The sequence below is a fragment of the Callorhinchus milii genome, unplaced genomic scaffold (assembly GCF_018977255.1).
Source record: "Callorhinchus milii isolate IMCB2004 unplaced genomic scaffold, IMCB_Cmil_1.0 Scaffold13, whole genome shotgun sequence".
NCBI classification, from domain to species: Eukaryota; Metazoa; Chordata; class Chondrichthyes; order Chimaeriformes; family Callorhinchidae; genus Callorhinchus; species Callorhinchus milii.
Window position 1 is genome coordinate 13,757,161 of NW_024704754.1, and position 72,089 is coordinate 13,829,249.

At 40.8% G+C, this 72,089-nt stretch overlaps 3 protein-coding genes across 3 annotated transcripts; all 3 read right to left on the reverse strand.

Moving 5' to 3' along the window:
* Window positions 1–4,985: 4,985 nt before the first annotated feature.
* Window positions 4,986–8,175, reverse strand: LOC103177305 (forkhead box protein I1-ema). Its single transcript, XM_007891418.2, has 2 exons — window positions 7,561–8,175; window positions 4,986–6,098 (listed from the first exon to the last, which is right to left on the reverse strand). Exons 1-2 carry the CDS (start codon window positions 8,126–8,128, stop codon window positions 5,563–5,565), a joined length of 1,104 nt encoding a protein of 367 aa, XP_007889609.2. The 5' UTR covers window positions 8,129–8,175; the 3' UTR covers window positions 4,986–5,562.
* Window positions 8,176–24,072: 15,897 nt separating this feature from the next.
* Window positions 24,073–36,400, reverse strand: LOC103177306 (octopamine receptor-like). The gene is made up of 5 exons (XM_042340074.1): window positions 36,138–36,400; window positions 32,876–33,052; window positions 29,233–29,905; window positions 29,023–29,087; window positions 24,073–24,109 (listed from the first exon to the last, which is right to left on the reverse strand). The coding sequence occupies exons 1-5, from the start codon at window positions 36,398–36,400 to the stop codon at window positions 24,073–24,075; spliced, it is 1,215 nt and encodes a 404-aa protein (XP_042196008.1).
* Window positions 36,401–44,809: 8,409 nt separating this feature from the next.
* On the reverse strand, window positions 44,810–68,374 carry LOC103177307 (sodium-dependent phosphate transport protein 2A). Its single transcript, XM_007891421.2, has 13 exons — window positions 68,292–68,374; window positions 65,642–65,768; window positions 63,887–64,063; window positions 63,172–63,291; window positions 57,831–57,974; window positions 56,443–56,554; window positions 54,472–54,667; window positions 53,739–53,831; window positions 52,331–52,382; window positions 51,366–51,533; window positions 50,626–50,742; window positions 49,486–49,610; window positions 44,810–48,610 (listed from the first exon to the last, which is right to left on the reverse strand). Exons 2-13 carry the CDS (start codon window positions 65,754–65,756, stop codon window positions 48,041–48,043), a joined length of 1,989 nt encoding a protein of 662 aa, XP_007889612.1. The 5' UTR covers window positions 65,757–65,768; window positions 68,292–68,374; the 3' UTR covers window positions 44,810–48,040.
* Window positions 68,375–72,089: the final 3,715 nt, after the last annotated feature.

The following is a 72,089-nucleotide window of genomic DNA, read 5'->3' on the forward strand; positions in this document are numbered from 1 at the left end:
TTCCAGGCAGGGTGAAACCGTGGGCAAGTTTCCTTACTCCACACGCCTAATAATAATCCGTCCAAAAAGCAAAAACAATAATAAATTAGTAATTTTCATTCAATGACTGTTTGTGGGAAACCACTGTGCGCAATTGGCTGCTGCATTTCGCCCACAAGTGTACAGTCACTTCACTTTACAGCATATTCTGTGAAGTGCTTTGAGATGTCTAGAAGATGTGAAAAGCGCTATATCAAATGCAAGGATTATTATTATTAATACTCTCTGGAATTAAGGACGCAGGGTGCAACCCTCCAGGGAGCGAGTCTGTAATTCACTCCATACACAGGAAAATTTACATGTATAGGTGGCTTACAGTTGTCAAACTCTCAGTCAGGTTAAGATATACACTTAAGCATGTGTCAGAGACCCTGCTGAGCAAAAATAAAAGTAATTGTCAAATTCAAAATTTGAAAAGAGTCAAAGAAAAAAAAACGGAACTACAAGAATCAGGAAACTTGCATTTTCCTGATATAGAATTTTTTAATCAATAAAATAAGGAAAGGCAGTATTTCTAACCAATATCGAGGTAGAAATGGATTGAAAAAATCCGAAAACTCCTTTGAATCCAACAACTACACATTTCTCCATTGCAACAAGCATAGCCACACTCAAAGAACAGCTCAAAGAACAGCTTGGAAAGTATATTGGCTGAATGACAATTGATGGGTGAAGTGGTTTAGACACTGACCTTTCACTTCTGGGATCTTATATAATAATATAATAATAATAATAATAATAATAATAATAATAATAATAATAATAATAATAATAATCTTAGGTTGAATTGAGCTCAGACTAGGAGAATCGTCAAGAATTCTCCACATTAATCAATCATTCATGACTGTTTGTGGGATCTTGCGGTGCACAAATTGACTGCTGTATATAAATACTGTACAAGTTCTTTTCCCTTTCTATCCAACTGACTGGAGTGTGAGTCAGTGATCAGAGGCCATCAATGCACATAAATGCAAAATACTGCATATATAAATTAAAAATAGTAAACACAAGTACTAGGTGGATGGGATAGAATTGCCAACGGGGAAGCTGAAAGAGATTTGGGGGTGTTAGTTAACTCATCACTTAATATGTCAAAGCAGCAATAAACAAGGCAAACAGGATGCTGGGCAGGCTATATTGCCAAATCAGTTGAGTTCAGATCTATCATACCATATATAGTTCTTTTGTCAGGCTTTATCTAGAGGACTGCATACAATTCTGGTCACTGTGATATGAGGGGACTGCCCAGGCTCTAGAGGCAGTGTAGAGGATCATCCCCAGTGTTAGAGGTACAATCTATGAGCAACGATTCAACAAGATAGGGCTCTTCTATCTTGAAATGAGATGTCTCAGAGGGGCCCTTATACAGATATATAACATCTTAAATCAATTGAAAACGTAAACCCAGAACAATATTTTTGGAAACACCAAAACAGTAGAACAGGAGGTTTAGAGTTACAAAAGTCAAGTTCATGACAGATGCCAGGAAGCATTTATTTACCCAACAACTACTTGGCAACTGGAATGTTTGGCAGGAAAGATGGTTGAGGCCAGGACTCATTTTTTAAAAAAGCAGCTGGGTCCTGAGATGGGACGATGGATATTCTGAAAGGATGGAATCAAATTGGCCAAAGGGCCAATCTGGTGAATTTAGAATAATTAGCAAACAAGCAAAGGAGGAGATTAGTAGAAATGTTTTTACACAAAGAGTTGTTAGGATGTGGAATAGTCTGCCAGTTATGGTGGTCAAGGCAGAATCTATATCAGCTTTCAAGAGGGAGTGAGAGAGTTATATAAAAATAAATAATTTTCAGAGGTAAAGGCAGGTAAATAGGACTGAAAAGATTGCCACCACAGACATGATGGGCCAAATCACTTACCTAAGGTTTTATGGATTTAAGCTATCCTTCTTGGGGGAGAGGTAAGCAGGGTTGTCGTGGTGCTGAGCTGATTCCAAGGTGACATGCTTGGCAACAGAATGTCAGAATCAAGGCTATCCTTTGCGGTGGTCAGTAATCCAGGCCAGGTGGGACCTCAGTACTCCAGGGCGTTACTGATGAGAGCAGCTAGTTTGGCTTATTGGCCGGACTTGGAAGAGCAGGGATGCCTCCCACTCAACTTATTAACCTTGCAAGCAAAAACTCTAATAGATAGGGTGGTCCTAACTGCTAGCCAAGCAATGGGAAGGTAACAAGACAATGCTTTCAAAGGCAAGCTATGCGGTTTTAGTTAGTTAAGCTCCAATAGTTATCCAAATACGTACTCTGTGATTCTCCCAGGCTTCTTTCTAACCAGTACAACAACAACAACCTAGATTGCATTTATAGAGCGCCTTTCACGTCGGGAGGACATTGTGGAGTCCTGTAGCTCAGCGGTTAGAGCACTCGCTTTGCAAGTGAGAGACCTGAGTTCAATTCCAGGCAGAGGGTGAAACCTTGGGCAAGTTTCCTTACTCCACACAGCCTAATAATAATCCCTCCAAAACCAAAAACAATAATAAATTGATCATTTTCAATCTACGATTGTTTGTGGGACATTGCTGTGCGCAATTGGCTGCCGCATTCGCCCACAAATATACAGTCAATTCACTTTACAGTGTGTTCTGTGAAGCGCTTTGGGACGTCCTCCCGACGCGAAAAGCGCTATATCAAATGCAAGGATTATTATTATTATTATTATCCCAAGGCGCTGGACAGTTGGATCGGGACCCAAGCAGGGGGGAAATGGTCAGGGTGAGGGGAGGGAAGGGAGGGAGCGAGGAGCGGGTAGAGAGTCGAGCTGCCGGCCTTGAAGGAGGAAAGGGAGGAAGCGGCGAAGGCACTGGGGGATAGAGTTCCAGAGCCTTGGGGCTGAGAGGCTGAAGGCCCGGCCACTGATGGTAGGGCGGTTGGGGCGGGGGATGTGGAGCAGACCGGAGCCAGAGGAACGGAAGGTACGGGCAGGTAAGTAGGGGGATAGTAGGTCGGAGAGATAGGAGGGAGCGAGGCCGTGAATGGCCTTGCAGGTGAGGATGAGGATCTTGAATTCGATCCTCTGGGGGATGGGGAGCCAGTGGAGGCGAGCAAGTACCTAATATTCTCTTGAATTACGTAAGAAGGGTGCATCCCTCCAGGGCAAGATTGCACACCCAATTCCAGACACAGTGACACTTCTATATGTAGGTAATAATAATATTTCTTGCCTGTCGTGCCGTTGAGACGTCTGTTAATCCATGGTGTACCTAACCTAGGAATGCTGGATCCTGTCACTTGAGGTCTAAATAGAAAAGTGTTGCATTTCTCAGTGAGAATATCTCTCCCTCCAAGAGCACAAAATAAATGAAAAAAACAAAGATTTTTTTTATAAAATAGTTTATTGAAAATTATTTCCCCTTTTCCTGTATCAGGTAATATTTTAGAGGCCATAAAAAAATCTTGTAAGAAAAGTGTACGCATTACAATGTGAAACACAATCACACCTTGATAACTTGGTTTGCCGAGAAAGAAATGGAAAACTGCATAAAAACTTCATTGTTTTATTGAATAAAATTGAAATTCATGACAAAACTGAGGTCATTGAAATATTCAGACACAATTAACAAGCTACAAATCCTAAAAAAAACAAAAAGAGAATGCCAGTCTATCACCCCTCGAAACCCATGCAACTGTGTTGGAATGAACAACATGGAGCTGAAATGTATCAGTGTAATCTTCTGTAATATTACACAATGCCTTACACAAATGTGCCTGATTCTATTGTTCACTAGAATCAAGGCAATACAAGGATGAGTTTTTTTGTCTGTGTTTTTATACGCTTATTTTTTCTCCTCTCTTTGCCTTTCCTCGTTACACAAGAACTTTACCTACAAAATACACAGTCACTACACTTTACAGGATATTCTGTTTAGTGCTTTGTGAGGTCCTCACAGACATGAAAAGTGCTATATCAATCCAAGGAATATATTTTATTTTTGTTATTTTAAGTTGTGACCAACCTGTTTCCAAACTTCTGCCAGTAACAGTCCTCGCACTTGCCACTACAAGGGAAAGAAGCTTGTTTTGGCACAAACTCATCCAATAAACCCTTTACACTCCCCTCCAAAGAATAGACCTCCCTTAGCAGAGAGTCTCAGGTCAACAAGGGGTTGGTGCCCACAGGGTGGTGCCCATCTCTAACCCTGTCATGGCATCATGCAGTGAAGCTCCATCACGCTGTGCCAATCCATCAACCGCTTTTTGATGGTGCCACCCTCAGGCGGTTCCAAAACAGATGAAATTCTTGCTGCAAAGTGGGATTAAAAATGCACATCAATTGGACTTTAATGCATTTTGTGGTGTTGTGTGCCAGCCACATCTACAAGAAAGACTTGAAAATGCAAGAACCATTTCTGTTCTCCTCCCATTTAGTTCGAGTCCCCATTGAGTCGAAAGGGAAAGCCTGAATAATGCTTGGAATAGAATTTGGTTCTGTGGTTAGGCCTGTTGGTAATTGTGTGCATCAACCCCACTTCAAGGAATGATGGAGCAGAGATTCCAAAATCAACATGACGCACTCCGGCTATTGACACAAGTTACTATTTAGCGATTGAAATATTTTCTTGTTCCCCTGGTAAGATAATAACAATGTTTGCTTGCTATAGCATGCACATCCACCGACCAAACTAGGTTTATATTGGACATGGCAGTGAAAACAAACAGTATTTACAGTCATTATGGCAAAAGAAATAGTTCACTGCTGCTTATCCCTTACATTTATATTAAGGAGTTGAAACCCTCTGGCATCTGGTTAAAAATGATCTACATTTAGAAAAAAAATCCTGTGAGGAAAAGAGAATTTTCTTCCGATCTCCCCACCCCACCCCACCCCACCAAAAAAAAGTAAATGAACTGTGAGAAAGTATATGAAGGAAGTGTTGAACCTTGAGACCCATTTACAAAAGGTAAATGGGTCTCAATGTTTCTTCTTCATTACTAAAACTGGCAGGAGCTNAAAAAAAGTATACAAAATTAAGTTAAAAAGAGTTCTTTTCAGATACTTCTTGACGTACAGTAGTTCCCTGATGGCTCAGTTTGTAAAGCCAGCGCCCAGAGTGAAACACACCAATACAGACCTGATCCCTAGTTTCTCCTGAGTTTGCTTAACTTAACCAGGACAGCAGTAGGGATGCATCAACTGACTTCAGCTTTTCTGGACCAGAGAAGGAAAATGAACTGAGCTCCTGCTTGTTGTTAAATGAGTCAGACAGCCCACTTGAACCAATACCCCAGGAACAGGTCACTTTATACCTTTCTAAATGCTCCAATCTAATAAACCCAACCCTTGATTCAGCAGCCCTCCCATCAGCAGACTCTCCGAGCCTGATCTTTCTGATCTGGATTAAAGTTCAGTAGATTCCTATTTATTGTCACAATTATAAGTTAGAATACTGAAATTTTAAAGTTTATGAAATGTAGCAAGGTGTTGCCCATACAACTACACGTGATAAATGGGCCCTTTTAAGAGGTTTTATTTTACAACTGATCCTTCATTCTGTGCATCTTCCCTTCATACCTCTGTCCCATCCCTGGAATAGAGCAGACTGTTTGCATTGATGCTGCTGTAGAAATGGTTGTTAAATTGATTGAGGACCGAGGAGTAGCCGTAGCGATTTGACGCTCCTGGGTCAGACCATTCGGACGCAGTCTGACCCAGGATATTACTGGAGGGTGAATACGTGCTAAAGCCCATCATATTCTGTCCCATTCTCTGTGAGGTATCACTCGCTGGTCCCTGCCTGCCTGCCGAATGGCCACCATTGTTGTAGGTAGACATACTGGATATGAAGTTGTTGAGGCAAGGAGCGGAGACAGGGGGAGGCGATCTCTTTTCCAGAGAGCTGTCTGTTGCGTTGGAGGGGCTGTCTAGGACCCCCGGACTCTGCGATGTCTTCTGACTATTGGAAGTACTGTCGTCAGGTTTCTCTGATCCAATAGTCCCACCGCTAGGGCTGGGATCCGATTTCCTCTTCCTCTTGCGTCGGAAATTTCCGTTGTCAAACATCTTTTCACAGTTGGGATCCAGGGTCCAGTAATTGCCTTTACCTGGAATGGAGAAACATTAACTTAATAAAGCCGGGGGTCAAAATCAGGCCTACATATGATTTTATGTACATTTTTACCATTTTAATCTTAAAGTAAGTCACTATACTACTGCTAATCCTTGCATTCGACTCTTGATATCAATATTCATCAAATCACTTCACAGGGAATTGCTGTCAGATAAGAACTGTTTATTTGTACTAAGTAGCATTTTGTTAGCATACATCTTGCACTTTAACCCAAAGACTTGCCTCAGGTTTTAGCTTCAAATTGCACAGTTAATCCACTTTACAGTATATTGTGTGAAGCGCTTTGAGATGTCTCAACGATGTGATAAGGAGCTATATCAGATGCAAGGATGATTATTATTATTAAGAGCATGCTTTTTAAATTTAATATAAAAAATCTCAAATTGAATGACAATAAAATATTAATTGCATTTTATATAATGCGTCAAAATGCTTCACAAAGTGTGTGTAAAGGGTAGTGACTGTGGCAGCCAGTTAGTGCACAGCAATGTCCCACAATCAGCCAAAAGGTTTATCTGGGCAGGACACTGGGAGAAAATCTTCCAGTTTCAACGTGTACAGGGAGACAGGACCTCAGTTTAATGTCTCACCTGAGGGGTGGCATCTCCAAAAATGAAGCGGTTCCCAAGCCTTGTATTGGAGTTTCAATCAAGTCTCAAAGTCTCAACATGGGTTTTGCACCCGTCACCTTTTGATTCTCAGGTGAGAGTGCTACAAGCTGAGCTGGTTGGAAGTCAGTTCTTTGAAGAACTGCATCAGAAGCTACTTCCGAATTAAAACTGAATTTAGGAATTTTCCAGAATCCTGCACAATTTTGGATTTTAAAACAAGGGTCTTAAGGCTAAGACCAGGAGACATATCCTGCCTCAGATCCAGCAACACGATGTGAAAACTGTACAGGTTGACATTGATATTGATGGGTATTCTCTGGATCACTTTTACAGTTCACTTCAAAAGATCGTTCACTTTAAAACAGCATTGACACATGTCAACCCGACACATTTATCACTCTTTCCAAACCAAGTTGTGGTCTTGTTTTACCGGTATTCTTTCCATTTAAGAATGACACCAGAAGTGCACCAGTAAAACTAGTTTTGCAAGAAATTTGGAAGTTAACAGTTAGGTAACTGCATTTTTCCAAATGTAGTTTAGAGAGGGGAAACTTGTAGAAACAATTGAAAACCAGGCCAGAAATGTTGGACTTAACAACAGCATCTTATTTCGCATTTTTCACATAAGTTAAACATTTCAAAGCACTTTGCAAAGTGACATGAATCACAGAGAGGAACGGGAAGAGGCGGGGTGGAGAGGATGCTAAACTAAGGCAAAAAGAAGAACATTTTTGTTTCGAAGAACATTTTGACAGCAGGAGGGAAAGGCACAAGTTGATAGGAGAGAGTCCCAGAGAGCAGAATGGAAAAGGCTGAGAGTTTTACCTGGATCATCTTCATCTCTCGGCACCTTCTTGAAACAGTCATTCAGAGAGAGGTTGTGTCTGATGGAATTCTGCCACCCAGCTTTGCTTTTGTTGTAAAACGGGAAGTTATCTGCCACATACTGGTAGATTTGGCTGAGCGTGAGTCTTTTCTCCGGAGCCCCGTGGATGGCCATGGCAATGAGTGCTGAGTAGGAATAGGGGGGCCTGACTAGCTTCAGCAGCTCTTCCTGATTCGGGAGGGACAGCCACCCCAAGTCTGCTCCTCCCAAACCCGAGCCGCTGGGCAGAAACTGCCTTGGCATCCCATAGGACTGGGGGATGAAGGGGCTGGAATTGGTTCCTGCCAAGTAAGGTGATGTGTTCATCGAGGGTCCGTTTAACCAAAGGTAGGGGTTACCAGTCGCGCTGTAGTCCTCCAGGTCATAGCTGGACGGTCTCTGGGAATTCTGCTGATGGAAGAAGCTCTCACAAAAGATGTTCAGCTCTGGTGGTTCTTGACCAATGTTGGGGAACTGGGGGCTACAGCAAGAGGAGGACTGGGTCTGTGGATCGAACGAACTCATCATCTGTCTGAGTCTACCTTGATTGGGGAGGCGGAGAATTAATCTACCTGTTGCAGCAAGAGGTGCCAAACTGTGCATCTTGCACCCAGTATTTATACACCTACAAGCCCTAAGGTGTCCATTTCAAACCCCTCCCCTGCTCTTCTGATTGGCGTTCCTCACAGGAAGTCTTGAGAGTTCGGTTTCTCTTGATCTTAGTTCAGTTTCAGAAAGTTAAAAAGTTGGTGGTGGAGTGTGTGTGTGTGTGCATGGGGTGGGGGGGGTGGGATTCTGATTTATTTACACTGTCCACACAGACACATTGCCTAGGGCAATCTTGTAGCTGAAAATTGTTTGGGAAAATATTGAGCTATGCAATGACAGTCAAGACCCTAAAAAACAAAAGGCTGAAAGCAAAAGGAAGCAGCTTTGTAAATTTGGAAGATCTTTACCGACACTTTACTGCCAGAATTAACCTCAAGTCAAGACACAAATATTTCTTAGCAATGAACTGCTAGTGTTTAACTCTTTCCAAATCATATCCTCTCCACAATTTACAAGAATGTTGTCAGGAAAGTGATTGTGTGTGACAGGTATAAAAGCCCTGTATTAATATCCATTAGCAGATATGGTCTCCAGTTCTGCTTTCTCAGAGGTAGCTTATTTGGTCTGAGATATTAATCCAAGGTCCCATCTGTCTGTTTAGGTGGATGTAAGAGCTTCCGTGACATTATTTGAAAGAAGAAAGGAGTTTCTCCATGTGTCCTAAACAATAATACACAAGATAAATTAGTCATTCATTTTATTGGCTGCTTGTGCCACATTCTTTTGAACATAGTGGCTGCAACATTATGGTCAACATAAACTGTTTATTTGATCCAGAAGTTAGCGCAAGACAAATTGATTAAATAACAACGAATTATCATATTTTCGTATCATGCACTCATTGTCATGTATCAGTTGGTAACAATCTTGCTTCTGTGTCAAAACATTATGAATTCAAGTTCCACATCAGGACTTTGAGCTCAAAATCTAGGCTGAGACTCCATCACCATGCTGGGGCTGCACTGCATTGCTGGAGGTGGAATCTTTCAGATGAGACATTAAACCAAACATCTGTCTGTCTGTCTGTACATTAAAGATCCCATGACACGTTTTAAAAAGAAAAGGGGGATTCTCCTCAATCATAGAATTATACAGCATAGAAACAGGCCGTTTGGCCCATCGTCTCTGTGCCGGCTGTTTAAAAAGAGCTGTCCAAATCAATCCCACTCTCCTGCGCTCTCCCCATAGCGCTGCAAACTTGTCCTCCCCAAATAATTATCTACTTCTCTCTTAAAAGCTGTTTATCAAATCGGCTTCCACCACCATTTCAGGCAATGTACTCCAGAACCAAACAACTCGCTGTGTGAAAAAATTTCTCAACCCCCTCCCCCTCTGTTTCCTTTAACAACTATTTTAAATAGGTGCCCTCGGGTTACCGACCCACCCGCCAGTGGAAATAGTTTCTCCTTGTTCATCCTATCAAATCCCCTCATAATTTTGAAAACTTCTATTAAGTCTCCTCTTAACCTTCTCTGCTCCAAGGAGAATAATCCCGGCTTCTCTAGCCTCTGATAACTGAAGTCCCTCAATCCTGGTACCATTGGGTAAATCTCCTTTGCACCCTCTCCAATGCCTTGATATCCTTCCTAAAGTGTGGTGTCCAGAACGGAACACAGTCTCTCACTGAGGCCTAACCTGTGTTTTATAAAGGTTCATCATAACTTCCTGACTTTTGTATTCTATGCCCCTATTTATAAAGCCTTGCGTTTGATATAGCTCCTCATCTGACCAACAATTACCCAAATAAAATTGATCATTCACTTTGTTGCTGTTTATGAGATTTGCACAGTGTGCAAATTTGCCTACAAATACAAAATCACTACACTTCACAATAATCCCTGTGGAGTACTTTGAGACATCTCAACGACATGATAAGGTGCTATGTCAAATGTGAGGGATATTATCATATTATAAATAATCTGCAACAATGGTGCCTCCTGACATTAAAGGTGCTGTATCAAAGTTCAAGATCCTCATTGTCACGTTGAAATCCTTCCATGGTCTGTTCCCACCCTGCAATCTCAAACACTACAACCAAGCCACTTCCAACCCCGGCTGCTTCATATCCTCTGCCCTACCTGTCCTATTGTATTGTAACTATTGTTATTATTATTATTATAAGTAATATAATTATATTATAATATAAATCACATCAAGGCTTGATTACGGAAACTCCCTCCTCATCGGTCTTCCCAACTCTTCCCTTCACAAGCTGCAGATCATCCAAAACTCTTGTGTACTCTTGCGCACCAGGCGCTGCGACCCCATCACTCGCACCGTCGCCCGACTCTACTGGCTCCCCAACCCCAGAGGATTGAGTTCAAGATCCTCGTCCTCACTTTCAAGGCCATCCCCTCCTACCTCTCTGACCTGCTGACTCCCTACCAACCTGCCCGCTCCCTCCATTCAGCGGGCTCCGGGCTGCTCTATGTCACCCGCCCGACCCGCCATACCATCGGTGGCCGGGCTTTCAGCCTCTCTGCCCCCACACTCTGGAACTCCATCCCATGGTCCCTTCGCCTCGCTTCCTCCCTCGCCTCCTTCAAGGTCGGTCTCAAGACCCTTCTCTTCGATCGTGCCTTTGGTTTCCCTCCCACCTCTCTGACCTTCCTTGCTCCTACCCCACCCATTCCCCATGCTCGGGCCCTGACACGTGACTGTACAGCGCTTTGGGACGTCCTCCCGATGTGAAAGGTGCTCTATAAATGTAATTTGTTGTTGTTGCTGTGGTTGTTGTAATCATAATACTTGCCACAACATTAACAACAAATTACACGGTCCAAGGTGCTGGGACATTACAATACAAATTTACCTTCATATGGATGATATATACATTATAATATATGACTCAGAAGTGAGAGTGTTACCAACTGACACGTTGTAATAAGTGCATTATATGGGCAGGGGAGATAGTAATTCTCAGATTCATTAAAAAATTCAGAAATCTCAAACAATAATAATAATAATTGTTATAATAATAATAATAATAATAATAATCCTTGCATTTGATATAGCGCTTTTCACGTCGGGAGGACGTCCCAAAGCGCTTCACAGAATATACTGTAAAGTGAATTGACTGTATATTTGTGGGCGAACGCGGCAGCCAATTGCGCACAGCAATGTCCCACAAACAGTCGTAGATTGAAAATGACCAATTTATTATTGTTTTGGGTTTTTTGGAGGGATTATTATTAGGCGTGTGGAGTAAGGAAACTTGCCCAAGGTTTCGCCCTCTGCCTGGAATTGAACTCAGGTCTCTCACTTGCAAAGCGAGTGCTCTAACCACTGAGCTACAGGACTCCATAATGATAATAAATATGGTTAAGGATTTGATATTTTTGAATCACATAAATCACAAGTGTTTGTATGCAGCCATTTAATTGGATTAAAGAAAGATTTAACAGAAATGAATAGCTTCCTCCCCTCAAACCAGGATCCATAGAATATAGGCTTTAATGTTTTTGTTCTGTGCCTATTATGGGTTTTCCACTGGAACACTGCTGATAGGTTTACTATTTATTTCTTCTCCCAAATACAGTACTTCACAGTGGGTTACAGTTCCACAATAATTCATTCCATTGATGCCTTGATAATAGTCACCAAAGGATATAACCATGAGGAATCTTTAACATCCATCTAAACAGGCAGACAGAAGCCCTGTTAAATATCTCATCTGACGGATGGCATCTCTGATGCGCCTCTAGTACTTTACTGAAACATTAGCCTAGACTATGAGCTCAAACTCATCATGTGAAGTTCATAACCTCTGACTCAAAGGTAAAAGTGCTACCAATTGAGTCAATAATATAATCTGATTAAATCCCTTCAAAATGCATATTTTTACACTGGTGTCCTCTAGTTCTTTTCTCAGTCCAAATTAAATAACCAATATTGATTTCTACATTAACCATTCCCTACAGCATTAGAAGAACATGAATCATGTCACCCCACAATCTTCCAATAGCATTGAGATTAGTTCATAGGTCTCCATGATTTTACAGCTGTAAGTCTCTAGTCTTAAACAACAACAACTTGGATTTATATAGCGCCCTCCACCCCGGACGGTGTCTCAGAGCACTTCACAGTAACGGATCTTGGGGCCGATTCGTTTTCCTTGATCCCTCCCAAAAGACCTTATTTTAAAGCTAAATTACTCAATCACAGTATTCCAAATGTGTCTGTATCAATGGGTACATTGGTTAGAATCATTTGCTTCAATATGTAATTAAATACTTTCAAGATGCATTGCACTTTTTGATAAGATTTATATTGAGTGAATGATCAATAATCACATCCAAATCTTTTACCTTCTCCCTCGTTGCTTACAGGAATGTTTTATTCATTCCTTGTTACGCATTTCATGTCTGTCTCAGTGTGCATCATTCTATTTCCAATATCAAAATATATATGCCATGGAGTTAACACTCCACGTAAATGCTATGTCCTCACATGTGTTTATGTCTTCAGCCACTCTGCCCCCAACCTCTGGAATTCCATCCCCCAATCACTCCACCTCGCCCCTTCCTTAGCCTCCTTCAAGTCCTTCCTCAAGACCCTGCTCTTTGACCATGCCATCGACCACCCCCCTTCCCCTCCCCTCCCTTCTCCCCCCCTGACCCCAGCTTAGGTCTAAAATGTTGTACACTGTCCAGCGCCTTGGGACGTTCTCTCTTCGTGAAAGGCGCTATACAAATGTAATCTTGTTTTTTATCACATAGCCAATGATAGTTTAGCAGTTTACAATGGGGTATCTAAATTGCAGTATTTCTTAACAGGATTCTTTAAGAAGGAAAAACATGGGGACTTCTTCCAGTAACTGGAAACTTGACGCATTGACAGGCAATCTAGTTTGTAATAATAATAATAAACCCCATTATTAAAAATAATAGCTTACTTCAGAACTATCTACTTAATCTCCAATCCAACCTGCTTGTTTTCCCCCCATTAATTCAGGAGCTATTACCTTTCATTAGAAGTTTCACATAATAATAAATAAATAATAATCCTTGCATTTGATATAACGCTTTTCACGTCTTCTAGACATCTCAAAGCGCTTCACAGAATAGACTACAAAGTGAATTGACTGTATATTTGTGGATGAAACGCAATAGCCAACTGCGCACAGCAGCGTCCCATAAACAGTCGTGGATTGAGTGACCAACTTATTATTTTTTTTCTTTATTCTTTTCTTGAGGGATTATTATCAGGCATGTGGAGTAAGGAAACTTGCCCAAGGTCTCGCCCTACCGGGAATTGAACCCTGGTCTCGCATGTGGACTCTGGAATGAAAACCACTATCTTCCTTGTTAGCGAGACATACAATGAAATTCATGAAGCTGTTGAAGAGGAGGGTATATGAAGCTCACAGCTCCAAATCTTTTTTAACCAAACAGAAGAAGAAAAGATAAGAAACCAAAACAACAAAAAAAAATGTTTTAAATCAGCAAAGAATGGGTAGAATACAGTAAAACCTAAAATCTAGTACCAGGTATCTCTTTCACATTTCCCAACAAACAAACTCGGTGATACAATATAATACAAAATCACATTTGTATAGCTCCTTTCAGGTCGGGGGGATGTCCCAAGGCACTGGGCAGTCAGGGATTCGGACTCGATCAGGGGGAAAGGATTGGGGCAATGGAGGGTGGAGGCTTAGGAGGGTGAAGGGTGAGGCATTTGCAACTGGAAACAACAAACCTCATGAGTATAGTTACGGACTGTGAGTAGTTTTTTTTTTATTTTGCTCTCTGTAGTATCTGTACTTAGAACAAGAAAATCCCATTATACATGCGCACCCTCTACTCTCTCTCAATTCTGATTCTCCATCCTTCTTTTAATTGATCTTACTATTTTGTATCCATTATTTCCTGGTTTTCAAATGATTTTTTTAATCCTTAACTAGGGTTTTTTTACCTTTCTTTTTTCTAGCTTTCACCGTTCGAAGGTCGAAGCAGCACTTTTCTTTGTTAAAATATCTTGGAATAAAGAGCAATATTTGAGCAGTTCTGGGCAGCTACAAATGAAACCTTAGAGATTGTCTAACGAAGAACAACAAGGGTGATTCTGGTACCTAGAGCTCTTGTGTTATAGGGCGGGGTGATGGGTGGGGGCTCACAGAGATGAACACATTTTGGTTAGAGAAAAAAGGATTGAGGGGAGGACATGATCCAGGTATTTGAACATAGTGAAGGGTATGTAGGAGGTAGGTGTAAACAGTTCCTAATCTGAAGTTTGTGGTTTTAAACCACGCATTGGGACTAGGGCTCAGGCTGAGGTTTCACTGTAGACGTATGGCATCATCAGAAGTGCTATTTGTTCACATAAGATTTTAAACTGAGGTTAGATGTTAAAGATCCCACGATGCTGTTGGAAACAAGAAGAGCATAACAATGCAGACAGCTATCCCATTCCCTCTCCTCTTTTCTACCTTGGTGCTGTCCTGTAATTTATCCAGGTTTCTGATTAACACTGCTGTTCATTCACAGCAATTCTCTTGAATAAGCACTTAACTGACATTAACTATATTTTCACTCTGACTTTAGTAAACATGACTCGAGTTGACTTATTTTACATTGAGACTCAGTTCTCTGCCAACACATTTCTCAGATTCTCTGTAATATACCGCCCTCAGGTGGTCTTCCTCTGTAATACAATACAGTATAATTTACATTTCTATAGCTCCTTTCACATCAGGAGGACATATCAAAGCACTAGACATTGCTGGCTGGGCACCCGAGGTGGGGAAGGTTAAAGGGCATTGGGAGACATAGAGGTTGGGGGAGAGGAAAGTGACTAAAAGTGTGGTCAAAAGACAGATATTAACAACAACAACTTGCACTTATATAGCGCCCTTCACATGGCGTAGTGTCCCAGAGTGCTTGAATTTGCAAATTTCAAATCGAGCTACAAATAGATAAAGAAGATTTTTTTATCACATTGAAACATCTCAATACAAATCACAGGAATTTAACAGAGAATTAGTTGATCATCTCAAAAAGAAAAATATAAAAGGGTGTGAGAAAAAGGTAGGAAAATGAGACTAATTATATAACTCTTAGAGAGTCAGGACAAATGTGATAGGCCAAATGGCCTCCTCTGGAGCTGTGAATTTCTATGGTAAATATCATCAAAAATTGTCACTTATTTTTGGGGACAGCCTTTCTGTACAGAGCGATCTACCAGAAACAGCCATGACCGATTTATTCGGAAAGTTATTGGCTGGCACACTAAACAAACGCATTCCTCTTTGCTACGCGTGTCATGGAATTTTTAAACATCCAACTAAAAACAGGCAGATCTGATCCTGGCTGAACATCGGATTTGAAAGATGACTCCTCCACAGGTCTTGCAGTTCCAATGAGGGTCTTGAATTCGCAGCCTTCTCACACAGGGTGCCACCAACTGAGCCAAGTTGACATCACATGATCAATAGGTTAGCGTTCCTTCCCGTTGTTTTCTCTACCAGTTGCCATCTGTCTCCATTTCAAGCAGATTGTCAGACCGCAGGGGGTGTCAAGCTGAAGCCGAACTTGCCCTCACTTAATATCCACACACGCGCACCAAACATCAAACATATTGCTGGAAATGTGCTCTCTCTAGTTCAGAGAAGCTGAGACCTACTTTAGTGTTGTTCACCTTCCCAACTGTGAGGTAAGATAACTCAGCATAGACTGGGGATCAAAGGAGTTATGTATTATCCAAATTCTAAGGGTCAAAATTCCAGTGCATATACCCTGCGAGAGTTAAAAGGTGTGGATGGAAGTAGAAGAGAAATCACTTTCACATGAATTTTTTAACCAAACACAATTCTTCCATGTGAAAGAGAGTCTCATTCATGCATTCAGGTACAGAGAAATACAGTAACTTGAAAAGGAAAGGTAGAGTAGTAGTTTTATGTATTCTAAAATTAATGCCAGTATCAACATTAAGCACTAAGATCAAAATTTAATACCAGAAGAGTATCCAATCATCCACAACAGTGTGAGGAACATTGGAAACAAGAACAGGAATGCATCTGGATTATATGCTTAACGCAGTGGAAAAAGACTGTAAAAGAAACAGATTTAATTATTTAATGTAATTTTCAACATTGAGTGCTATCACCTTAGGATATGTTTAAACATTTTTACAACAATAATAACAATAAACCTTACATTTGGTATAGTGCCTTTGACCCTTGGAGGTCGTCTCAAAACACTTCACAGGGCATTCTGTAGGCAAATGCGCATAATATGTATTTTATCTCCCACCTATAAAGATGAGAGTTTATGCCAAGTTGACAAACTGCCCCACGAATAAAATAGAGAGTGAGCAGCCCTATCATTTGAGGAAAAGTTTGAAGTGAGTGCTGCCAACAATGAAGGGCGACAGGCAATGGGAGCTTTGAAGAGAAGAAGCTCACCATGGCTGAGGAGTTACTTTGGCCCCTAATCCACAAGGAGCTCTCAGTTGATATGGATGTGAAAGAAATAGGCAGGAGGTAAAAGGTAAGGAGGCCTTTTTGTTAAACAAAAGATTTTATCCATAACTGTGAATATAACAAAATTGTTCCTCAGTATGAATGCGACTGATGTAATAGCAGTGAGCGCATGGAATTTGATGAGGATGAGGAGAGCAGAGACATGGAGCTGGATCCTGTGCACATTGAGGAGGAACAAGAAAATCACAGACAAGCAGAGGGTGGGTCTCTCCAACGAGAAGCCTATGGAGAGACAGAGGAATTAGCTGCAAATTTCTGAGTCATCCTCAACAATTCTTCATCCACAACAACCGCCCTCAGGATCACAGATTTACAGCGCATCACCATCAAGTCTCACACAGAGCCACACAGAAACCCAAGCACTACAGGGCAAGGCATGCAGGTGCAGGTCCAAAAGAAAGTGTCTACAAAGGATGACACCTTGTGGTGATCAGGCACATGAGACAGCTGCACAATAGGAGTCAGATGATAATAATAATAATAAAAATAATAATATTAATAGTAATAATCCTTCCATTTGATGTAGCACCTTTCACATCAAGAGGACATCTCAAAGAGCTTCACAGGATTTACTGTAAGGTGCAATGACTCTATATTGTTGGTGATTGCGGCAGACAATTTGTGGGTAGTTGTGTCCCCCAGACAGCCCATGAAGCGACTGACCAATTTTATTGAGGGATTGTTGACCAAGACACTGGGAGAATAATGTCATGATGTCTTTAATATCCACCTGAAAGGCAAATAGGTTTAAGGTTCATCGAAAGGACGGCACCTCCAACAATTCAGCACACCCCCAGCAGTGCAACATTGGGCTTGAATCAACAACCTTCAAGCAAAACACTAGCTGTAACAGCAAAGCAGAAGTTACTGCTAACTGCAGATAATAATGTCTTCACACTGAAGCAAGCCTACCACTAGTTTTAATGGAAACTGATTAGATTTAATTTCAAGGTTATATCCTATTAACTCAAACGGCAAGGCTACAAATTATTTAAATGTTCACACACAACTCTCTGAGCAGTGACTGCCCTATTGTGTGCTAATAAATACTTGTCCCAATGGGCCAAAGGATTATGTAAACTCAGATTTAATCACAAATGTGTATTCATTGGAGTTCCTTTAGCTTGCTGCAGCACCCAAAATTATCAGAAGGAAAAGTAAGTCAAACAGACCAGTGATTGCAAAATGAGTTCCCTACCTACATTGTACCTAGACCTTCCGTAATAAGCGTTACACATGAATGCAACTGAATAAGCGCTCTGAGACACTGCCTCATTGTAAAGGGTGCTAGATAACTGGAAGTTGTTGTTGAATAAGAAGCACTTATCGAGCAGCCTTTTGTTTAAGTTTCTGCGAGGATGACATGTTAAACTGAGGTCCCATCTCCTTGCTCAGCAACAACAAATGATTACATTTGTTTAACGCCTTTCACATAGGGAGGACGCCCCAAGGTGCTGGTGGACTTTAAAGATCTGTGGCTCCATTCAAAAAAGGAAGGGAGTTTCTCCCAGTATTCTCGGCAGCAATCTTCCAGATTAAAATCAATCATTCATTTAATACAGTTTGTGGGACATTGCTCTCCACAGTCATTACACTTTACAGTAAATCCAGTGAATCACATTGAGACATTTTAACAAAATGATAAAGCAGAATATCAGATACAAGGATTATTATGGAACAACCCAACTAATGGCAAACCGAAATAGGGTCTGAGGTAATGCATGTGGTCATTCCACAATAGGGGATTCTGGATGAGAGTGTTTGTTTACTAATAGAAACTGGTTATGTTCAGCAGTTTCTTCAGGTGTTTGCAATTCAAGCTTGTGACATTTAAGACCGGTTTGCAAACAGGTTCTTTGTGGATCCGATACTCATGGTGATTGGTTTCTGTATGTGATCAATACCCAGCTGACCGAAACATATATATTCCCCCCAGCCCCACCCCCAGTATTTCAGCTGAAACTATGAACTCATCGGTGCAATGTTCTCTCTCCCCCTACAGTTCCCCCACTTTGACATTTTATGTGAAGCAAGGAGTTATTATCTTTGAAAAGTTCAACTCAGGCTTATTAAAAAAAATGACACTTGTGTCACGTCTGAAGGGACACTCCTACGTATTTGAAAGATGAAATATATATTTTAAATGCAGGCAGCGTGCTCAAATAGCATTGGCAAGATAAAGGGATTAGGCTATGACCAGTGCGGGGGTTAGCTTCAGTTCGAGAGACAGCCTTGTCAAGTTTATCATGACGCATAACTTGCGAGATGAGTATCACTTATTCTATCAATGTAAAGTGGTTCATTCACAGCCTTGGAGTAGTCACGGCTCTCCAGATATCTTATTAAATGGGAACTGAACAGTTTTAATGAAGGTATAATTATAGGATAATGTTTGAGATTTTTCAAAACAAAATCCTTATACTGATTAACGCATAAACACACAGAGGGCTCGAAACTACCCACTCAACATTACTTCTGTAAATTAAGATGCCTAACGTAATTTGGGCTGTTAATGTAAAACTTAATAGTGCACCTTAAATTTTGTGAGATTTCTCCTCCTGTTTATTGGAGATATGATTCTTATGTGAAAACTATTAGAAAGATCCTACTTAGCATAAGGTTAGGGCAGTGTCTTTCGAGCTCATCGATTATGTAATTTAATAATAATAATAATAATAATAATCCTTGCATTTGATATAGCGCTTTTCACGTCGGGAGGATGTCCCAAAGCGCTTCACAGAACACACTGTAAAGTGAATTGACTATATTTGTGGGCGAACGCGGCAGCCAATTGCGCACAGCAATGTCCCACAAACAGTCGTAGATTGAAAATGACCAATTTATTATTGTTTTTGGTTTTTGAAGGATTATTATTAGGCTCTGTGTGGAGTAAGGAAACTTGCCCAAGGTTTCGCCCTCTGCCTGGAATTGAACTCAGGTCTCTCACTTACAAAGCGAGTGCTCTAACCACTGAGCTACAGGACTCCACAATTTTCTCAACAACAACAATAAAAAAATATATATATTGTCTTTGGAACTTTCAAACCATACATTGTGATGCAGTAATCAAATGTACCACCACAGAAACTAAGGCCAAATTTTAAAGCACGTACCTGCTAGGAAACATCACAAACATTACCTAATTGGACACAAAATATGACCAGTGCTAATCATTTAAATGGATGTGGTATTCCTGCCCCTCTCCCGACTCCCCCCACACACATTCCCCCTCACTTCCCACCCCCCCATACACCATAGATTTGATACATGTACATTTCTATGAACACCTGACTCTCAGTCATGTTGCCTTGTGGAAAGCTATGACTCTTGAAGTGATATAAGAGACTATGGAATGAGAAAAACCCATTTGATTTAATATCAAACTTGTCCTTTTCCACACTCACATACAATCCCTCTATCACACCTTCAACCGAACTAATTTCATCCCTTGATGCAAAATAATCTGTAACTTCTAATCTCTAGCACAGAAAAGCCTGTGAATCTAAGACAACGGTACAGAGTTACACAGTTTGAGATCCTGGAAACTCTTACCCTGAGATATATTTATGAAATGCAAGGGTTAGTATTATGTAACATTGTATTGTACATTATTCATCCATGGTTTGACATTTCACCATCATAAAAAGAAGCCAATTCCACAGGGGATGTATGTACTCAACAAACTCCTCTCTTAACTCTTTGTGTGTACAGAATAAGCAATATCATAGAGTAAATGTTCCTCATGATGCAGGACTGAGCCACACATGAGCAAGTTCCCAGACGTGTGCCCTGGTCTGTGTTGAGTTAGCTAGTCTAATCCAAGGCATGTGGGCAATGTGAAAATTGGCTAGGGCCATATTACAGCCCATCACCAACGTCAGAAATAGTTGGAGAGAAAATTAGATAAATCAAGAAGCAGTTGGTTAGGTGAGGCTAAGGCTGGTTTTTGAAAGTCCTGTAGAGGAATGGAGGATTTCCACAGGGTTGCGGTTCTGGGAAAGCATGGGTTAGAATAGGAGACTGTTCCAATGAGCTTTAATCTCACAATGAGGATGTAAGAAGAATCAAACAGCGGAATAAACTGAGGTAAATCACAATTGTACCTCTGCACTTTACCATGGCCAACGTAGTTTCAGGAGCTGTGTGGTTGGCACCTGTTGTGGTATGAATTGCTCTGGGCACCACTACATTTCTTCTAGGGATCACTTTCAAGCACTCTGGGGCACAGCCCTGCGTGAGGAGTGCTATGTAAATGCAAGCTGTTGTTGTTGTTTTTGGAGAATCAATGCAGCATCAACAAACCATTTGGCAAACGATACTTAATAGGCACTTAAAGCCAGAAGTTGGTGAAAAATGTACTGTAAATGCATGTAATAGGATTGATTCCATTTTAAGGGGTTATATTTGCTCCATATCTTTCCTCTTCTCAGGCCAAGAGATAATTTAATTACATTGTCTGATGTACTGGTCTACACAACACTCAGTTCATAGCATAATAGAACAATTAAGCTCATTTTGCAAAGCATTTCACAATGTTCTTCTATATTAAAAGGGCTATTCAATTGTAAATGTTTGCATATTAATAAATAATCCACTTAACATTGACATATTTTGATGCAAGCAGTGGTGTCGAGGAATTTCTTTTGCCAACTAAATATTCAATTGTTTGTAGAAACACATTATGGTTAAGGTAATTACCAACTGCATCACGTATTTAATCTGCGTTAATGCTAACTGCAAATTAATATATCTTGTCAATTGTAAGCAATAGTTTCTTATAGTCCATGGATTTCAGTGGCTTTTGAAAGATCAAGCTGCTTCTGCTTTTACAGAGGACGTTTCAGTTCTGCTGCTTAATTAATTGAATAAGCACAAAACGAAGTTGCCTGGTAACCACACAAGGCATAACATCATTGTAAAACAAATTACAAACCCGTTCACATGTTCGCTTTGTTACAGATCAGCCACGAAAGAAACAAGAAATTCACAATGTGTATTTTTCATGATTTCTTGTGTAACAAAATGATTAATTCACGATTAGGAAGTCCACTTTCCTGTTCAGAGCTAAGGTGAAAACATAAGGAAATGGATTAAAAATTCTGCCACTATCTAAAAAAATGATGGATCAGTCTCAAAGAAACTGAATGGCCTCCTCTTGTTCCTATATCTTATGATAAAAAGTATATGGAAGGGAAAGCTGGGGGAGGCGAGCAGTTCCCTGATCTTCAGGACTTGGGAAAAGATGAGTTAATAAAAAAAACTAATCTCATAATCTGTCATGTACAAATCACTAAACATAGTGATCGTTCCGTGTTATGTTTTTCCCCAAAAATACAGCCAATTCACTTTACAGTATATTCTGTGAAGCGCTTTGAGACGTCTCGAAGATGTGATAAGCCACTATATCAAAAGCAGGGATTGTTATTATTTAAGTTTAGAACAAGGCACTCCCATTAATGGAAATTTGCTATTTCTAGTGAATTGTGCTAAACATTGATTTTCCAACCCTCCTGCCTCTCGCCATTAACCTCTTCTTTTTCTCCCCAATACAGCTCATCCACTCTTTCTCTATTTTACTGATGGAATTCCATCCATTTCGTCTTTACTTGCCTCGCTTGTCTCCAGGAACACTGTTCTACATGCTTCTTCCTGTATCCTCATTTTTGGGATCAATCGCTAATCATTAGAAGCACCCGATATAAAAATATAACAAAAAATCACTATGTTTAACGAATGCTGTATGACAGATACCGTATTAAAACCAAGAGTTGTCACATTGCCTAGAAATTCTCACATTTATAATAACTGGAGACCTGTAGCTCAGTGGTTAGAACACTCGCCTTGCAAGCGAGACACCTGGGCTCAATTCCAGGCAGAGGGCGAAACCTTGGGCAAGTTTCCTTATTCCACACGTCTAATAATAATCCCTCTAAAAACAAAAATAAATTGGTCACTTTCAATCCATGACTGTTTGTGGGACACTGCTGTGCGCAATCGGCTGCTGCGTTTCGCCCACAAATATACAGTCAATTCACTTTACAGTCTATTCTGTGAAGCGCTTTGAGACGTCGAGAAGACCTGAAAAGCGCTATATCAAATACAAGGATTATATTATTATTATAACTAGAAGTGGTCCATTAGATCATCAATGGAAATCATTTAAATATTACAAAATAATAATTTGGTCACTCAATCCACAACTGTTTGCGGGACACTGCTGTGCATAATTGGCTGCTACATTTCATCCAGAAAACACACAGTGACTACACCTTATAGTGGATCCTGTGAAGCACTTTGAAACGTCTCGAAAAAGTGATAAGGCACTATATCAAATGCATGGATTATTATTATTATTACCTCTCTTGGTATCCCTTTCTTCATACAATGAAGATATGAACATAGGAACAGAAGAGGTTGTTTTTTCCATTTTGTTGGCTATGGCAGATATTTTAATCCCATTTCTTTTCCTTATACCTTACACCTCAAAAATCTATTAATCTTTCATTTAAACATCCTAATTGTTTCCGTTTCGTTTTCTGTCACAAAAGACTTAACATAAAATGGAAGGATTATTATTGTTATTATTTTAATGGTTGTTTTATCAATCAGGAAATCAGAATACCAGTTACATACATCAAATAAATATTTTGGATAAACTATGATTTAGATTCTGCTTCTCGTGTTTTAACAGGGAAATACAGCCAGCAAAATCATTTACACAGGGAACAGATCATGAAAATGACTGAAAATTGTATTTCACTTTTATGCAATGTTGCTTCTTTCATGTACAGTTCAGGCTGTGTGTAAATCAATGTCTTTTGTGTTAATATGGATGAGAGAAGTTTTGGATATTAACATGGATGAGTCTTTAAAACGATGCTTCTGTCTAACGATTACATTCTACCTCTCAATAGAGCTCCTTTGTTGCTTCATCCCCAGTATCTTCCCCATCTCTTTCATATCCTCTCCCTAACACAAGTGCTCACAGCAGCTTATTCCAGTTACAGGCGCTATCTCCTCTCATCCTCCCACTCCTCCAAAGCTTGCTTCTCAATCTTTATTCCAGATATAATTTATACATATTATTTCATCCACTCAGCAAACGTGTGTCTCCATGCACTCTCCGGCCAATATCCCTGGTTCTTTGCTCAAACTGAATGTCTTCATTGTCTTATAGCACATTGGCCTCTGATCTTATAAGTCTTATTTGCTGTTCATGTGAGGTAGTATCCTTGATTGACAGCTGCATTATTGTAGCAGCACCATGGTTTTTCCAGGTGAAGAATGCAAAGCAGGCCATCATTAATTGTTCACACATTTTAAGAAGCATTCTCCACTATAATTAGCAGTTGTAATGAGTGCCCTTGTCAGATCCATCGTTGCTCTACACAGAAACAAGTTTTCCACGTTGCCGGATGTAACTGGGAGTAGATCAGAGAATATGAGAAGTAATCATTTTTGAAGAGCACTTTCTGCTACAGTGTAAGTATAAGAACCTCCTGCAATTTAGTGACATTTCAGCCTCTTCTTAAAGGGAAATATACACATGAATGATTCTTAATAAATTTCAACATTGACCTTCACGAATAGCAGGTCCTGCAAGTTCTAATCAATCCTGACGTTCATATCCTTCAGGCAATTTCCAGTTTCCAGGTTTTATTTCCATTCAAATTCCATTTAGTGTGCAGCGATTGATGTTCCAGAGTCTGGAGCCATTGTTCGAGTTCTACTTTACGGAATAATGATTGAATTAAGTAGATGTTCCACAACGCCCGCTTACCAAAAACAATATCACCTGTGGAAATCTTTCAGACCGGCATGTATCAATTGAAGGTGGGGATTGAGTTCACATCCACAGACAGCCTTTAGGAATCAATTTTTAAGTGAAATGTTTCAGACCAGCTTCAATGTGATAATTACAATGTGTCTGTTCCGAAACATCAGAGTTTTCATTCCAACCAAGGGTTTGAATAGGAACCAAGCAAAATACTTTCAAATAAAAGGATTCAGGAGACAGAAAGCAAGAAAGAGTCAGAATTTAACTCTGTTCTCTCGCTCTTTGTTGTCCAGTGTGAGAAAGCTAGACTGTTCTATAGTGAGGTAGTGCTCAGCATAGCATAATATATTATCCCGCAAACTGCCATGAGGTGAATTAATTCATTTGGTGGATTGGAAGAGGCTTTGAAGATGCAGTTATAAAGAGAATATCTAACATGAACTCTATTAAAACGGGAGGTTAAAAATGAACAAGCTTGAAGCAAAAGTAGAACAGATATCTGAATTTATTTTCAAAGAGCACTGGACACATGGACTGACTTCCACAAAAAGCTCTGTTAATTACAAGCACACATCGATAAGCTTACATATCTGGCACAGTTCCCTGGATAATGATCAGGATAGGGAATCTCCATTCATTTCCTTCTCCCTTGTTTCAGGGGTCCATAACGGAATTGCAGTTCAGTTCTGACGAAAGGTCATCCACCTGAAACGTTAACTCACTTTCCTCTCTCCAAAGATGCTGTCTGACCCGCTGATTGTTCGCAGCGACTTCTGTTTTTATTATGGAATTGCAGTGCCCACATCACTCCGGTGATCAGAAGCAGGATTTCCCTCTCCCTGGTTCAGAGACCACATGCCCTATTGTAAGACTCGCCAAACACACTTTCCCATGTAAGATCAAAGAGCTGAATATCCCCCTAGCCTTAAGCCAGTAAGGGTATTTTGCTTAAATTTAAAATTGCACAAAATTGTGGAAAATTCAGCCTCAGTTCCGAAGCCAGTTTCTGTTTACGAACTGCAGAAATCAGCTTCCAAATTAAGACTGTATTTAAGAATGTTCTTAAAGCTTAGGAAAAAATCGTCTTGCACTAGGCTAAAACTAAGTGGAATTCTGGGTCTACAGTTACTCAGCACAGACTCGGATTCAATTGTATAACTTCACCACTGCCTATTGAGCATTCACAGTAGGCACATAAACAATTTACTTACAGACATAGAAAGAATAGCTCCTATAATTTAGAAATGTCTCAGAACACTTTACAGTAATTACTACCATGTGTGGTGACTTGTTTTATAGGTAAACAATATGCACTATATGCACAGCTAAGCTACTTTAAGATGTCAATTGACATTAGAGCCATTAAATCAGTCATCATAGAAATTCATGATTATAATTCACTGTAGAGGGTAAATTTCCTTATATTACACTGTATAACACATTACATGTTATTTTGTGTACAGTATAGTTGGACTATCAAAAGCAAACCTGGCATTGTCCTGTATTGTAGTAGTTAGCACTCTCGCCTTGCAAGCAAGAGGACCTGGGTTCGATCCTCGGGCGGGCGAAAACTTAGGCAAGTTTCCTTACTCCACACGCCTCTGTTTACCTAGCAGTAAGTAGGAACTGGTTGTTAGTCGATTAGCGGATTGCTTTCCGGGGGTACTAATCCCTCCCAATTTTTTAAAAAAATAATAATTTGGTCACTCCAACCACGACCGTTTATGGGACACTGTTGTACGCAATTGGCTGCCATGTTTCATCCACAAAAAATATACAGTCAATTCACTTTACAGTGCATTCTGTGAAGCGTTGTGAGACATCTCAACAACGTATCTAACATTAAAACATCTCCGGGAATTGCTGTAAAAGTGTAGTGGCTTTGTATTTCTAGAGAACCGCAACAGCCAGTTTTTACAGAGCAAGGTCGCACAAACAGCCATGATGTGAAAGAACAATTTATATCTGAATGATTGTTGGTCAGGACACCTGGAACAATTCCTTTATCTTTATCTTAATGAGAAAGACCTCATGCCACTAGTTCAAAGGAAAAGGGAATTTTTCCACTGGGTCTGCTTGATTTAATATTTCATCTGAAGTACTGCACCTACAACAATGCAACTTTCCTCAGTTTTGCCGCTGAAGTTTCAGCCTGGATTGTGAGCTCAAGTCGCAACATAAAGACTATCAGTTCCATTATTTTTAGAAAGTAAGAACTTGCATTTTTATGGTGCTGTACTTGTCAAAACATCTCAAAGTATTTCACAACATATTGCTGTCAAGTATAATAACTGCTTTAATACCTTTGTGATATCAGTGTAATAAACTCTCTGTAAAGAGGCCACATCTACTTTCCAGATTTCTTCCTCTTCTGTCGACAAAAGGGTCAAAACCTATGAGTTACATAACCATAGTCTATTTTGTAAGGACATGGACCCATTAGAAATGTATCTATCACAGAAGTTTTGGGAAAAACACCAAAATAATCCTTGTCAATCACAAACCCTCCTGGGAATTCATACCTTTCACCCCACTTCCAAAGGTTATTATATATTTCCATTGGAACCTGACTGACCTCTGAAACTCATAGAATCATCAATTTGCACAAAGAGAAGAATTGAGCAGTGTTCGGCATCCATTTTTTAAACAACTTTAACCCCCAAAACCTAGTAATAGTGTAGCCTGAAAATTAATAATCAAATAATAATTCTTGCATGTGATACAGCGCTTTTCATGTTGGGAGGAAGTATCAAAGTGCTTCATAAGATATACTGTAAAATGTACTGACAATTTATTTTGCAGGTGAACATGCTAAGGTGCTGTAATTATAATAATAATAAATCTTGCATTTGATATAGCGCCTTATCACGTCTTTGACGTCTCAAAGTGTTTCATTCAACTCTTCAAAGGCAGTTGTTGCTAAAACTTTAATTTCCAAATCTGATCCAATATTTATTAACCTGCTCACTGGTTCAGTTCAGCCACTCCATTCCTCCTCTTTTAGGTATATGTTTACAGTAATCGATCTGCTGTACCATTACCTTTGTGTTCATCTTCCCAACTACCCGCAGCATGCCCGAAGACTGGCATCAGCCTTGTGCATGGCATGTGCAGTTGGTAAGATGATAAGGGTGCCAAGTCTGTGCTCCTCAACTTGCAATCACTCTGACTCTAGCTTTTGCGCTTACAGAAAGCCGTTTTGAGCAAAACCGTATTATGGTCATCTAATGTTGTACTGTGGTACACATTTGGGTTTTGGATGAAATGTTAAAGGGTGCTGTCTGCCCATTCTCATGGTAGGGTGCCAGTTAAAGATCTCACATCATTATTTGGAGAAGAGCAAGTTCTCCTGTTGTCCAATATTCCTCCCCTCACCAAAACTCACCACATCAATTGTTCAGCTCATCGTGGTGTGGAGGAAATTACTGGCACAGATTATCTCATAGATTTCCCTACATAACAAAAGTCAAACTAGCTCATTGTGTGAAGCACTTTGAAATGTTTCAACGTGATGAGGTAGTGTATCAAATGCAGGAATTATTATTACATAAATAGGCCCATGGAAATGTTAGTGGAGGAGATGCAAGCTCCTCAGACATCAACCAAACCATATCCTTGAATACCTTTAATTACCGCCCTCCACCCATGCACACACACACCACACACACACACACACACACAAACGACTGTCATGTAATTCATTTAAATCCTTTACCTACTCTGCTCTCATAAAACAAAAAACTACTGTCCTGATTACAAAACAGACAAGTGTTTCTTTGTTAGTGTGGCAGCAGATTACAGGAAATGTCAGACTCCCTGAGACAAACACTTAACCATGAATGTTACAGAAGCAGCTGCTGTGATAAAACAAGACAGATACCAAATGAAACACTTAAAATTACCTCCCACACTATATTATTCCATTCTTTTCTCATATTCCACCTATTCTATACCATGGAACCTGTTGCTTCTATCTGCCATGGTTTCTTGTCTTGTAAATGACGTAGACACTGAAGGAAAAATTAAGTATGTGATGTGATTATTGTGCCAGTTTCATGAGCATCCAGTTCTGTGCCCAAGTAGCGCTTCATCAATTATGAGCCTAGACGGAGAGTATTAACAGCCAATGTGACTGTGAGGCTATCACTGCCAATAATGTCTCCATATAACGTCCATAAATGTGATCATTAAACATGATCATGAGCTAGAGCCCTGTTTGAATTGCCCATTCTTAGGACAGAAGCCAATCGTAGCTTTACAATTGTTATCCCAATGGAAGATCAATTAGCATTATGTTCAGATATGCCAAGGGAGCATGACAAAACAATACATATTCAGGGGTACGAAGGGCATATTTGCAGATTCCAAGAAATATTTCCTGATACAGAAGTATCAACAATTGGCATGTGTTATGTGTTACCAGGAACAGGCAGATGAGGGCAGGTCTCATTCAATAAACACTTAATGCTGTAACAGGAAGATGGTGTAGTTGATAGGCTGAAAGGATAAGATCAAACCCTGTGATACAGTGACCTTAGCACAATCTGGGAAACAAACCTGTGATATTCCAGATCTGTCTGGTACCCCAACCACATCATGCCAAATCTTGGCCAACTGCACCCCTGTGAACAAAAGACCAGTTGTAATTGGGTTCCGATAGTGAATTTGTTTTTCCAACTTTAAATTTACAGATTACACTTTAGGAATGGGGAAAGTTTCACTGAAAAGAAGCAATGGGCATGTCAATCCCACCATTCACTGAGTTACCTTGGGTTTCACATTACTATTAGCAACTGTGATAGATTTTGGACTGAGCTCTTGATCCTGGACAGTTTTGGAGAAGGTTACTATGGAAACCATGTCGCCTCCAATATCAACCTGAGCCCCCCAACGATGGCACACAATAATCTTCTTCAACGCTCGTTGAAAATCATGATTAAGGAAGGCATAGAGCATGGGATTAATGGTGGAGTTACAATATCCAAACCAGGTGATAATTTTGAATACCAGATGAATTGCATTGTTGTTTGGCTCTGCACCACATACAGCTATATAGACATTGAATACAAAGTACGGGAGCCAGCACAGCACAAAGACAGATATAATGATGCTCATTGTCCGTGTGGCCTTATTCTCCAGTTGCAGACTGTTCTGACGCTTGCTTTTGGGATGGTAGTGGATATCGAGGGCTTGAGACATGATGCGTGCTGCTTTCAGACGTGAGGCACGGTATATGAAGAAGTACATGGTGCACATGATCAGGAACGGGATGTAGAAAGCCAGTGCCGAGGCCACGATGGCGAATGTCCGGTTTGTCACGAAGATACATTCTCTCTCAGCATCAAAATCCACCCCTGGGATCTCGTTCCAACCCTGCATGACCGGCAGGAAGGAAATCATGGAAGAGTAGACCCAGATGGCAAGGGTCATTAATATGCACCTGGGTGAAGATTGAAAAAGGGAGAAAATAGACTGAAAAAGGGGTCAATGGGGCTTATACTTATGAATTAACTTACCTTGGAAGTAAATAAGAAATATATAGGAAGTTAGGAAAAGTCATTGGGCCAATCAAAACAACCATTGCATGGCACTATGCAGTGCTACCTCTCTGAGTGATTTCCCTGTCCTCCTCAATACAGTCTTCTAATACCATGTGGATCATGTGCTTGCTGCTCATTATCAGAAAGCAATTAACACACTGTAGCTAGCAAACAGCAATTGTCCCATTGTAATCTCAAAGAGGTAGAAGTGCTAAAAATTGGCCTTATTTAAGCAGGTGAAATCAGTCACAGCTTCCACACTTGTCTGCCGTGCTACCACTATTGCATGAATGTATGCGAGCAAACTAATAATCCTTGCATTTGATATAGCACCTTTCAGGAGGATATCCCAAGCATTCATTGTAAAGACTGTATTTTGGCAGCTAATTTGTACACAACAACGTCACACAAACTACTATGAAGTGAATAACAATTCTGTTCGGGGGATTGTTGGCCAAGGACAGCAGGAGAAACTCCCTTCTGTTTTCAAATTGTGCCATTGGATCTCGAATGTCAATCTGAACAGGCAGATGGGACCTCGGTTGAACATCTCGTCCCAAGGACAGAACACCTGCCAATGCAAACCACCCCCCCCCCCCCACCCCCATCCCCACTCCACACCCCCATCCTAGCAGTGCACTGGAGTTTCAGTCTAGATCAGTGGTGGCCAATATGTGGCCCTGATGGCTTGAATTAAGAAATATTCAATCAAAAAAAAATTATTTTGTTGGCCAACCAAAAAGGTTGACCACCAATGGTCTAACCCAACAGTTTTTAAAAAGAAACTAGCTTCCAAATTGAAACTAAATTAAAGAATTTTCTACACTTTTGCATGATCTAAAATTTCAAGACATCACAGTCATTCAGGCTAAGGCAAAGCAGAACTGAAGAGTAGGACATCTCATGATTTGATAGCTCTCACAGATGAAAATCTGGAGTTGTGGAGTCCTGTAGCTCAGTGGTTAGAGCACTCGCTTTGCAAGCGAGACACCTGGGTTCAATTCCAGGCAGGACGAAAGCTTGGACAAGTTTCCTTACTCCACACAGAGCCTAATAATAATCCCTCCAAAACAAAACAATAATAAATTGTTTATTTTCAATCCACGACTGTTTGTGGGACATTGCTGTGCATAATTGGCTGCCGCGTTTCGCCCACAAATATCATGTCAATTCACTTTACAGCATATTCTGAGAAGCGCTTTGAGCCGTCGAGAAGACGTGAAAAGTGCTATATCAAATGCAAGGATTATTATTATAATATATGTATTATTATTATAAAACTGTCGCATCACGTACCACATTTTTCACCTCCAGTTTAGTCAACTTCTTAAAATAAACACAAAGCACTTTTATCATCTGATTATATTAGCTCAAACACGCCACCATGTCAACCATGAGTAAAGAGCAATCTTGCGCTGATGCCATTAATCACAGGCTGTGGGGCGTGCAGGGAATTGGAACTAGGATTGCTTTTAGGACAATATCAGACTGTTATAAGGTTATTTGAGGCATGCAAGGCTTGAGATTAACACGGACAGCCATTAATTATCATTGTAGATGGAATACAGCAGTATTTAATCCCCTGGGTGTTCTGCGGAGTGGAGCACTATATAATTCACAATGAATAAACATAAAATGTTTAAAGCCTTCTGGTTAACCAGTGAATGTCAATAATGCTGTGACCAATTATAATTGCTTTAAAGCTACATAGCAAATAAACTGTGCTACAGGCTTGTCTCATAATACGTCCATAATGAGGCATGTGCAACAAAGAATTTGGATAAAATTAGGTTTATTCGATGGCTCAGCTGATAACTTCATTGCGTGATATATAACCAATCTACGTAGAATAGGTAGGTCACAGATTCAAATTCTCCAGTCCATGTTGAGTTAGCTAAGGATCACCAGGGCATGTTAGAGAGATTTTCATTGAGGTGTTTCTCAAATGTAAGGATAATTCTTATTATGTCTGCGAGTCATTTCTGTTGCAGTGCCCTTTTAGGCAAATTGCCACAGGAAAGAGCCGGCACAGACTCGATGGTCCGAATGGCCTCCTTCTGTGCCGTAACATTCTATGAATCTATGAATCTATGAAAAAAATTGTACCAGGCTGCATTTTAAAAATGAAAGTTGATTTACCATAACACAATACAATAATAAGCCTTATATTTGATAGAGTGCCCTTTACAATGAGCGTCCACCTAAATAGACAGATGGAACTTCAGTCTAATGTCTCATCAGAAGGATGGCACCTGCAATGATACAGCACACCCCCAGCATAGCATTGAAGTGTCAGACTGGATTATATAGTTCCATATCCCGATTTGGGGCTTGAACGCACAACTTTCTGATTTAGAGCCGAGAGTGTTACTAATTGATCTAAGCTGATACCCAGATGCATTTTGATCCAGCAGTAACACATACAGCACTTGAAAAGAAAGACCTTCCATGTTATAGCACACCAAAAAGTCTCAAAATGCTTTATAGGTAACTATTGGCAAGTATATAGAGTGATTGTTTTTGTAGGCAAAACGTGTAGTCGTTTTTGTACATGGAAATGTCTCACGTACTGCCATGATATGAATGGCCAATTACTCTGGATGATAGATGGCTAGAACACCAGGAGAAACTCTTCTCTTTTTATATAATGTCATTGGATAAATTATATCCACTGGACAATAGGCACACCCTTTATTTAAGGTCCCATTCAAAGCTCTGACTATCCAGAGCTTCAACTTGAATTGTAAACTCAGAGATGAGAGTGCTACTGATTGAGCCAAACTGTCACAATCACTTTTTTGATAACAGACAGTGGATGAACAGTGCCCCACAATGGAAAGTGTAACCGACTGAAAGCAGATGTTGCTTACCTCCTCCGGGTCATCCTCTTGGGATAGTGGTGTGGAGTAGCTACAGAGCAGTAACGATCCAAGCTAATGAAGCACAGGGTAACGATAGAAGCTGTGCAGAACATTACATCGAAAGAGATCCACACCTTGCAGAACAGCCGTCCAAACAGCCAGATCCCAGTCACCTCGTAAATGATGCTGAACACAGAAACAGAATAAGCCTCAACACACTGGATTCCTTTAAATCACAGCAGTGGATATAATAATAATAATAATAATAATAATTCTTGCATTTGATATAGTGTCTTATCATGTCTTTGAGACGTCTCAAAGCGCTTCACAGAATATACTGTAAAGTGAATTGACTGTTTATTTTGTGGGTGATACGCAGCCAATTGCACACAGCAGTGTCCCACAAACAGCCGTGAATTAAAGTGACCAATTAACTTTTTTTTTGGAAGGAATTATTACTGGAAAAGTGATCCACCAATTGACAAACAACCAGGTTCCTGCTTACTGTTAGCTAAGCAGAGGCATGTGGAGTAAGGAAAGTTGCCCAACATTTTGCCCTGCCGGGAATCAAACCCAGGTCATCTTGCTTGCAAGGTGGGTGCTCTAACCACTAAGCTACAGGACTCCACATAGGATGCTCAGAATGTTGAGCACATAGGATGAAAATGTGATGTGTGATGTGATAATTAGTGCTGGCGATAATCCTAACTCAAGATATTATCAGATCACTGGATAGTCAGCACCTGGCAAGGTTCCATCAATGAATGACTCAGAGAAGCTGCCATCAGGTCAGTAGTACTGCAAGTAGCTACGGACGCAACAATTTTAGGAAAGTCTGAGATGGTGGAAGCAGTGTTTACCCACTGTAGTTATTGAATAGAACATCTCCAGTGTTTGTGCCATGATATGATTATCACATTTCATATATTTTTTGACCCCACGTATTACACTCCCAACAATGCATTGTCAGTTTTGTAATAATTAATGGATTGATAAATCAAGAAATCTGAGTGAGAATTTCTCCCCAAGTATATCATTCTCAACACTCTGATCTGAGGAGTGGGTTGGAGCAGCATTCCTGTAATTTGGGATCTCAGATTTCCATATTAGAAAATGCCACAAAGAGTTAAGGAGGAAGTAAAATTGTTCCATTCAGAAAATTATTGCAACATTGAATGCTTTGCTATGAATGACTATTGAAACTAAGAGAATGGGATCTAATCTTTGATACCTGCCTTGGTTGTTCCAACGCCCTCCTTGCTGGTCTCCCCCAGCTGCACCATTCATAAAATCCAATTAATTCAAAACTCTGTTGCCCATATCCTCATCTTGTCCTCCTTGAGGGGGAGGAGAGTGGGGTCACCTTGGAGCTGAACAGGCCTTAAGGCAAATTGTTTGGTAATGGAATTTCAGAATCAAGTCAGCCCTCTGTGGCGGTCTCGGTGGTCCGGTTCCTGAGCCAGGTGAGCCCACAGTATTCCAGAGCATTACTAATGAAAGCATAGTCCTGCAGTAAGCAGGACTTGGCAGGATAGACCAGTCACTGGGGTTAGGGCATCATCCCACACCCTGTTACCCTGCAAGCCAAAGTCCTAAGTTGGACAAGCTTGCCACACAGCGATATCAATGGCAAGCTATGGGGTATTAGCTGGTTGGAATCCAGCAGTAACCCGATGCAAACTCTGATCAAGGGCGAGTTTCCTTACTCCACACGCCTCTGTTTAGCTACCAAACTCAGTACCCCTTCAGCGCTTTGGGACGTGCTCCCGACGTGAAAGGCGCTCCATAAATGTAATTTTGTTGTTGTTCCACATGCATGGAATTCTCAGCTTGGTTTGAATATTCTTAGGCATGGTGGTGGTTTCTGCATGTATCAGAAAAAAAAATCCTCATCTACACTAAACTCCATACCCCCAGATTTTGCCAGGCTCCATTGGCTCCCTATTGTGAAACTGATTGATTTCAAGATTTTCACATTCCTGTACAAATCACTTCATGCCTTGGTACCTCTCTATCTCTCTGATCTGCTGACACCCCATTCCACTATCCGCTGCCGTGCTCAGCTGGCTCTGAGTATCTGGACCATGCTTATCCCCTCCTTACTATCATCAGTGGCGGTGGTTTCAGCCGCTATGCCCTAAAACTATGAACTTCCTGCCACAAACCTTAACTCCTCCCTGCCAAACTTCAGATCATAGCTGAAGACCTTCCTCTTCGACTGTGCTTACAGTCACCTCCACCATTTCTCCAGCTTGGCATCAAGCGCCATCACTGTTAAGCACTCTGAGACCCTCCTGAAGAGCACTATGTAACAATAATTATAATCTTTGCAATTGATATAGCGTCTTATCACATCGTTGAGCCGTCTCAAAGCGCTTCACAGAATAAATTGCAAGTGAATTGACTGTATTTTGTGAGTGAAACACAGCAGTGAATTGTGCACAGCAGTGTCTCAAAAACAGTCGTAGACTGAGTGACCAAATTATGCTTTAATAATTTTTTTTTGAGGGGATTATTTCCCCCCAGAAAGCAATCCGCCAATCAACTGCCAGGTTCCTACTTAGTGCTGCGTAGCAGAGGCGTGTGGAGTAAGGAAACTTGCCTAACGTTTCACTCCGGATCGGGAATATAAATATAGATAATAATAATCCTTGGATTTGATATAGCGCATTTTACGTCTTCTTGACGCTTCACAGAATATACTGTAAAGTGAATTGACTGTATATTTGTGGGCGAACGCGGCAGCCAATTGCGCACAGCAGTGTCTCACAAACAGTCGTAGATTGAAAATGACCAATTTATTATTGTTTTTGGTTTTGGAGGGATTATTATTAGGCTCTGTGTGGAGTAAGGAAACTTGCCCAAGGTTTCGCCCTCTGCCTGGAATTGAACTCGGGTCTCTCGCTTGCAAAGCGAGTGCTCTAACCACTGATACAAATACAAAATGTAAAAATTCAGAAAGTCCTATAAAATGGGCATCAGTTTGTTGTGTCAGTTCTGAGATGCCCCCTTTCACAAGGAAAAAGGAAAATGACAAATAAAAGACAAAAGGACCTTAACTGAATTTAATTCACATGGTGTTTCAAGCTTAAAGTCTGAAGCTTACTGTCTGTTTGTACTAGATGGTGAAAATGCTTCCATGCTCTTGATCACCTCTACAGATAGCAGCTGAACTCGTCACCTTCATAATAATTGCACTGGGATCCTGTAAGGCTGACCACCGATACTTAGTACTGACGAAAAAATAATCTTAGCTTTGACTCAAACTCACCTGAACGGCATAACCAGGCAAGCAACCAGCAGATCTGCCGTGGCCAGAGATAGGATGAACATGTAAGTCACTGTCCTCAGTCTCTTTTCCAAAGCCGGGCAGATGAACACAATCGTGTTCCCCAGGAAAGTCACCAAGTCTACAATGATCAATATGGTTCCCACCAGCGCCTCCCGACTGGAGATGTGGATGTGGGAGACATTCCCAAACCCAGAAGGAACCGCAGGAGAAAGGCTACAATTTTCTTCCCACGACAAACACATGATTCATCTTGTGCAAGCCTGGAAAGACATACAATTATATTGCAACAGATCAGATTCAGCGATGATCCGCACAGTGTGAGTGCTGTAACGCTGGAGCCCGCAGCTTTATCATTGAACTGTCACTATGTGAGCATTCACCAATGATGCAAAAATAAGCAACACTTGTTCTTACCTTATTATAATAGTAGATAATCCGATCGCAAACGTTGCACTTTCTCTGTGAGGATGCACATTGTGTGTAGAGCAAAAGCTGTGTGTCGGATCCAACCTTTGTCAAGTAACACAGGAGGGTCTTTTGAAGCTGACAGATCGTTTAAGGAGCATGTGTCGAGGGCATTGTTTTGTGAAGACACTGATTTTCTACCAACTTAGCCTGGATTAAATGGGCGCATTTATAGATGAACTCTTGCAAACAAGCCGAGCCCATGACCAATCACGGATAAAAAAAACACAGCCACATCAACAGCATGCACCCTGTCAATGAAACTCGGTTTAAAGGGTTGATGTTCCCTCCTTGTCACACACATCTCATACCCCCCGTTACCCACAGCTAAACTGCACGCAGAGCAAACATTTGAAACAACCTGAGTAGATGTTTCAGATTTTGTGGGAAGTGTTTAATGATTGCAAAAAAAAATTATTGTCGGCTTCATGTGTGTAGTTGCTGTTAAAATTGTAAGCACAGGAAAAAAAACCTGGATGTGAGAGGCATCTCCTTATTCGCTGAGATAATTGCAGACTGGAGGGTCTCATTCACCTGTAAATTAAAACCGTAAACAGGCAATAATTAAGTCTTTTTTATTTTTAACTCTCGTTTGATCATGTCTGCCGAATTCAAGAATTTCGCCACAATTTGCATCTCTCCAGAGGCAATTTAACTCTGGTTTTACATCTACCCGGGTTATATATTGCTGTATAATTGACGTAATGGTTGTTTGTGGGACATTGCTATGCTGCCTTGGTGGCCTGTTTAATACAGTCACTACACTTTACAGTCAAAAAACAACGTTGTCTTTTGAGGCATCCTCCCAATGTGAAATAAATCCAAGGATTATGTTTGTCAACTTCTAAGATAACATACAGGAAACCTGTAGCAATATCTCACAAACCTCCTAATTCCTGACCAGGCACCTCTGGTTCCTCACCCAATTAGCTAAAAAATATTCATAAAAGATAAGTTATCCATACATTTTTATATAGCATCTTATCACATCTCTGAGATTTCTCAAAGCACTTCACAAGAATTATAATAAAAATAATAATCCTTATGTTTCATATAAGCACCTGATCACATCACCTAGATGTTCTCAAGGCACTTCACAGGATATACTGTAAAAGGTGACTGTGTTTTGTGGTTGAATGTGGCAGCCAAGTTGTGCACAGCTATGATTGCAGTCACTACACACTGAACCTCTGGAACACACTTCCTCTCTCCCTTCGCCTTGCCCCTTCCTTCCCTATTTTCATGTCGCACCTGAAGATCTTCCTATTCGACCGTGCCTATGGTCACCTCCCCCTCATCCCCGGTTCGGAGTCATGTTCCTCCACTATCAAGCACTCTGGTATACTAACCTGCTTGACGGGTGCTATATAACAACAACAAGATTGCATTTATAGAGCGCCTTTCACGTTGGGAGGACACTCCAAGGCGCTGGACAGTTGGGTCTGGACCCGAGCAGGGGGGAAATGGTCAGGGTGAGCATGGTGAGGGGAGGGAAGGGAGGGAGCGAGGAGAGGGTAGAGAGTCGAGAGGGGAGCTGAAGGCACGGTTGAAGAGAAGGTCTTGAGACCAGCCTTGAAGGAGGAAAGGGAGGAGGCGGCGAAGGCACTGGGGGATGAAGTTCCAGAGCCTGGGGGCTGAGAGTCAGAAAGCCCGGCCACCAATGGTAGGGCGGTTGGGGCGGGGGATGTGGAGCAGACCGGAGCCAAAGGAATGGAGGGTATGAGCAAAGTAAGTAGGGGGATAATAGGTCAGAGAGGTAGGAGGGAGCAAGGCCGTGAATGGCCTTGTAGATGAGGATGAGGATCTTGAATTCGATCCTCTGGGGGATGGGGAGCCAGTGGAGGCGAGCGAGGGTGGGAGTGATGTGGTCCCGAAGCCTGGTGCGGGACAGTACACGAGCTGCAGAGTTCTGAATGACCTGCAGCTTGTGGAGGGAGGGCCGGGAAGGCCGACGAGGAGAGTTCCCGTCGTCCAGCCTTGAGGTGATAAAGGTGTGGACCAGAGTTTCAGCTGCGTGAGGGGTGAGGTAGTGCCGTTGTCTGGCAATGTTCCGGAGTTGGTGGAAGGCGGTGCCAGTTGTGGCGCGGATGTGGGGAAGAAAGGACAGCTCAGGGTCGAACAGAACCCTGAGGTTCCTGATGGTTTTGAGCATTGCGGGGGCTGGAGAAAAAGCCGTTTGCAGAGACAAAATGAAGACGGTAGGAGAGGTAGGACCTAAAACACTCAAGGACAGGGCCTTGAAGGTTGAGGTGGGAGGACAAGCGGTGCAGGAGGATAGAGTGGTCGACTGTATCGAATGCGGCCGATAGGTCGAGGAGGACGAGGAGGCAGAGGGAGCCCTGGTCGCAGATGGTCAAGATGTCATTAGTGACCCAATACTGCACTAGAATGTCAACCAAGACTGTGTATTCAAGTTTCATCATCAGGGCTTGAACTTACAACTTTCTGGTTGTGAATAGGCTGTCTCCTTTGCCCCAACAGCCCCAGTTACTCTACTTTACAATATCTCCTGCGAAGCCCTTTGACACGTCCTCCTAACATACAATGCTTTATATTAAAGTACTATTAACTGAGCCAAGATGACATCTCCTGGGGTTACAATCCCTAGCAGATGTCATCCCAATTTTTAACTTTAATGGACATACTCTGCCCTTGTTTTGTATTCAATTTATAAGATGGATAAGCTGCTATTTGTATTCCTAGAAGGAAACAAAGGTAATCAGTGTTAATATCATTCTGCTTAAGAACAAAGTTGTTCATCAGTAAAGGTTCTTAATGGATTCATTAGTGAGCAGCAGAACAAACTCTTCTCCAATGCACTGCATACACACAAGTTCAGAAGGTTACAATTCACAGTACCACACTCTTTTTATCTAGAAGCTCAATGCAGTTACAAGCTTCAGTCAGGCAAGTACCCTTATTATTGGCTTTCTCTCTTAGCCAGACCTTTTAAATTTGCTTCCCACCCACTTTCTCCTGTCATTTTCCATCATTGATTTCCAAAACAGGTCAGCTATGACCTCAGTGAGACTTCCAACAACTTACAATTATACAGTGACTTTGAAGACAGATTGTCATAGCTAAGTGGTTTACAAAGGTGAAAGGCAGGGATGGAGTGGGTGGAGATTGAGGCCTTTCACCATTCGTGAACAATATACACCTTTAATTGGTTTTGGAAAGCAGGGAGAAATAAACAAGATGGCCTGAGTTTTGTTTACGCTCAGCTGAGGGAAGCTAAGGCTCAACCGAGATACGATCTTCGACAGGCAGTCAATTTGAAAAGGAAGAATCTTAGAATCAAGACTGGAAGTGGAGCGATAATGCTTGCTATCATCAGCATGTATGTGGAAGGTTCTGGTTCTGTAAAGTCTCAGTAATCTTCTGGTTTTCTGTCCCCATGAGTTAGTCCGCAAGCACTCTGGGACACTATCCCACATGAAGGGTGCTATATAAATGCAAGTTGTTGTTGTTAGTAAAATAAATTACTAATTAAGCACAACAATGGGTGTCCTCTAATGGCTCAGCTGTTAAGTGCACAACCTCATGTGTATCTGAGCCATAACTTTCAAGAAGGTTCAACGTTTGAATCCTGCTCTGTGCTGAGCTGGTTAATCTCAGTCAGGAGATGCCATGATTACCCTCATTGCCCTCTAGATAAGTAAGTGGGGAGAAGTGGTTTCCCATTGCTGATCGCTCTCTGGAGATCACTGCTGGAAAGTATTTTTTGTATCAGTGGGTGTCTCACACATGTGGAAACCATCACCTTGTTTAACAGAATACAAACCAGACTGAAAGTTCAACATACGTAAGTAAGTCACCTGAATATGGAAATGTCCCTGTGTCTGGACAGAATGTACACCCTCTCAGTTGGAAGGTGTGGACATGCAACATCAGGTGAGGGCAGGATAGGGTTAAGTTGTGATAAAAAAGGTGAATAATCCTTCTGGGCTCATATGTGAAGAATGATCATTTGGATCAAAGCAGAACAGCCATCTAAATATACCACAGTATGAATTATAAAATCATAGAATTTATAGCATAGCCCAATTTACCTGTGCTCTGAAAGAGCTTTCAACTTCGTCTCATTCACCTGCACTTTCCACAAACCCTTTTATATATATTTTAAGCTTATGCCCTCCGGTTACAGATTCAGTGACCAGGGGAATTATTTTATCGGTATTTACCATGTCAAAACCCCTCAGAATTTTGAATACCTCTCTCGGTTTTCCTTCAGGGGAGGAGAGAATTGCATGGAAAGTGGACATTCTCACACTTATCCAGATGGTTGACATGTACTTTGATTGTTCGTGGCAGTAGTAAATCATAGTGTCACCTGATGGCCACAGAATCACCAAGAAAATTGGGCTCTGAGAATCTATTAGAATTGGATTGATTATTTCCCTCAAGCAAGTAACTCTTTTCAGTGTTAATTAGAAGCTCTGTTGTCTTGGTCATGCTTTTCATCCACGTGTAAGACTCCAGCTCTTCACTGAATCATTGAGATAGCAGTTTCAGTATTCCTTGAATGTTTCTTAATTTAACGGTAAAGATAATTAATGATAGGGCTCATTCACACCACAAACCCCTCTGTGTCAGAATGGCTTAGTTGATAGCGCTCTCACCTGTGTGTCAGAAGGTTGTGGATTGAAGACTTGAAACTCGCCCACAAAATACAGTCACTCCACTTTACAGTATATTCTGTGAAGCGCTTTGAGACATCTCAAAGACGTGTAAAGTCGCTATATCAAATGCAATGATTATTATAATCATTATTATAACTCATATAGTCTAGGCTTATAGGCCAACGCAGTGCTAAGGGTGTGCCATTAAAGTGAGGTGGATATTAAAGATCCCATGGCACTATTCGAAAAGAGAAGGGAATTTCTCCCAGTGTCCTGGCCAACAATCCACTAATTAAAATTGGTTATTCACTAACTTTGTTGTGGGACATTGCTGTGCACACATTGGCTGCAATGTCCATAGCATGATATAGCTTATGATATAGATGTAGACGTCTCAAAGCGCTATCTCCTTGTTATGATATAGCGCTTTGAGACGTCTTTTTTATGTTCGCCCACAAAGTCACTCCACTTTACAGTAAAATCCTGTGAAGCACAAGAAAATGAAATTGTGCTATACCAAATGTGAGGATTACTTTAGTTAGCGATGTTTCATGTGAACTCCTGTTCCTATCTTAACACCGAAACCTGCTGTAATACTCTGACTAGACATTGGTAGCAATCTCCTATCCTCTTTCCACTGCTCCCAGTGCCCCAATTTTCACAATAATAATAATAATCCTTGTATTTGATAGAGCACCTTATCATGTTGTTGAGACATCTCAAAGCGATTCACAGAAGTGTATATTTTGTGGGCAAAATGCGGCAAACAATTATGCACCGCAGTGTCCCACAAACAGTCATGGATTGAGTCACCAAATAATTATTATTATTTGTTTGAAGGGATTATTGCTGCTGGAAAAGCGATCCACCAATCGACTAACAACCAGGTTCCTACTTACTGCTAGATAAACAGAGGCATAAACAGAATCTGTAACCCAGACACTGAGTGTTTGACCATGTGAGGCATCACAGCCACAATCCAGTCCCCTTCCAATATCACACACACAGGTGTCTCTGAATAGTGATCAAGAACAGAACAAGTCAACTTAACCCAAGTCCTCGTGTGCTGGGTCCAATTGCAGAGCCTGTAATTCTGACCAACTAAGAGTAGGTAACTTAGATCAAATGGGCACCAAACACTGGACAGTATTGCAGTGTTTTTATACAATAAACCATACAATTTTTTTGTTTTATTTATGTATTACTATTTTAATTAACTCCATCATTGTCGAACTATGTTCCAGTTGGTCAGTTTCTAGAAATACTTCTTGGTAATCCAACTGAATGATTGAAGGTGCTGCAGTGCAGCCTGCTGGCAGGGAGTCAGTATTACATGAATAAAACGATTGGCACAGGTTGGCAAAATTATCAGCAGCTTTGTGCAATCAAACCGTGGCAGTTACTCTACTCAGAAAAGTCCCAGAAATGGCCATGAAAAGAAAGATCCATTTTACCGGAAAAATTATTAGCTGTGGCACCAGGAGAAACACTCCTCTTTTCTAAGTGTCATGGGTAAATATCTTGGTTTGATTAGCTGGTGGGACGAAACATTGGGCATGTTGTTAGTCGATTGGCAGATTGCTTCAATAATCTCTTGAAAAAAAATGAATAAATAATAATTTGGTCACTTAATTCACGATTGTTTGTGGGACACTGCTATGCGCAATTGGCTGCCACATTTCGTTCTTGAAACATACAGTATATGCTGTGAAGCATTTTAAGAAGTCTAGAAGATGTGATAAGGCGCAAATGCAAAGATTATTATTATTATAAATTGCGCTGTAAGAAAATAGCGGCGCAGAAACCACAACTTTTTGCAACTTTTAAAGATTAGTGAGTACGAGCTCCCATTGGACCATCAAACCATTGGATCATCCTACCAATTGGATGTCCTTGGTGTTGGCAAAGTGGCTGTCACGTTTGCTAAACTGTCATTGGACTTCACAGTAATTAATTGGTGTTAAGATGAGATGCTGTAAAAATGCAAGTTCCATTCTTTACGATCTTTCTAGATTTCAAACACAATTTGCACCTTGATTCAATGCAAAGAAATAAATTGCATTTATCTACTTCTATAATATATAATAATCAATCATATAGTTCACTCCTAATCTATAATTTCTATATAATTTCATATCCGTACAAAATTGGCATCTTCAAAGGGTTAACTATACATACTGTGAGGTTTTATGGTGCTTACTGTGACCACCAGTGAGTGTACTTGCGATAGAAGTAGGCACACTCACTGTGCATCCTTTGTGTGTACTCACGTTAGTAATTAAGGGAAAAATAATCTTTCTTGAAGATTTTTCATCTACCACATTGAAGCACTGAGGAGGCAATTATTAGATATAACAAAGGACACCATTCCTAATGCCAATATCCATAAAGTTGGATCACGCTTTCGACCTCCATTTAGTCGGATCATGGTTTTTACTCTGATTTTTGTTTCTTTAGTGAAATGTTCCGATCCTGCTATCCGACACTTAAATACCATACCACCTCCGATCATACCTCACATCCAAAGCTGCTGAATCTTTGGTCATCTCCCAACTTTATTTCTCCAATGCACTCCTCGCCAGAGTACCCAGCTCCACCATCCATATCCCTAGTCGTACCACACTCTGTACTCCCATCACTCCAATCCTTGCCAGGCTACATTGGCTCTGTTGCAGAGTGGATATATTTCAAAATCCTAGCACATACCAACAAATCACTTCATGTCCTGGCACTTCCATACCTCTCCGACCTGCTTACACCACATTCCCCTACTTGCCCGCTTTGTTCAGCCAGCTCAGGCTTATGTCCCTCCCTTGACCCTTCTGCTCCACAATCTTGCCCCCTCTTTATCTGTTTTCATATCGCATCTGAAGACTTTCCTCTTCAACTGTGCAATTACTCCTTTCTCCCCCGTGCAATGTCAAAATATATAGTTGTTCAGCGCTCCGAGACCTTGTGTCAGGTACTGTATAAATGCAAGTTGTTTTTGTTGTTGATCTTGTCCTTCCAGAATACCCACACCTAACTTGTCTCCCCAGTCTAACCTGTCAGAACTCCCTGCCTCCAACCCTCTGCCTCGCCCCTTCTATCTATCTTTAAATCCTCTTGGAACATGTCTATGGTAACTTTCCCATATCCCTTCTACTTTGGTCGAAATCCAACCATAACACCATGAACCAAAATTATTATCCTATGTGAAGGGCAGTATAAAAAGTTGTGCTGTTATTGAGCATGATGGACAATCATGAAAGTTGGGCACTGACATCGTGTGATACAGAGAAAAAGAAGATTTCACCCCCTCCCCCCAGCTCTGACATGTTATGTACATTTCTAATGTAATGATACATTACAAAGCTCTAAATTAAGTTTACATTAGACTCTCATTGACGGCCTGAGTTCACACATGGAGAACAGCTATTTGACAGAGGCACCAGAGGACGCTGGTCACCACTATAATTGTAACTCCAAGGAAGACATGTACAAAACGTGGCTTGGTACATGTATTGTAAAAACAGTGAAATCACAGGTCACAAAAGATTTTATACAACCACACAACGATCGGGGTCAGCTTTAATGGCTTTATTGCGTGTGGGCGGGGTGGGGGGTCTCCCCCTAATTCCAAGCTGTGATTCCATCATCCAACCTTTACATATTTACACCATTTATTGCTTACATATTTAAGCAATGAAACCTCAAGACAAAATATAAACCTAGTTCACAAACTTCGTACAGTCTGACCCTGGTATAATGCAGCAGATGGGGGTCGATAAAACGAGAACCCACATTACAATGGATTGCTTTATAATACGGCCTCCTGTCAGCACTTCTGGGCTTGTCAGGGCCCTGTATATAGGAAGCCAGTCAGGTAGTACCAGAAACAGAGGACACCTAACTCCAGCATACTGCAGCTCCACGTTATATCCAAACCCATAGGATACTGAGTCCATGGGGTCGGACTGTATCTCTGTCTCCAAAAGAATACAAGTTACTTTCAATAGTTTGTACAACTCGTTGCTGCTATTAGCACCTTCAATACATTGATAAACTATTTAAGAAGCTTCTAATTATCTAATATCTCAATGTTCCGTCTATTGCTTTAGTCACAGCTGTTACAGTAAGTTCTAAAAGTTGCAATTAATCCAGACAGAAGGCCTTTGTAGAAAACCCCGGAGTGTTTTAATATTGGATCCCTGGAATAGCACTGTTTTATTTCCCAGAACATGGTGAGCATGAAATTCTCTAAAAGTATATATCAGTTTTTCTGAAGAGCTTTTTCCCCTCAATTTAATTTCTTCTGTCACTAATGCCAATATTTCACGTCAGACCGAGAAGCTGAGGTAAGGGGCTATGTCTGTATAGTTACTGTGAAACATGGGAAACCACACAGATTCAGTTCCAATTCTAGGGTTGGGGTACTCAGATATTCGGGGGAGGACCCACATTGAAGGAGTTTACTCTGGATCTAACCTCCATCACAGGGGACCTTGGTATCATTAAGTATCAATAGCTTTTTGTTCTTATTTGGATATTTCCTCTTTCACTTTTTTAAGAAGATATGAACTTTGTTCATTATGTATGATTAAGGGTAGTTTGAAGCATTTTTCATCAAAATCAACAGGTTAAGCTGGTGAGGTTTAATGTTAAATATAAGAGCTGTTTGGTCCAGTGAGCTACAATTTTGAAGTCTCAGTCTCCGGCAACTTTACAGTATTCAAAATATAAAGGGTTCGGGCTGGCTGTTTTGTGAAGTAAACCAAATAGAACTTGAAAATGGTCAAAATTATCCAGAATTTTGTGTGAATGTGGACATCATGTGAGGTCAAGCTTGGCTGAAATCTCTTGCCAATAGTTGTAGATAGCCAGCAGACACTCAATGATGATACTCACCATCATCAACACTCACCAGACATTCACCGCTGGTGACACGCACACAACTGCCAATTCTCACTGCTGACAGTTGCCACCCACAGTCACCAACAGTAAATCGTGACTCTCAATTGGTCTGTCCAGTCAGATTGGAAGGCAAGTTGACAATTTCATTAAGTCGCCAAAGTGTGAAAAAAGTGTCGGAGAGTAAACATCTCTCTCTCCTGGGCTATCTATATCCCTCTTTCATGGTTTTCCCCCTGCCACTTGTTGGTTCGATCCCGTGCACCTAATCCAGGGTAGTCTGGCACCAGACCCACAAACTACAGAAATTCATTGTTTTTGCTGCACTACATCAGCATCAAAACAAACGACAACAGATAGACTTTAAATAAATGCCGTTATCTACATAAAATGCAAAACAATAAAACAATACATTCACATAGACTTCTAGAACTAGACAGATTTATGTAAAAAAAAACTCCAGTTTTAAAGGCGGACATTAAGCAATTTTTCCCATTAACATTTTTCACAAGATGCAAACTACTCCAATTTAGACTCCTGTGTGGTGGATGCACCATGGGGGCTGGGTGGGAGTACAATGTTTCACATGTGACAATTATCACATGAAATCTGTTATGAAACTGCAGATCCCCCCACCCCCCACCTCCCCCCACACACCCTATATTTGAGAGCTTCTTTCCTTAATGAAATTGACTTTGGAACATAGCAGAGGAGAGATTCTAAGGATTCCTCCATTCACTCTCCCTGAGGTATATGCCACTTTTGGGGTGTGGTTAGCTGTGGTAAGCGTATAGAGGATTATGGAGAAAAAATAAGGAAATAAGAATTTAAAAAAATGCAGGCTCAGCAGGCTGAGTGGTCTCATTTTATGTCATCATGACAAGTAAAGGTGTCAGAATAACAATAAAACCAGCACAAAAAATAAGCATTTCAAGAACATAATAACTGAGTTGCTTCCTGTGAAACTGCATTATATGCAAACACAAGTGCTTTGGGACTTCCTTCCAAAGTGATAAGGTGCTATACCTAATGCAAGAATTATTGTTATGATAATTATTATTATAGACCAAAACAATCCTCTGTTCAAGATCTGCGTTGAGTTGGCTGATCTTGGCTGTGGTAACAATAGAAGTCCTTTATCTGAATTTATCACTGATGGATGTGAAAGGGAAGGCAAAATCCTGTCCTCATCAAGTGATACCACCCCCACCCCGCAAACAACAACAATTTGCACGTATACAGCACCCCTCACATAGGGTAGTATCCCAGAGCACTTTCTCTCATCAGATCATACTTCCCACCACACCCCTCATTTGAATAGCTTCCCAACATTAAATGGCCTGGACTCGCACACACAGAAAGGCAATTTAGATGACATACTGTTAGGCAATTGGTGCACATGAGACTGAACTCAGCACAATTCATCACCTTCAGGAGAGGAAGAGGAGGAAAGGAGAATACTGGAAGATGCAACATTTTAGAAAAAGTTAAAAAAAACTAAACTTTTTATTAGCGTACAAAAAGGGTTTTAATGTGTAGATTTTTTGGGGGGACATAAACTCCCAGCTGGTAGGGTACAACTCCCAGTCAATACACATCTCCAAGCCATATAAATTCCTCTAAGCAAATCTGTCTTTAACAATGGGCTCTATATGTTTCCCAGTCTGGACTGTATGACTATTGATCTGTATACAGTAGCTGTTATGGTGTAATTCTGTTTTTTTATTGACAATACCATTCTAATACATTTTTTATTAAGAAAACTAGCCCTCGCTGTACACCACTTGCTTTTTCTGAGATACATGTGTGCTGTTTGGAAAATAACTGAAAAAAATCTTTCTGTACCTTTTAGAAAATGTTAAAAACAGCTCAAGATTTTTTCCTATGAGTAAATGTTGACCCTCCCTATAGATGGGTGGTAATTGGGAGGGACACATTGCTCAATGTGGGAGAGGAAGATCCCACAGGAATCTCTTCTAAACAAGCAGCTGCATTGTCACACACAGCTTTCTCTTTCAGCTGTGGAGATCTCTCCTGCTGACAATTTACCTCTTTTAGGTCTGTTTTCTCAGAGCACCTGCAATGGTTTGTACAGTACAGGGTAACGTTAGTGATCACTCGATCCATGGGCTTCAGTGAGTGCATCCAAATAGGTAGGAAGTCCCAGTTCTGGAATTTCCTGGGCAGGCGATTGGGACTGCGAGTTTGCATGATGTTGATGATGCCGATGGCAATCAGCATGACTACGAAAGGAGTCCCAACACCCACAAGTACCTGCCAACCTGCCATGGAGAGGCCAAAAATAAGCGAGGGCAGCAGGAGGAAGCAGCAGATCAGATACAGTACAGCAAACCAGCGGTAACTGGAAGTTCGCTCTCCCAATATCTTGGCCATGCGAATGGGGAAGCGGGTTTGTGGCAATGGGTACCACAGGATTATCCCAGCAATGTTGAAAAAGAAATGGCACAAAGCGATCTGCAAGACAGGCATTTGACTGTAAATACTCAAACCACTGCTGTCCAGTAGATACTCACTCAATTCAATCAAAATGACAAATAATGCTTTAATTAATTAATTAAATAATTTAATTTCCAGGGAGCAATTGATCTTAGTGTTTTTTGGCCTAAGGAAGGGAAAACAATCATCCAGAAGGCAATTCTTAATTGTTGTCCATTGCTGGAAAGTGTTCTTGTGAAGATCAAGCACTGATCCCCCAGTGGTCAAATACCTTTCAAGCATAGTCTCTTTGGGTTTGACACTCCAAGGAGACACACAATGCAATGAAAGATTGGGAGGTGATTCTCTGTGGCAAAATTTCGGAAGACACTGTTGATGACAGATCAGTCAACCTGGTTCATTAGAAGGATTCGGGGAGCAGACTAGTTAGTAGGGGCTGGGATTCAACTCAGGCTCCTATCAATTGTGCAAGCCAATGCGTAGAATGGTCGGAGCTAGAAAAGCAGTGGGAAGCTTATCAATGCTCTGCAATGGTAAGCTGCATAGTTCTAGTTAGTTAAGCTCCAGCAGCACCACATTACAAACTCTGGGAGACCCAAACCTTAGTTCTTGCCAATCTGCACTTGAATTCTCAAGGATTAGGTAAAGGCACAGGTTGGCAAGAGCCAAGATTTGGGGACCCAAGTGGGTGCGTTGGGGTACTGATGGAGTCTAACCAGGAACACCCTGTAAGCTTCCTGATGGATGCACATTACTTTTGTCATTAGGCTCAGTGAGTATTTTAACTAATTAATCTTTAGAAGCAGATTTATTGTGCATTGAGGAAGCATAGCGCGATCGTGTAACTATGTTTGTGCACGTGTTACTCCCAGTTTGTGGAGGGAGTTGGTTACCTGCAAGGAGTTTTCTAACTTGTCACCATGGCTAGCCAAGGCTGACAGTATAGCAGTGGTTGTGGTACCTATATTGGATCCCAACGTCAAAGGATAGGCACGCTCAATATCGATCACTCCAATACCTAAAGAGAGGATTACAAGGTAGAATTACAAGAAATATGAGAAATCTTATTATAAAATCTTGTTATTTTTCGCCCACAAAATACAGTCAATCCACTTTACAGTATATCCAGTGAAGCACTTTGAGACATCTCAATGATGTGATAAGGCGCTACATCAAATGCAAGGATTATTTATTATTATTATTGTTATAATTCACATTATCTAGACTGCCACTCCAATACAGTGCTGGGGGTGCACTGTATCATTGGAGTTATTGTCCTCGGGATAAGACATTAAAATCAAGTATCACCTGCCTATTTGAATGGACATTAAAGATCTCACTGCACCATTTGAAAAAAGAAGGAAGTGTCTACCAGTTCCTTGGCCAATAATCTCCCAAATGAAATTGATCATTCACATCATAGTTGTTTTTGGCATACTGCTGGGCGCAAATTGATTTTGTCTACAAAATATACAAACACTATACTTTATAGTGAATCCTCTGACAATGCAGCTCTCCCCCAGTAATAATTCCCAGTAATTTCTGTAGGAAAACCTAGTAGCTGTTTTGTGCACAGCAAAGTCCCACAAACAGTTCTTAACTGAATGATCAATTAACCTGGAGGTATGCTGACCAGGATCTAGAAAAGACTCCCCTCTCTTTTTGAATGGTGTCATGGAATCTTTAACATCCACCTGAACAGGCAGTCGGGATCTGGATTTAAATACTCATTTGAAACAACAATTCGCAACAATTCAACACTCTCCCAATCCTGCACTGTCAGCCTGGACTGTGAGCTCAAAGTCTTGTCACAGGGTTTAAATTCACAACCAAATGTCGCAGTGGTGAGAATGCTACCAATTAACCAAGCTGACATACGCTGTCACAGAAATTCAATGTTATATTTTAAGCCATAATTGGAGGAAGAGATCATTTTTAACGGAATGTCTCTGCTGATCAGAAGAGAGCTACCTCAGTGACAACCAATGTCAAATACCTAGCAAAAGGGGCCACGGTCTTTGCAGCGAACTTACCAATGAGTGGAGTGATGATTGAAGTAAACACGGAGCTGCTTTGGACAATGAAGGTCATACCAGCTCCCACCACCATGGCGATGTATCCCGATATCCAGCTGAAGGGGTATGGGAAATCTAAATCAAACAAAGGGACAACAGGAATTAGATCCACCTAGATATCCAGCCACTAAGCCCTGAAACTCTGGAACTCTCCCTCAATCCCTCTGCCTTGCCCCTCACTCGCCTCTTCAAATTCAGCCTAAAAACCTTCCTTTTTGATTGTGCTTTCGGTCACCTCCCCCACTCCCTCGCCCCCTGGCTCATTGTCAGACTCCGCCACTGTGAAGCGTTCTGGGACCTACCCCACATGAAGGGTGCAAGTTGTTGTTGTAGGTTTCTTGAGAGCATTTACTTAGATTAGAAATCAAGAAAATCAATTCCCAAACCCTGTCTATCCACTAAATTCACTCACTACGTTAATATTCTTCCAAATCTCAATATCTGTTTTGGAAAAAAAGTTTTCCGCCAAATCCAACTTCACAAGGAATAATGGAACATAAAAACATTCAATCCTACATTTGTTCAAAAAAGAAGAAATAATCAGAATTAAATAACGTGTAACAGATTCACGATGAAAAACAAGTGAATTGGCTCAATTTGTAAAGTAAAACATTGTTTTAACATTAATTATAAAATGTAATGAAAAACTGAAGCAGTAAAGATTTCTACACATTCCGTGAAGTGACAAGTCCACTCACCAGTGTTAATCAACCATTTGATAACTTTGGCTACATGCCCCCTCAGCATGGAGTTAAGCAGCTTAACGATCAGCACCAGACACGTGCAAAGAACCACCAGCGAAACAGCCAGCAAGATCAGCCCCACAGCCAGATCTGGCAGAGTCATATTCACAAACAAATGGTTACCTGGAAACAAGAGACAAATATTGATGGGTCAAATCATAAGCTTTCAAATGGTGAGTGGATCCTGTGTTAACTGGTCACTTAATCCATAACTGTTTGTGGGACACTGCTGTGCGCGATTGGCTTCCACGTTACGCCCACAAAACATACACTTTACAATTCAATTCACCTTACAGTATATTCTGTGAAGCACTTTGAGGCGTCTAGAAGACATAATAAGGCGCTACGTCAAATGCAAGGATTATTATAACTAAATGTTTAGAGTAACAGTCAAATAATGTGGAGTCCTGTAGCTCAGTGGTTAGACAACTCGCCTTGCAAGCGAGACACCTGGGTTCAATTCCAGGCAGGACAAAACTTTGGGCAAGTTTCCTCACTCCATATGCCTAATAATAATCCCTCCAAAACAAAATAATAATAAATTGGTCGTTTTCAATTCACGACCGTTTGTGGGACACTGCTGTGTGCAATTGGCTGCCACGTTTCGCCCACAAATATACAGTCAGTTCACTTTACAGTATATTCTGTGAAGCGCTTTGAGACGTCCAGAAGACGTGAAAAGCGCTATATCAAATGCAAGGATTATTATTATTATTATGAATCTATAACTCAACAAAATAACTCTGTTCCTCTGATGTGACAGTCTATAAAATACATCTCTCCACTTTACCAGATGACAGATTTTTGTCCAATAAATGAGAGGCTTTTGTTAGCTGAACATTGCACTAATTCTTTTGGTGTTGAAATAGATCTAAAGTTAATTCTCGTTGTAATTTGTAAGGTTTTGCAATAAAACTTACACTTTTTCAAAACGTCTTCAGATGTTCTGTTGGTCAAGGAGCCGCTCTCGCCCTGCCAATAGCGAAGAGGTTTTTTAAAAAATATTTATAGATATACGTATTAATTTGTACATGATTTAATCTCTTTCCTGAGTTGTGCGGTAAAATACAAGTAACACAATGCAATTCAAGATACAAATTACTGACAGGTGTGTACAATAGGGATCTTATACAAAGAATTAAAGGGAAGGTTAGAAAATTATTTTCAGAGGTTGGTTGGAATGCAGATTTCTCTGCCACAACCATTACTGTTTCCATGAATTCCTGGAGAAGGGCATAAAATAGATAAGGGGAAGGGGAATACTGCTGGATATGGGAGCAAGCAAGAGAGTGAGATTAGATCTGGTGATTCACGATGTGAAAAACACCAGTGAAGATTTGATGGGTTGAATAAGCGGTTTCTGTGCTAAAATAAATTGCTGTTTTATAACATTTATTAGGTAAGGTCTGTAATATTTTAAGCTTGCCATTGTGTCGATTTACACATGGATTATTGCCATCTTTGGACTTCCTTTCAAGTAAGGCAAATATCATAATTACAGCAAATTTTAGTTCCTAGTTAGAGATTTTTTGGGTGAATATTTGTTTTACTGACATAATAATAATCCTTGCATTTTGATATAGCGCCTTATCATGTCATTGAGACGTCTCAAAGTGTTTCACAGAATATATTGAAAAGTTGAGTGACTGTGTATTTTGTGGGTGAAACGCAGCAGCCAATTAATTGCACACAGCAGCGTCCCACAAAGAGTCGTGGATTTTTTTGTTTGTTTTTTTGGAAGGATCATTACCACCAGAAAGAGTTCTGTCAATCGACTAACAAGTGATCTGCTAAGGAGAAACAAAACCTGTGGTCTCACTAGCCCAAGAAGCATTTTATAACCAGTCTCAAGACCTCAGGCCTAGACTCCTCAATCACTATAAAGCAATTCCTGTGCACTGCAACCCAGTGGCCTTTTATAACGGCATCAAGTAAAGCAAAACGGCTTAAAAGCTTGTAAACTTGATCTTTGATGTTAGTTAGGTTTGGTTTGTTCACTGACAGAGGTGGGACCTTCACTTTACAGGGAGTTGGTCAGGATGTACAGCGCTTTGGATGTTGTGTGGCTCTAAGGAGTTTCAGGCAGGTAGTGCAGTGATTGGGGTCATTACCTTTACACTTCAGATATCAGGTTCAGATGAAGAAAATTAATGTAATATCAGGGCTGAAAATATCCCAAAGGAAATGTTGGGAATTCTATCAAAAAATTCAAAAAGGAGGAAACTTTGAAATGTCTATAAATGTATATACCATCAATCTGCCTCCTCGTATACATAAGAGTATTGAGTGCCAGAAGGTGGAAAGTGTTTTACTTCTGAAATTCCCTACCTGACTCTTCTTTACGCACCAAACCTTCACAAGACTCTTATTCCTGAAATTTTCATCTCCTAGTGCCAGACCAGTGATGACAGACTTGTCAAGCTGAAAAAAATACCAATAAGATAACAGTCACCTGATGTAAACATCTTTCATAATATTTCTGTAAGCGAGAGATTACTTTCCTCACAAGACACAAAATTAATTCAGATAAAAAAAGGCTTTCAGCCCTCTGATCTCATCCCTTCAGAATACTCACCCCACTCTCCTCCCATCATAGATACCTTTTTAATTCTCATAATGAGATACCTTATTATTCTTGGAAGTTTTTAATTGCATAATTTAAACCGATGGAATAACAAAGTCAGGGATTTTTTTTACTGTCTAATATCTCACAATTAATTTCTACGCTATTTGTATTCTGCTATTCCATTTCAGAAAGTTAAAAATACACAAGGTCATTGTGTCTGTGCTGATGCTATCTCAATCACTCAAACTATCTACTCTAATTTAATTTCCCTGCTCTTTGACCCTTATTATCCTCAAACAATTGTCGAGTTTTGTTTTAAATTGTGCTGTTCAGTCGGCTTCAACAGCCAGTTGTAGTAGACGTTTTATGTTCTACAGATATATTCATTTAAGTGTGTATGTGCTATCAAACTGAGATATCAGCCCATTCTGTAATGATGTCCATTTTACCCAGGTTTGGAGAGTAAATTTACAGCAGTAAGTAGCAGTTTCATACCTGTATAATGTAGTCAGTGAATGGATCTGTGATGATTGAGAGGAAGTCTGGCGTATTTGTCCCAGTCTGGAGATGGAAACTCTTCACAACCACAAAGGTCAGTCGGTATAAGAAACCACTGGCAAGCTCAATGGGCAGCAGCACCAGCACTGAGAGCCAATTGAAGCAATCGTGGACAGTAGCACCAGCAAACGCCCTGGGTTAAATTATAATAATAATTATCTTTGCATTTGATATAGCGCCTTAGCACATCTTTGAGATGTCTCAAAGTGCTTCACAGAATATACTGTGCAACGAATTGACTGTATGTGGGCAAAACACAGCAGCCAATTGCACACAGCAGTGTTCCACAAACAGCTGTGGATTGAGTGACCAATTTATTTTGAAGAAATTATTATCTCCGGAAAAGTGATCCGCCAATCGACTAACAACTGGGTTCCTACTTACTGCTAGGTAACGAGAGTAAGGAAACTTGCTGAACATTTCGCCCTGCCGGGAATCGAACCCAGGTCTCTCGCCTGCGAGGCGTGTGCTCTAACCACTAAGCTACAGGACTTTATTTAAATCACATTAAATTAAGGACGGGCAGCCTACAAGTCATTCCCCATAAGCTTAAATCCAGTTATTTACTAATTTTTCACTGCCATGCTTTATACCTGTGGGTCTCCAAATTGAAGGCAAATGGTTGGGAGTCAAAAACTTTATGGTTTACAATGGTCTTTACTAACAGTCGCTGACAAGGAATCCTGCTGGTTCTAAGCACCAGAAGTAGATCACAGAATCTCACAAATCAGCTGTGAGGTACTGCCAGATACTATCCTGATTTCTCATTAACAACGCAGAGTTGTTAATAATCCCTCCAAAAAAAATAATAATAATAATTTGGTCACTCAATCCATGACTGTTTGTGGGACACTGCTGTGCGCAATTGGCTTCCGCGTTTTGCCTAAAAAATATAACGCAAGGATTATATTATTATTATTATTGATGTCAGTGAATGCTGCTGCGATACTTAACTATTTCAATCTTTATTTGCAACTGTGACATTGCTGTGTAAAGTCTTCTGTACTTAGGGAGTAAGAAACAATTTATTTATCCTTTATTACTTTCAACAACAACAAGATTATATTTGTATAGCGCCTTTCACGTCAAGAGGACGTCCCAAGGCGATGGGACAGAGTACAGCATTTCAATGTGGAATATTAAAATATTCAGCTACAAAATACATTACATACTTCAGTACAATTATGCTATGTTGCACTTTGAGACATTTCAATGATGTGATAAGGTGCTATATCAAATGCAAGGACTATTATTATTAAGGTAACCTTTTTGAGAAATAAAAAATGTTGTGAAAATCAGATAACTCCACTAATCTTCAGTTTCAACTGTCAGTTCACTGTATAAAGTGTTCTGTGGGTAGGAACACTGCATTGGCTCAAATGGGATTAAGAAACAACAGGGACCTCGCCCTTCTGAAACCTTACTGACTCGCTCACTCCTCCGCTTGGCAGTTACTGGTCTGCTTCATATCCCTCGCCCTGCCAACCCCACTATCAGCAGTCGTGCTTTCAGCCTATCTGCCCCCACTCTCTGGAACTCCATCCTGGAATCCCTTTGCCTCACCCCTTCTCTCGCTTCTTTCAAGGTCCATCTGAAGACAATACAATATGATACAAAATTACATTTGTATAGTGCCTTTCACGTCAGGAGGACATCCCAAGATATTCCTGTTTGATCATGTCTTCCCCCCACCCACTCCCCTTGGCTCCGATCCTTCTCGAATCCAACCCCCAGCTCAGGTGCAGACCTTTGACTGTCCAGCGCCTTGGGACACCCTCCCAATATGAAATATGCTATATAAATGCAACCCGGTGGTGGCGGTGTTTTATTACTTACTACAAACATAAAGCCAAGCAGATTTCAACTATTGTTGACACAGCCACTCCTGACCTTGGTGCATCCTCTTACCGTTTGAATTCACTTCTGTCTCCGGCCTGCATCAGTGCCACAATGGTACTAGTTATAGACGTCCCGATGTTGGTTCCCATGATAATGGGAATTGCGGCATTCACTTTCAATACTGGAAATAATACAAACATTCACAAAGCTTAGTGTTCAAGCATGAATTGTTTTTATTTAGTGCGCATAACTTTTACTAGATATGTTATTGAAGTTGATCAGCTGTAGCTGCTACAGATTCCTTCTGGTCAGTAATTGTCTTTAAATTCTGGAAAGTGTATAACGTTTTGTCCCACTCATAAATGGAGGCTATAACTATCCCTTAAGACAATTATATATAGTAGTTGTTATTAACCAGGGACTGCAGTGCATCGGGGTGAGGTATTGAATTTTTAAATGTTACAGTACATAATAGGTCATTTGGACTATCAGATCTGCATTGATGTTTCTCTCTAGATTTGATACCAAATGAACTCTCACTTCCTATTTTCCTCCAGGTCACAGATTGACCGACATTCAACCGAATTTGGAACTGAACCACCTACACCTAGGTAAGTCTTATGTCTTATTCTTCATCTGTGGTAAGTTAGCTGCTCTCGGCTAGAATGACATTGCCTTTAGCATATATGAGCCATGGCCAACTCTTATATAAATCAGCCAGGGCCACTGCTCCTGGAATGCTGCAGATTGTGAGGATCAGCTGAGGACAGAGTTGGATTTGTTATGATGCCCCCCATAGTTATACATTTTCTTAGTTTGCAGATGAAGAATCATCACTGGGTAAACTACGTTAGCACCAGCTCCTACACAACAGCATAACGTGTACTTTCAGAAGAGATGGGAAGAAAAGTGAAGAGGACATAAGTTGTAATCTCAGCATTTAATTTTGTATGCTTTGGATCTTCTAATAGAAGTTATAGGTTTACTAGTGTACTTTTCTCAGTTGGTAGGATTCCCATCTCTAAGTCAAAAGGTTGTGGCTTAAAGTTCCACAGCGGGACTTGATCTCACAATCTTGATTGCCAAGCGCTCTGGGATGCTACTCTGCGTGAGGGACGCTATATAAATCCAAGTTGTTGTTGTTGTAGCCATTCCAGTGCAGTACTGGAGAATACTGCATTGTCATACATGCCATCCTTTTGATGAGATGTTAAATGGAAGTTCCGTCTGCCTGTTCTGACAGTGGACGTTAAAAATCTAACAACATTAACAGNAAAAAGGGAGTCTCTGCTGGTTTCCAAGCCAACTAACTTCTAGATAAATTGTTCATTCACATCCTGGCTGTTGGAAACCCACTACACATTTGCAGTTAGCATTGCTTGACAGTATTACTGCGAAATACTTTGTTACGTTTCAACATAAGGAACCATAAAAAATGCAAGTTCTTTGTTACTCACTTCCTGATGATACCATGCTGACAATAATGGACGTTGAGGTACTGGAGCTTTGGACCAGGACAGTAACAAGGATTCCTACCACAAGTCCAGCCAGAGGATTGGATAGGATTGCACTGTCCTTAAAAATGTCACCAGCCACCTTACCTGAAAGAGATAAGACTATTTTAAAATATGCCTCATGGACGTGAGACTCATCCAAATAGCTTATCCAAATAGCTAATCCATTGAATAGTCATTTTCAACAAAACCAGAACTTTTCATCTTGTTTTCTCCCAAATCTCCATTTCCATCATCGTTGCCAACTTCCATTGTCTCCCAACACCTCAAAGGATTAAGATTAAACTCCTTGACCTGGTCTTCAAATTTCTATGTTGCCTCCCTCCACACTATGTGTTATAGAAATTTTGCATTGAAGTAACCATTTAATATAGTTCAACAGGTTATAAAGATGAAACTCCATGCATGCTTTACTCTACTCACAAAATATAATACATACCAAATTCTGTAGGTTTTTTTGCATAAAAGACCATTACATGCAGTAATAAACAAAGTAATAAACATTACTGGCATCAATTTGTTATACTCCCACTTGGTTTGACCTGGAGAAGGTCGAGTTTTATTGTCCATATAAAATTCTGTCTAATAATCACATTTCCACCCCCCAGCTTGAATGGAAACCCTCAAATGTCCAGCGGCTTGGGACATCCTCCTGACAAAAAAGCAGCTATATAAATACAGTTTGTCGTCGTCGTTACTGTTGTCTCCTCCACCCACTATATTAATGTGTAGTTATGGCTGGTAGGACCTGTCATCTAACCAAACAGGCCATTGGGGGCGACGCAGAGGTCAAATTAACATCGGCAACTGATATATATAGGGCCAACTATATCTGGTGAATAAAGTAACAATTAATCTGCGACTACATTGAGAGTTAATGTATTTCTGGGAGGGATATTTTCTTTACTCATTGCAAATTTCAGAAGCAGTATTTCTGCATTTGCAGAGGGTTCTTTATACTGAATGCATGGTGGAAATATCTCAGGCATCACTGGCAAGTTGGAGACCGGCACAAGCAAATGCAGAGGCGGAATCAGGGAAGAGGCATGCAACAATACAACACCACCTTAATCATCCCATCAGTCCCAAGGGAAAATGTATTGAATGGTTCAGGTCAGAAAGGATTTTCAAGGATATGATGATGGAGGTTTACAGACACACCTCCACCAATCCAAGGACACAAAGAGAGTTGGCTGACCTCATAAGTCCAGTCTTGCATCCAAGAAGTTAGTCAGGGACTTTACTGTCCATGAACTTGAAAATAACAAAATAAACAGTCACTTCACCTTACGGTATATCATGTGAAGCGTTTTGAGATGTCTCAATGACGTAATAAGGCGTTATATCAAATGTAAGGATTATCATTATTATAACCGACACCTTCGACTTCTGTCACAGACTCCTTACAAAGTCTTGGGTGGGGAAAATCTTGTAAGGATTATACCAGTCTACTGAACAGGTTGTGCCTGAATGCACATAGGTATATCTGCTTTTGAAGTAGTGGAAATCCCATACAACTTATGCTTTTATGATCTCGCGGGCCTCCTGAAGGGTCAGGGATTAATGTAGTGGACACGTGTATTAAAACAACACTTGCACTTATATAGCGACCTCCACACAGGGCAGAGTCTCAAGGCGCATAACGGTGGTGGAGCCTGACTCCGACCCGGGGGAAGGGGAGAGGTGACTGTAAGCACGGTCAAACAGGGAAGTTTTCCACCAGGACTTGAAAGAGGGGAGGGAGCAAGGGGGAGGGATTGAGGGAGAGTGCTCCAGAATTTTGGGGCGTAGTGGCTCAAAGCACGACCTCCAATGGTGGGGCGGAGGGTGCGAGGGACTGGCAGGAGGCAGGTCCCAGTTGAGCGGAGGCGCCGGCTGGTGGAGTGGGTAGTGAGGAGGTCGGAGAGGTAGGAATGTGCCAGGGAGTGAATGGATTTGAACACAAGTGAGAGGATTTTGAAGTTGATCTGTTCGGTGATGCGGAGCCAGTGGAGCCTGGCCAGAACTGGTGAGATGGGAAGTGCTTTCATTGATAGGAAGCAGGAGCCTGGCCTCACATCTCCAGGCATCCACAATGTCTTTGGAAATACCCCATTCCAGTTATGTCTTGTAGATCTACATACCTGTCCTCCAATAGCGGCTTTGGAGGTGCCAAAGATCATCTTGTATCTTGGGGATGGGATTATATACCAACTCCTCCAGCTCCTGGGCAGGTGGGATATCTGATAATATCCCTCAGTTGATCAGCAGAAGATATTCATTTTCTCCATTAGGGGCTATACTGTTCTCACCATTGGTCTCTCAAATCATTCTCCTGTTCCCGCTCAGCCAGCTCAGGTGATGACAGCTCCATAAGGGTGAACTTCAGCAATGCCGAACTCTATCCTGAATGGGCTACTAGTCTCATGACAACAGTAAATTCACCAGCAACATCTGTATTGAGAAGTTGGCCGAGAGTCCAGCCCTTTCTCCAGCATACAACAAAAGAGCTTTGCTAAATCAGTCTTCATGGACTTTGTGTAGAGGTATACCAGCTCTCTGGGCTGTCTTCTGACATCTTTGTCAGACTCCAGTCACTTTTATCTCCTACTCTTTCAATGGCAGACTCGACAATGTGCAGCATCTTCCAGTTGGATGTTGGACTCCACTAATGGGTAGGTGGTGTATGCTTTTGGTTACATTATCACTTAGTTCCTGGGAGAAGCCCCAAAACTGCCTGTCAAAGCTCTCAGCAGCCTTTGGCTGTCCATCCAGTGAAACCCTGTTATGTGCCTGAGCACTACAAGGCTATGGCCTACATAAGTGCTTTCTCTTGCACTAGAGGTCAACGGCTGCTGAGGACTAACAAGTAGTTGTCGGGCTTCTCTTACGCTACTAGCACATCTTGCCAGGTACACACCTCTATAGTTCTGTGTGTACAACCACGTGCATTCCCTTGAATACCATGGAGTCCTTTTCTCTGTATGCTTTTCTGTATGATGCTGTGCAGGATGTAATGACTGTATGGTCTTGTGGGAAGATATTCCGTCTGGGTCTAAATTGACATAATTTATGTCGCATTTTGCAGCATCCAAAATGCATTTAAGAACTTTTTTATAGTTCTTAAAATACCTTACAGAAAAACAACTTAAAAAACAGTTTGTCAAATTGTTTAAAATCTTACATAAATCTGTAAATCTAGAGCCAAGTTGAAGTCTGTGTTACTGAACAGGTTTGGAGGGAAGGGGCTGGGGGAGGGGGATACAGGTGAAGTGCTTGGTGATGTTTATTTTTGTTATATTCTTGCTGGGCAAAATACCAAATCAGCTTCATGGGCCACCATCCCTTTGCTGGCCTCTCCTCAGCAGGTCGTGATGTATGGACAGAGAATGGATCTCTGTCATACAGCTGGTCTCTGTTTCTTCTTCTTTCTCGGTCTCCTCCCACTGCTTGCTCACCGCTGCTTCTGCTGTGGAGCTTATATCTCTCTGGGTGCTGGTGGTGGCTGAGAAAGATCTGCAAGTGAATGACCACTACTAAAAACATGCATAAAAGTGCACAGCACATGCATACATACAGCCAAAGCCCTAACGGGTAGGGTGGTCCTAGTTGGACAAGCAGCGGGAAATCCTGACAATCAAGGCTATCAATGGCAAGCTATGCCATTTTAGCTGGTAAGACTCCAGTTGTACCCCAAGGCACACTCTGGGTTCCCCAAGCCTGGCCAAACTAAAATTAAATGTTTTCCGGAATTAGGTAAGCAAGATGTGTTCCTCCAGGGAGAGCGTGCACATTCCAGTCCAACAATCTATCTCTAGAATGTTTATGTTAAGGTTGGATTGGATACCCTTAATGTATCAGTCACGTGGCTGACCCAACCCCCACCCCGCCACCAAAAAAAAAGCGCTGTGCGCATGTTTCTGTTTGAAGAAAGTACTGTTACCTTGCATCGGGCTGAGAAACGTGCACTTAACCCCTCTTCCAGGCTCTTCCTCAGTATCTCTTCAGTTATGTTACGTTTCCTCTCCTTAAAGAAGTAATCACTGGTTAATTACCTCTAGATCCATTCTCTGTGATTTTACTCTGAAATAATAAAGTAAAATAGAACCAATGTGCACTTTCTGACATTAATGAGGCAAGTTCCTCTTATCATCCTTGCACTGGTGCCAGCTTTATCAAAGGCACTTATTTGCAAATATGAGAAAACTTGTTAGGTGTTACAGTAATAAGATGCCATCATTAGCAAAAGAATAAATGATGGTACATCAAGTAAAAAGTCTACTGTACCTTGAAACTCCTCTTTTGCTGCACCTGTTGGCACGTCCTTTTGGTAGGGCTGACTGCATTGACCTGACTTGTTATTTATTTCTGTGCTTCACGACTAATATCTCTTTTTGCCCTTGTAGCCAGCTGTACCAAAGACACACATGAAGCTCCATGATGCCCTCCACGATAGCTTGGACCTACTCCATGAAGAAACTCTTTCTGGTTGCATGTCTCTCTTCTCCAGATTATCCACTTTTGTTCTTCATGTTTTCGCCATGCTTGTCTGTTGAACCCTGCATTAATATGCCCAACAAATGTTGCTGAGGCCAATGTGGTTGTTGATGGTCTTGTTATAGACAGTCCTGGGATTTCTTTCTGATTGACTACTCTTTTGTCATATAATTCTGATCCTTCTAGAGATTATCATTCATATAGTGGAATTTGGCTGTGTTAACATTGCCATATAAAAAAATTACTTTATAACGCTTTCAGAGAAAATACAACACAATTCTGACCCCCATTGGGGAGAAATTCAACCAGACTTACTCTGCTATGTAGCATTTTAGAGCACTCAAATTTGTCAAATTCAATAGTCTTAATTTTGAAGTTTATTTAACAATTTGTCAAATTCTGGTCACCCTAAAATGTTACGTGAATAGAATAAATCTAGAGCCAGATGTAATTCTGTGTCTTTTAGGTTTGAAAGTAATGGAGTGAAAATGTTATGGGATTATTCAGCAGCATTTCATAATGAATTCCTTCTGTTAACTAAGACACGGAATGAATTATAAAATGCTGCGAACTTTGCCCCCCAAAGGTTTCACTTGTAGTTCCATGCCTTATGCAATGTGTTATAGAATCAGCTATGACACAGCACAATATACCATCTATTCCTAAAGAATGAACATTATTGTTTTCCAATGCAGTGTTTCAATAATGCTCTCTGCTGGTGAGGCGTTCCTGTAGGTCAGTGGGAAATCCCATTAAAGATCCTGTTAAGAAATACCACAAGGTTGGACACCCATGTTATTATCCTTACCTCCTGCGAGCTGAAAGGCTTCACTGAGAATCACAAGGGAGCACACAAACATGTAGAGGAAGAAAAGCAGGAAGGAGATCTTCAGCACCAAACAGAAAATGCATATTGCTCTCTTTGGATCTACAACACAGAGACATTGAGAATGTGTCAAAAACAACTCAGGCCCTAAAATTCCATCTGGTCTCAGCCTGCAAGAATATTTCACCTCATCAGATAAAATGGTGCAATTGTGGAAAATTTGTTCATTCAGTCAGAATTTTCTGCTCTTAAGATCCCAAAAGAGGTTTGGATGAAGCAAACCTTTTGCTCATTTGATCTCTTCAAAGCAAAATATCCACCTACCACCATTCAATTGCAACATCAAGTAGTTCCTAAATTAATTCATTGTCTTGGTCTAAAATTAAACAACCCTTTCTGGGAACACATTTCACAACCGTTTTACTTGCTAAATATTCTCTAGGTAAATAAATATTTCCTGTTGTTTGAAGAGATCGCATATGTCAAAGATCCTTCTTGACTTGAACCTCATTTTGGGATCTTGTGAGATGAGAATCAACGTTATATATAATAACCAATGTTAAGCATTGAACAGTTATGTATAATAACATAATAATCAATATTGAGACGCACTGAGCAGTCACATACAAAAAGGTAAACATCACCTTAAAGAATTCGGAAAATCTTATCTGGTGATATTGAAAGATAAGTTTCTCACCTCTCCAAAAAGGCCTGGTTGTGATGTTCACTTTGGATAAGATCCATGATTTGGACGAATGTGTGTCAATTTCATACTTATCAATACTATCCACCAGACTGATGGTTGAGCTTGTGCAGAGAACAGTGTGGTCTGAGTGTGGTCCTATCATCCCCTGGCTAGGGTAGGATTTTCTGCCTGCAAATTAGTTAATATTTTAATTTGCAGAAAACAGAGAAAGACTTAAGGATGCATTGGACCATTATTATTTTTTATTATTATTATTGTTATCATCATCAATGATCTACTGTTCATTACTCATTTCTTCCATCCCACCGTAAGTGGTTAATTGAGTCATTATGCCTCCTAGAAACATATCTTTTACTCTGGCTTTGGTCAACATTCCCAAACACACCCATCACCTTCCTTTCCCCCATCGTTGTTGTAAAATCGATAACAATCACATCATACAGTATTTTTTACTCTGATAGCTCTATGTGTCAGTGTGGTCCAAGACACAGTGTTCGCTAACACATCATCTTTTCATTATGCATTGATAATGAGATTTCATGGGAGAAAGGTGAATCACGTTGGTGGTCACTACATGGGTGAATGCTATCAATGTGATAATGCGTACAGAATGCTTGTGAAGAAATGTAATTATAGAATTATGCTGATAAGTAATAAGTTAAATAATGGACAAAACTAGCTAGTAGTCCACTACTAATAATAATCATTACTCTTCCATCTAGTAGAGGGATCAAAAACAAGACAATATTATTAAAAATTGGAGTTAAGTTAGCAGCTGCTGCTCAAGCTCCACATCTCCATCTGGTGGAACCATCGCTCAAAGGGTAGGGAATCGTGTCCGACCTGCAAACAGGAAGATGGTAGTAATGCTCTCACACATTTCGTGCTAACCCGTGTTGCCCATCTTGAAACTCACTGGGAGTTCCTGGTACCTGCCACACAGCTAGTGAGGGCTCAAACCAACGCTTGTTGGAAGTCAAAAGACCAATAGTGACTATCCTCCTTGGGGCAAGATAAGTTGGGTATCCTTAGAGCTGAAATGGCTCCAAGGTGCCATTTTTGGCAATGGAATGTCAGAATCAATCCAGCATTCTGTAGCGGTCTCTGTATTCCAGTTTCTGAGCCAGGCTGGTCTACAGCACTCCAGGGCACAGCTGATAACAGCATGGCCAGCCTGCCTGATTGACAGGATTTGGAAGGACAGACCAGTCACTGAGGGCAGAGATTTTCCTCATGTAGCTTGTTAACCCCGGCAGCCAAAACCCTAATTGTTAGGGTGGTCTTAGCTGGAGAAGCAGCAGCAAAGCTTGCCAGACAGTGCTTTCAATGGCAACCTGTGTGGTTTTAACTGGTTAGACTCCAGCAGTACACTACTGCACACACTAATTCTGTCGAGAGTATTAATGACCAGGACTCTTTTTAAATAGCAACATAAGATCTTTTTATATCCAGCCAACAAGCAAATGGACCTTGGTTCAACATCTCATCTGAAACAGGGCACCTCCAACAATGCAGCTCTTCCCTTGTACTTGCTTTTAATTACTTACTCAACGGTTGACAATAGATGAACGTGCTACTGACTGAGGCAAGGTGAAATAATATGCTTTGAAACATATTCGTATATGAGAAATGTTATTTATGTATAAATTGTACTTAAGATTTAACATGTTATTTTTCATATTATCAAACTACAGAAGGAGTGTATAACTGGAGTATGAAAGGCAATAGTTTTCCAGAATTCAGTACCTTTGATGATTGCACATGGTGGAAGAGGGGATTCAGGTGTACCTCCATTTGAGACCCGAGATGCCTGGGATAGGGACTCAGAGCTGGCTGGACCAACCCCATGATGTGAAGCCATTGCTTTAAAAAGCTACAGAGCAAATAAAGAGCAAGAATCAAATTAGAACCGTTACTCCTTTTGCACATAGTACAAAAATTACTGTTATTCCAAATAGGTTTGGGAATGTCAAGGCTTGTAGTATGGGTTCCAGTCAAAATTAAAGTTTGCAGCTTCCATAACTACAGAAACACTGTCATAAAAGCAGGACTGAGTAATCACCAGACTGGTGTTGTGCATGAATAAACCGTGCTTAGGATTCACACTGAAGATCTCATGTTTTCAAAAGTCCAATAATGGTGATAACATTGAAGGTGGAAAAATGAAAAATGAATGATAATGAAACAGGGTCATCTTTCTTCTTTGTTCCCATTTGAGAATGAGTTAAACTTATTACTTCACTTTAATCATTATTTCCGAAGCCAAGCAGTATTATTCCAATTTAAATAGAATACATCACCGCCCCCCCCCCCCCCCCCCCCCCCACACACACACACACACACATAGATATCATTGGAGCTGGAATTTCAGACTGTAACAAAGTTATTTCATGTTCCATTGCCTGGCATGCATATCTGAAAGGGAATGGCTGGCAAAGGTACACGAGGGAAGGACATTTGGATTGATTAATTAATTAGATCCATCACAGCATCAAGCTGTTTTTCAAAATGTTTGGGAAACCTGTTGCAGTGTTAATTGCTGTAGAAATTAGAACGACAGAAATTTACAACACAGAAGAAGGCCAATTGGCCCATTGTGTCTGTACTGTCTATTTTACAGTTCAATTCCCTGAAATTCTATCTTTGCTAAAACGTTTAGTCCCTTTTCCACGTTTTCTTTCATTTCTACTTCAGCTCATTTTTCCCACCCCTGGCTATATTAGTTTAAATCGTTCCCCACAGCACCAGCAATTCTCCCAGCAACGAGATTAATCCCAGTCCTGCTCAGGTTATAATAATAATCCTTGCATTTGATATAGCCCTTATCATGTGTTTGATATTGTAGTGTTGACAGTACAACCCAATGCCCCAGAAATCTAAACCCTTCCTTCCGACACCACCATTCCAGCCACGCATTTACCTGACATAGCTTACTGTTACTACTGACAACCACAACAACAACTTGCATTTATATAGCACCCTCAGAGCGCTGACTAGAACATGACACACGCAGCAATGCTGAGGTTACAACACTTGAGGTCCTGCACCTCAGTCTATCTCTTAAACCCTGAAACTCATCTGCAGGACCTGAAGCCTATTCCTTTCTATTTCATTGGTTCCCATATGAAACACGACTGCTGTTCTCCCACTATCCCCAAAATGTTTAGCAGCTATTCTGTTATGGCCCTTTTCCTGGTACCTGGCAGGCAAGACACCATTCAAGACTCACTTTTGCATCTAAAGCAACTCCTCTCTACTATGGAGTTCCGATCACTATCACATTCATGATTTTCATTATTAATCATAATAATCCTTGTATTTGATATAAGGCCTTATCATATCCTTGAGAGGTCTCAAGTGAATTGACTGCATATTTTGTGGGCGAAACGCGGCAGCCAATTGGCACAGCAGTGTCCCCCAACAGTCGTGGATTGAGTGACCAAATTATTATATTATTTTTTCCCCCCTTTGACAGCCATTTTTCCCCTTTGGCTGCCACTGTGGCATTGCACCTGGTTACCTTCCACTGGGTGCCTTGCCACAGATACTCAGTGTCTGATGCATGTCCTTTCCCACACTCGGCTCCATGAGTCTATCCTCGCCCAGTTCCATTGGCTCCACAACTCCCAGCAGATTGTGTTCAAGATCCTTGTTCTCATCTTTAAATCCCTCCATAGTCTTGATACCCAATCTACCTCTGTAACCTTCTGAAAACATAGTGATATGGCCATTCCCCTCGCTCTACAGGCACCGGCCTATTTCATATCCCCTGTACCAATATCAGCTGTTGGGCTTTCAGCCTATCTACCACACTCTCCGGAACTCCATTTCAGAGTCCATCTGACTCGCTCCCTCCATCACCACTTTTGAGGTCTACCTCAAGACCTACCTCTTTGACCATGCCTTCAGTCATCTTGATGTACACCTCTTTAACGAGACGACTCTTCTGAGATATCTACTCTCAAGACTGAAGAGTCGCATCTCCGCCAATGCAACACACCCCTAGGACTGCATTGGAGCATCAGCTTTGACTATGCGAGTTCAAGCCCTGAAGTGTGGCTTGAACCCACAACCTTCTGACTCAGAGCTGAGAGTGCTACCACTCAGTCAGGCTGTACCATGATTCAAATTGCAAACAAGAAAATAAAACTAGTTTCAAAAATGCAGCTTATATAATAGAAATAATCCTTGAATTTGCATATAGTGCTTATACTATTGAAATCTCAAAGTGTTTCACATGGAACTGCTGCCAAGTGTAGTAACTGTACATTTGTAAGTAAATATTGCAGCTATTTTGCATAGCACGTCCCAAAAATATCGACGACTAATTCATCTGGAACTTTGTTGGCCTGTACAGAGATAAAGAGACTAACTGTAACATATGTTCACATCTTACCTGATTTTGTAATGAGTTTTCACGGCTAAACTCTCACATTCACATGCTGACCCAATTCCCTTCAGTGCAGGAGAATATGATTAAGACACTTTTTATACTCAGATCCCAAGAGCAAAGTCTGAACCAGCAAAAAACGCAAAGCACGCACCCACAATAACTAACTGTTGCTCAGGAAGCTGGATATTGTTAATTTATAATCAGCATTTAATGGGAAAATGCTGAGGCTGACAATACCAAATATTACTAAATGATCTGACACACAGAATCATCAGGACAAACAACTCACTGTTTGAGTTTGACACTGCAGACATAATAATCATATTTGCTTTTAAAACCAATTTTTCAAAAATGAACTTCCAGGCTAAGACTAGGTGGAATTTTACATTCCTGTCAAGTTATGGCATATTATAACAACAACAACATTACATTTGTATAGCGCCTTTCATGTTAGAAGGACGTGATTTGCTCCTTGCTATTTACACAGGACAGGAATTAATTAGATTGCTTCTGAAATCACCTATGGCCAGGATTGGGGCTCAACATCCATGCAATTAGCACCAGTTCATAATCTGAAACATAGAATTTCTGTATTTTTTCATAATTAAAGTATATTATTGGTGTGAGAGCAAAGAGAAGATATGAACCAAACTCAAAGAAACAAAAGGATAATCCATCGTGTGATCAACTGACAGGATCCATTTCATAGGAGGGTGGGGTAAAGGGGAAAGTTAAGGTCAAAGGAGACGGAAGAGAGAAGTTTAGCTCATTTCACCTCACCCTAGACTAGATAGACTCTGTTTTGGGGCAAATGGTAATCTGTCTATTGAAGGAATTCATCTGATGGGCTAATTGGCATCACCTTCTTCCATACTTTATTTTGTAACATTGCTTTAGTTAGAAATATACTTATAAAAATAATGCCACGCGTACCTTCATTTTAAAGCTCACCCAACAGGAGTCCGACATGATCGACTCTGTAATCAGATTACTGCAACCACCTTCCCCTCATGGCCTGGTCTATCTTGGCAGTGGTCCATACACAAGGCACGATCATTTTACCAAATGAAACCTGAAATTCACATAAGAATGGAAAACTTGTATGTTACATTGGAATTAAACAGAGTTTTAAAAACTGATACCAAATGCACAGGTACAATGAGCTGAACATTCCCCCTCTATGTATAAAATGTCTATGTTTGTAACGCCATTTGTAATGCTCACTGAAACATCTCAACGTGCTCCAAGCTTACAATCAAGGATAGTGATGTTTTTATAGAAACCTTCCACTCGGATAGTTCCACAGGACTCACTGGTAAATGTATGTTTGCATATTATTCTTTTACCTTTCCACATATAATTAAAAAATTGCATTAGATCGTATCCAATTTTATAAATCCTGTCACTCGCAAATCCTTTCACATCCTGGCACTTCCCTACCTCTCCGCCCTGCTTTCTCCCCAACCCACTACCCTCTGCCTCCACTTCACTGGTTCCAGCCGCCTGCTTGTCCCTCACGCGTACCTTCCGTTCCATCTTTGATGGCCTCGCTTTCAGCCACTATGCCCTGAAACTCTGTAACACGGTCCTTCCAGCCGTCCACCTTGCCCCTTCCTTCCCCATCTTCCGGTCACACCTGAAGACCTTCCTCTTCGACCGTGCCTACAGTCACCTCCCCCGGCTCGGTGTCATGCTCCGCCACTGTCAAGCGCTTTCGGAAGCTACCTGCATGACGAATGCTATATAAATGCAAGTTGCTTTTGTCCTAGTAGACTATAAACTCAAAATGCTGTGTGGTTTCCACTTCAGACAAAAGAAATGTCCATGTTTAGGTAGTATATACATAGCGAACTCTCAGTTTGTTTCTGAATATTCTTAAGCATGATATTCCTAAACATAGGTAAGACTCAACACAACACAAATTCAACACAAATTCCCATTTGTACGACTTGAACCGACAATTGAGCCAGAGGCTGACATCTACATCAACATGTTTAAATGTGATCATGGAATTAGATGCCAAGATTTTTGAACAAAAAAAGGAAAATGTTGCTTGTGTCCATCACCTTAAAATTTACCGCAGCCAACCTGTTAATTGAAGACAAGACAGTCAAGAAGAAGGTTCTGTAAAATGCATTGAATGAGGTCGTTTTTCGCTATTGAAATATACAGCTGTTGGAAATGATGGAACTCACATTTGACTCCATAGTTATCCTACATCATTAAGAAAATAAATATAAGGATAGAAATGTCATACTTTTATTGGAAATATGAGACTAGATTAATCATAATTTTAGGACACTATTAAGAATTACATGTCAATTTCCAGACAGGTGTTAAATGAGTTTTGTGCAGTTAATACAGGAAATTCAATGGGGCAGCATGCCTGAAAGCCTGCCTGCTGATGGTGGACCAGATAGGGCAGAGACATGAAGCGGGCCTGTGTTTGTTGAGTGAAGAGAGCAGTGGAGTCAGTAGAGTCGAAGGAGTCAGTATTGGTGCGGCATGACTGTGGAGGGATCTTAATGTGAGAACGAGGTTCTTGAATTTGATCTGCTGAGGCATGGTGGAGTCCAGGGAGGATGGTGGTGATAGACTGTTGGAACTTGGGGCAGGAGAGGACATGGGATGAAGAATTCTGAATAGTGCTCAGGCTGTGTAGGGAAGACACGGGGAGTCCAACAAATGTTAAGGAACAAAGCAATTTGCATACCAATATTTTTATTTACATTGGGATTGAATTCCAGATATTTACAAATTAGATTTTCTTGTTGCTCAACTGAGGATGTGGGTGACATGCACAGGGCCAGTATTTATTGCCTATCCCTGGTTACTCTGTGAAAGTGGTGGTGGGACTTCTATTTAAACTGCTGTGTCCTTAGGCTCCCATGATGACATTGGGAAAGCAGTTGTAGTGATACCAACTTAACTTTCCTTCTTAAAATGGTGCACATGTCCATTCAGGAAGGTATATGACGAGAGGAACTTGAGGTGGTTTGTGTTTCTATGAGAGTGCTCTTGTTCTGGATGGTGGAGGTTGCAGGGAGACTACATTTGTTGGGTTAACTAAACTTTTGCTTTGCACGTATGGAATTGTATGATTCACAAAAACAAATTGTGAATCCTAAGATCCAGTGTTTCGATCCTGTCTTTTGTTCAGATTTCGTTGTGTTACATGAATTGCAATTCACCACTGACAAATCTCCCAATCCATTGCTTGTAAATCAGAAGTTAGAATTAACTCAACAAATCTGCTTTACGAATGTTACTAATTAGATCTCAATATACAATCATATTGTAGCCAGTGAAAGTGCACAGAGACAGAATCAGTCAACAAAGTACAATAGCCTTGTGAACATCCAACAGCAAATATCGCTGCTCTTAGCAAATAGCAGAGTACTTCCCACTATAGAAGCAAAATAGCACACGAAGACAGAGAGCAATCATCAGGTGCACAGCAAAGAGCAAACAAAGATTAATAACCTCTGTGCCTCAAAGGCAGGAGAATAAATGCACCAAAGCAAACAATTAATGATGTAAATCCTTCTTTTGCATCATTGCTGATATCAGCAGCCGAGCACATTATGAACATTTATTACTAATTACACACCAGAGGACAAGTGAAATGCTGACCCGGACAAAGGGTCTATTAGAACCTGAAGATAGAAGGTATTTGAGTTAGTTTACCAAACAAAAAATAGTAAATGCTCAGCTGTTTCCTTTTTAACTTTCTTTCTTAAATTATTTCTTGTGAAATAATTCAGATATCAACAACAAAATTACATTTGTATAGCGCCTTTC

Excerpts from the sequence above, each read along its gene's own strand:
- LOC103177305 (XM_007891418.2), bottom strand. The coding sequence starts at position 8,128 with ATGATGAGTTCGTTCGATCCACAGACCCAGTCCTCCTCTTGCTGTAGC. Across the intron at positions 6,099-7,560 it reads GAGAGATGAAGATGATCCAG|GTAAAGGCAATTACTGGACC; the intron begins GTAAAACTCTCA and ends TCTCCATTCCAG.
- LOC103177306 (XM_042340074.1), bottom strand. The coding sequence starts at position 36,400 with ATGTGTTTGTCGTGGGAAGAAAATTGTAGCCTTTCTCCTGCGGTTCCT. Across the intron at positions 33,053-36,137 it reads TGCCTGGTTATGCCGTTCAG|CATCATTTACGAGGTGACTG; the intron begins GTGAGTTTGAGT and ends TTCTGTGTTCAG. Across the intron at positions 29,088-29,232 it reads ATAGTAATGTGAAACCCAAG|GGGTGCAGTTGGCCAAGATT; the intron begins GTAACTCAGTGA and ends TTTTGTTCACAG.
- LOC103177307 (XM_007891421.2), bottom strand. The coding sequence starts at position 65,756 with ATGGCTTCACATCATGGGGTTGGTCCAGCCAGCTCTGAGTCCCTATCC. Across the intron at positions 57,975-63,171 it reads AGCCTTTCAGCTCGCAGGAG|GTAAGGTGGCTGGTGACATT; the intron begins GTAAGGATAATA and ends TATCTCTTTCAG. Across the intron at positions 48,611-49,485 it reads AGTTAGAAAACTCCTTGCAG|ATCGCTTTGTGCCATTTCTT; the intron begins GTAACCAACTCC and ends CCTGTCTTGCAG.